The sequence below is a fragment of the Hibiscus syriacus genome, unplaced genomic scaffold, assembly GCF_006381635.1.
Source record: "Hibiscus syriacus cultivar Baekdansim isolate YM2019G1 unplaced genomic scaffold, ASM638163v2 tig00110716_pilon, whole genome shotgun sequence".
Classification (NCBI taxonomy): domain Eukaryota; kingdom Viridiplantae; phylum Streptophyta; class Magnoliopsida; order Malvales; family Malvaceae; genus Hibiscus; species Hibiscus syriacus.
In genome coordinates this window covers 457,959-521,503 of record NW_024062835.1, presented here as the reverse complement: position 1 = coordinate 521,503, position 63,545 = coordinate 457,959, and the positions used below count along the sequence as shown (strand labels likewise).

The 63,545-nt window shown below is 32.9% G+C and overlaps 1 protein-coding gene, 1 long non-coding RNA gene and 1 pseudogene across 3 annotated transcripts; 1 reads left to right on the top strand and 2 right to left on the bottom strand.

Moving 5' to 3' along the window:
- Positions 1-5,572: 5,572 nt before the first annotated feature.
- Positions 5,573-26,157, bottom strand: LOC120138934. Its single transcript, XR_005517575.1, has 5 exons — positions 26,144-26,157; positions 6,835-6,866; positions 6,635-6,708; positions 6,408-6,467; positions 5,573-5,597 (listed from the first exon to the last, which is right to left on the bottom strand). It is a non-coding gene; the product is annotated as an uncharacterized LOC120138934 (long non-coding RNA).
- A 1,520-nt stretch (positions 26,158-27,677) lies between these two features.
- LOC120138900 lies at positions 27,678-44,806 on the bottom strand. Of its 2 annotated transcripts, XR_005517572.1 has the most exons (8): positions 44,447-44,806; positions 44,164-44,356; positions 43,650-43,736; positions 42,806-43,192; positions 41,764-41,923; positions 40,388-41,564; positions 40,029-40,031; positions 27,678-27,687 (listed from the first exon to the last, which is right to left on the bottom strand). XR_005517572.1 is itself a non-coding variant. In XM_039154286.1 (6 exons), exons 1-6 carry the CDS (start codon positions 44,515-44,517, stop codon positions 40,480-40,482), a joined length of 1,983 nt encoding a protein of 660 aa, XP_039010217.1. In that variant the 5' UTR covers positions 44,518-44,806; the 3' UTR covers positions 40,212-40,479. The 2 variants fall into 2 exon arrangements, 1 of the variants encoding a protein (XP_039010217.1); XM_039154286.1 differs by lacking the exons at positions 27,678-27,687; positions 40,029-40,031 and having other exon boundaries at positions 40,212-41,564.
- LOC120138910 lies at positions 36,224-38,912 on the top strand (annotated as a pseudogene).
- Positions 44,807-63,545: the final 18,739 nt, after the last annotated feature.

Below are 63,545 nucleotides of genomic sequence, written 5' to 3'. Positions count from 1 at the left end.
TTCATGTCATTTATCTACCTATAATAAAGACTTCATACACTTTAACTATCGGAGATAGACTTATCACAAGTCCAATTTCCATATCATTCTATAAAATAAGATGCACTCACCTTGGACTCACTAAGTTCGATCCACTTTTATGATTTCTTTTCTTTCGATCGAATCTTAACTTGATAATCGTTCTGGAACTTGTTCATGTTCGATATCTACATAATCATACATTGATACATATCATTATCTAATTGATATATTCTAAACTATCACTCCAAAGGATAAAAAGAAAGCTATTTTCAACTTTTAATAGAGGCATGCATCGATGCACTACCCCATGTATCGATGCATCCCTAGACGGGTGCATCGATGCACTATCTATGCATCGGTGCATAAATCCCATTCGATGTTTCCATTTTAATGGGTGCATCGATGCACTTCCTGTGCATCGATACACACTGAACAATTTCTAGAGATTTACCCTTGATGCATCGGTGCACCTTGAATGTGCATCGATGCACATAGCTCAAAATTCAATTTAATCCCGAAAATCTACTCAAATCAACTCAAATGCTTTATCTTTCATCCCCTATCATGTTCTCAACTCACATACACATATTCAAACTCATTTCTATTCATTAATCACCTCTTTAACATCAAAATCCTATTCTCCATATGTAATTAAAGAATTACACTAAATTTTCAACATGTTCCAAAATCAATTCTATTGCTTCTAACTTCTTAATTAAACCATTGACAAGTCAAATTCATCATTGGAACTTCAAAAACCTTTTTATAATAAAAGTTCATTTATAAACCCTTCATAAAAATTCCTTTCTAATCCTCTCTCTTTGGTGTTTTAAACTTATATAAGCTTTCCTTAAGCTTATATAACCCCCAAAGACTCAAATCCAACTTAAAACTTTCAAGAAATCAACAGCTAAATCAAATTTACCTTTTCTCTTGGCTTCCACGTGAAGAAGAAGAATAAAGGAGAAGAGAACTTTGGAGAATTCTCTCCCTTTCTACGTGTATATATCCTTACCAATCCCATTTTTAATTCATTTCTTGGTCAATTGACCCTTTTGCCCTTTATCTCCTTTAATAATTACTAAATAACTTTCATCATATATATCCAATAATCATTGAACTATTTCATTCTTCTACTTTAGTCACCAAATTCTGAAACTTTACAATTTGGTCACTAATCCGGTATTACGGATGTTACAAATCTCCCCTCATTTTTAAGAAAATTCGTCCTCGAATTTTCACTAGACATCTTGATAGAAACATATCTTCTAAAGTTCTTATATTGCTTCATTTAATTAATCTTTCTTTAAATATGATTCAACATACACTTTTAAAGAATCTATTCACATCACCTTGCACACTTTTCTTACTTCTATATCAAAATTATCATCTACATTCCATATAACCTTTATCGTATCTGATCCTTTAACTCAATCCCTTTTATTTCTTTATTCCATTATTTATTTATTTATTCCTTATACAAAAATCATATCTTTCCTTTTATGTTCAAATACTCTTGTTTTATCACCTATACTCATCTTTGTGTAACAATCTTCATTGTATCCTCATAACTTTGATATCCCTATTTCTTATACAGAACTTTATTCTTTATCATCTCTTGTATTTGTATTTTCTTCTTTAAAGCCACTTTTTAAAACATACCAATGCTTATCTCTTTGCCTACATCATATCTATATGATTAAAATGCATAACCACATCCAGATTCATATCATATTTGATTAACTCAACTTTATCTTTTCCTCCAATCTTATAACTCTAGCACCTTTACTCTGACAACTAGATAATAACTTCTGTTCAATCTAGGGCACAAGCCCTATTCTACCAATCATATACATCCTTTCCAATCGAAATTATCTCAAAATTTGCTTACTCAACTTATCAATTTCACCTCTATTCTCATACATCCTGAAATTTCTGTTGCTCAAACTCAACATTCTGACTTCCTTTGTCTTATAATCTGATCATCGATATACACATTCTCAAACTCTTCTTATCAATCCTCAGCTTTACTCAAATATACAAATCCTTATTTCCTTTATTATACCACATTATCACGTTCCAAATATATAACTGTATCCAAATCCATTTCATATTTGGTTATCATATCCTGACAATATCTTATAATCTTATAATTCAGTACATTTTTATCACGTACTCTGGTTAGCCAACGCTAACCTTTTCGTCTTAACTGCAAACCCTTATCATGTAAACACTCTTGCTTATACACAATGCTAACCCTTCGTTTCGAACTCATAAGCTCTGACTTTATACATTTTATACGTTTGTCACTGCTACACTTATTCTTGAACTCTTCTACCAATTCTCACTGCATCATTTGATCTTTTAACGCTCTTATGGTGACACTTGTTCACCATATTCTATCTTATCCATGAAATAATAAAACTACTCCATATCACTTTTCCGATTCAAAAATGTGAAAAACTTTCTATCATTATTCAGATATGATTTCAACTTTCTGAAATCAACATTTAATCTTATAAGACACTTTCTGAGGTTTCTGCTCTTCATCCTGCCTGGCCAGGGTAGGTGAATTGCTATCACCATCAGATTTTTCAACTATCGATTCTCTTCGATAATTTCTATAATAAATTTCTACTATATCCTACAAATCTTATTCTATTAGCAAGACAACATGCTCCTTACACTATCAGATCAGAAATTTTCACTTTTAGTTGGCATGTACACATTTTTAAACCTCATTTGACTTCGGTTTAAGCATAGAATCGGCTAAACCTTAGCTCTGATACCATTAAATAACACCCTCAACCCGTATCCGACCCGAATACGAGTATGAGGTGTCACATTGACTTTTCAAACTTTGACTCTTGACAAAATTCAAAGAAAATTCAAAACTTCATTAAAATAAAAGTTGTTTATTTACATAAATTGACCAAAATAACCAAAAATCGATCAGAGCCTATACAACTCACTCAATTAGTGCATTCCAACTATATTCAGATTAACCAAACACATTTAAATCATCTATTTTCTGATCTGAAACTTTGTAAGGAAAATGCTGACTTGTCTTGATCCTCTTAGCTCTTTACTCTTCTCACTTCTGTAACCTACGTGTGAAACAATCACACGCTAAGTCGTTGACTTAGTGAGCCATAAAACATATAATAAAACTCTAACTCATAATCATGCTTGAACAATTTCTACTAACATATCACATACAAGCATCACACCCACATATACATATAATTATCTTCTTTCCTATCATTATCATATTATCACCTTTCATATTTCTATTCTCTTGTTTATATGATCAATTAAGCTTATATCATATATCTTATAACATATACAATAATCACTACCACACATATATCATATCATATAATTCATATCACAAAACACATATATACATCACATACATTACATTCAATGTTATCTCTTATTAGCCCATATGCACCTGTGAGAACTGTAGATATGTGAGTCTATTGAGGTTGTGCACTATGCTGTCACCACAGCTCATATGGGGTCCCACTAGGGGCTATGAGATTTGTCCCGAAGGACCACTATGAAATATCCCGAAAGATTACTGTATGTCCCAAAGGACCGCGTAGACCCTCGACTCTTGGCATGCCAACTATACCTATAGCTCTCGTATCATATAACATGAGCATTATATTCATATCACTTCACATATTCACATGTACATTTCACTTTTCATATGATTTCATAATCATCTGTCACGTAGCTTATAACACTTCTCTTGTGTTCATATGGCATGTAACTCATTGTCATCTCTTATTCTCATATGATTCTCATACATCAAGTATATCACATAACATGTATTATTTAAGTCTATTCACATGTCACATGGCTATGTCTTCTCATGTATTTACTTTTATCTTATTCTCCTATGATTACCTATTTTATCTCACAACCATATGTTCACATAGCACATACAAAACATATACATTCATAAAATCAAACATACATATATTTCATGTCATTTATCTACCTATAATCAAGACTTAATGCACTTTAACTATCGGAGATAGACTTATCACAAGTCCAATTTCCATATCATTCTATAAAATAAGATGCACTCACCTTGGCCTCACTAAATTCGATCCACTTTTATGATTTCTTTTCTTTCGATCGAATCTTAACTTGATAATCGTTCCAGAACTTGTTCATGTTCGATATCTACATAATCATACTTTGATACATATCAGTATCCAATTGATATATTCTAAACTATCACTCCAAAGGATAAAAAGAAAGCTATTTTCAACTTTTAATAGAGGCATGCATCGATGCACTACCCCATGTATCGATGCATCCCTAGACGGGCGCATCGATGCACTATCTATGCATCGGTGCATAAATCCCATTCGATGTTTCCATTTTAATGGGTGCATCGATGCACTTCCTGTGCATCGATACACACTGAACAATTTCTAGAGATTTACCCTTGATGCATCGGTGCACCTTGAATGTGCATCGATGCACATAGCTCAGAATTCAATTTAATCCCGAAAATCTACTCAAATCAACTCAAATGCTTCATCCTTCATCCCCTATCATGTTCTCAACTCACATACACATATTCAAACTCATTTCTATTTATTAATCACCTCTTTAACATCAAAATCCTATTCTCCATATGTAATTAAAGAATTACACTAAATTTTCAACATGTTCCAAAATCAATTCTATTGCTTCTAACTTCTTAATTAAACCCTTGACAAGTCAAATTCATCCTTGGAACTTCAAAAACCTTTTTATAATAAAAGTTCATTTATAAACCCTTCATAGAATTTCCTTTCTAATCCTCTCTCTTTGGTGTTTTAAACTTATATAAGCTTTCCCTAAGCTTATATAACCCCCAAAGACTCAAATCCAACTTAAAACTTTCAAGAAATCAATAGTTAAATCAAACTTACCTTTGCTCTTAGCTTTCACGTGAAGAAGAAGAAGAAAGGAGAAGAGAACTCTAGAGAATTCTCTCCCTTTCCACGTGTATTTATCCTTACCAATTCCATTTTTAATTCATTTCTTGGTCAATTGACCCTTTTACCCTTTATTTCCTTTAATAATTACTAAATAACCTTCACCATATATATTCAATAATCATTGAACTATTTCATTCTTCTACTTTAGTCACCAAATTCTGAAACTTTACAATTTGGTCACTAATCCGGTATTGCGGATGTTACAATCATATATATGCAATAAAAAATTGGAAAATAATCAGCCTTGGTTGAAAATATAAGATCTGATACAAATACACCATGTATATGCAAGAATAATCACCTAGAAATAAGACACACAGATCTAGTAAATGTCTTTATAAAAATAAGCAGCAGATTCTCAAATCATTCAAAAGAATTGCAAATTTTTCATATACAAATATAAGAATTGATCTCAGGTCCCACATCCATCCAATTTCTTAGTACTAATGTGGTTTTACAAATAAATCCAAATAAAACTGCTACATGAAGCATAAATTTTCACTTCTAGAATGTCCTACAAAAAGAAATGAGCAAACTAGTTGACTAAAAACACATTGACCAACCGATGACCTGCACAATCAGACATGGTTATATTCTTCATAACTAAGCACAACTAAATTAAAATTGCTTCTTTATACAGTGAGATTCACATATGGCAAATAAAGTAAAAGAAAATCTAGACTTCAATCACTTCACTGCATAGCCTATCTTCAAAAGACCAACACTAATTGTCACTATAAAGAACAAAATTAACTGTAGCAAACTCATAATAACATTTGTTTCATCATTTTACTTTAGGTAAAAATAAAGGAAGACGTAAGTGTTAACAATCATAATTTGAGCCAGTTAAACAAAAGTAGATAAGAAAAGTAATAAACTGCTGCTTCGACAGGAAACTTGTTTATTCATCACCCAGATAAATTTCATAAATTTATATGACCATATTCATGAAAATTTTAAGGTCATCCCTCCATACTCCAGACAAACTCACTTAACACATGATAAGCAAACCAAAGTTCTTACAATGACTAAGAATACTAGATTTTCAAGTGAACAATCCTATTCTAGTTTTGAAAGCATAAGCTAATATCACATAGGATAAAATTGAGGAACATTGACCAGAATGTCAAACTAGTCAACTTAATATTCTTTTTTATCTCATTAGCTACCTATTGCAATAATTACATCTCACACTTTATACACATTAACATGTAGCTCAAGCACAGACAACTGTGTATGAAAATACCATGCACATACCATTGTCATTAGCTATTACCAGTTAAACAAACTATGAATATCATATGAAACTAAAAGAAATTGTGACAAACACAATCTCATGATAGAAATTTGTAACTTCAAACGAATAACACCAACACATACCAGAAGGAATTTTGATGATTTCTTCATAACAGCTAATGTACTGCCAAGACAACCTGATCACTGTCAAGAGCAAATGTAATTGTATCTTAGCCCAGAAAGCATTTTAAGAGAAAAAAACAAAGTTGAAGTGCCAAGTAGAAAATTTCTGAGCACATCCAAATATGTTTTAGAATGGATGTTTCAACAGTATGTAAAATGTTCTGAGTTGGAATACATTAATTATAGACCTGAGCCAAAACCCATCCAACTAACAAATCGATATCACTTCTGTGATTGGATAAGACAAGGGCATGTTCCTTACCTGAAAAAATCAATAATATCAGATGGCAAGTAAATGATTCAAAAGATTTAGAATAAAACAATAACCATTATCCATGTAACTCTAAGCCCAAGACCTAAGTTTCTTAGTAGAGGAAATTGACGTCACCCATAAAACTGAAGCTTTCATGGTCTGAAAAACTTTAATATGCAAATAAAATGTATCAAAGATCTAAAGTTAATTTTCAGGAGACAGTTAAAGAAATGGCATTCATGGTACCGGTTTTTTTTCCACATTAAATCCTAGTTGGCTCAATAAAAGTCAATAATTAACAACTTATTCACATAACACCTATCAACCCTTAGGGAAGATAGGAAACTTCACAACAACTGTTCAAATCATTATTTGCCTAAAATCTAGATTAATTGACAATGCACCAATGTTTATGCCTGTGGACATCAAAAATATGAGTTGGGCAAACATTCTTCACCTAAGTATAACTTACCTTACAAAGTTTGCAATACTCAGAATCCCAAATGATGCAGAGAGAATCTTTAACTCGATTTTGCATCTTGGTACTTAGCATGCAAAGATTATTTTGGAGACCTACTTTTTGAAGTCTAGATGGAAATGGAAATATAAAACAATTTAAGCATTTGGTCATCATAAAATGTTGTCTCAGATTTCAGGATTAAAATAATACAATGCCAGAAAAGATTTCAGAATTAAACTATGCTATCTTCAAAAATGCTCAAAAGGAGTAATATCTTCAAACAAGATTTCAGAATTAAACAATGAAATAAAAGAGTTGGTTAACACCTTAACACCCGCCCTCCAATCAACAAGCCAAACGAGTTCTAGCCATAATAACTCTGCCGCCACACGGTTGATCTTTCTATACGTCTTATTGGACAATGGTCGGATGAGAACAAAGCATACAGTCTAAAAAAAGCTTCATATTGTATAAGATTGAAAAAGGTCATTGAACAAGAGAGTAAAAATGAAATTTACTCACCAGCCAATGAAACAAACTGAACCAACTTATCTGACCTAATAAATTTTGATCGCTACAAAAACATAGGCAACAAAAATGGACTTTAAAAATCCCATTTTTAGCATCAAATAAAATCGAAAGCTTGTAAAAGCTGAAATCAAATATCCCAATTAAATTTTCTTTTTCTTTTCCTAAATTTTTTAGCTCATAAGTAAAGTAGAATTCAAAACCCATATTTGTATATACAAGCTCATTAATAATTCAGCTCAAAAGGAAAACCCATTTATCAACATTTTCCTTTTAATCCAACCACATCATAATTGAAAACAAAACAGGAAAAAACGCAGGAAGCAACATTCAACAAAAAAAAATAGAGAGCGAAAATTACCAAAGAAAAGGGGATACAAATACAGTTTATTTTAAAACAAATAGGGCAACAGTTATTTTCCCCTTCTTCAACGCTTCAAAATGAGATAATACCTGAAGGATCCAAGAGTTAAGCTTGACTTCTGAAAGTTGTTCCACACCAATCACCTGCTGACAATACAATATCAACTAAGTCTAAATTCCAGCTTTGGGGACTGAACGATAATCTAATCAAATAGTTGATAAGCCAACAAAGCCACAATTGGCAAACATACATAAAAAAAACTACCAACAGCAAATAAGCTCCACTGAATTCTCCCAAAGAAAACCATTTTTGTTTTCAGTTTATACTGAACTAGTTTATATCCTTTCATCAAACACATGGTTAACTAATAAAAGGAACAATCGACTTTTCACCACTATCATGTCAAAAAGTCACCGATTTAAGAGTTTCAATCTAAAATACTGAAAACCGATCTGATATATTCTTATATATAATTACCATTTATCGAAGTCAAAACAGTATCAAAGCTACACACACTTATATAACCCAGAAAAATGAAAGAAAAATCGGACGCAAACGAAAGAAAAATCAGAAATACCTTTAGGTGAACCGTGGCGAGAAGCAACAAAGAAGTAACCAAAAACAACAATGGGGAAGCCATACCCTCCGTTCCCAAAGAAAATGGAAAAAAGAGAGGATATTGGGATTAAGAAAGGGAACCTTTGATAGACCCGATTCATGGAACAGGAAGTGGAAGAGAAAAATGGGGGAAGCATGCAGTGTGATTTTTGTTATCAAGGGGGAAGAAACGGGGAAAGGATGAAAATAATGGGGGGAAAATTTAAAATACGACTTTTACAGATGACACACAATTAAAACTGTACTCCGTGTTTTTGTAAATTTTTTGGATTATGACTATTAAATATGACACACATTATTGTAAGTCATAAATCGTTCAGATTTTAAAAAAAATGATATTTTTTATGACACACATTTTTTTCAAGTCATAAATTAGCGTGTGTCATCGTTCGTGTGTCATTAAAGGTATATTTTGTTGTAGTGGTAACCCCTACACTTGGTCTAGATGTTACGACCGAATTTCAAAGATCACAATAACATAAATCAACAGAAACATAAACTTTCTGAGCTTCTCAACAAACATCGTGACAAGTAACTGAAATCAAAATAAAGTAATATGAAGCTGCAGAAAATCGGTATAAATCCATAAATAAAACTAAGTGTTCATAAAATAATGCATACCAAGAGTAAAGTCTGAAACTCATAAAAACATAAAATAACCAAATATGATCGAAGAGTTTACTAAGAAAATAAAGTTTAAAAATATTCATACGATGTTTAGAAAAATATGTTAGTCGGTCCTCCAAGTATCAATCAAATTCCTAAAGGCTAAAGGGATTTGAATAGACCGAGACTAAAATAGTGAGTTATAGGCTAAGTGTGTCCCCTAAAAGCAACATATATTAAATATTAAAACATAAATAATTTAGGCATGATATATTACACAATGTAATAACCAGAGAACAATAAATTTAGTTATTCATCTTCAAAATATCATAACAGAAGTTTTCACAACTTTACATTTCGCTACAGATAAACATGATAAAGACATTACTCTCCGAAGAGGCACTCGAGACCTTCGTAGATGAATCTAAAACAATAACAAAAATCAGGATGGGTACGTTACCCTCCAAAGAGGCATCTAAGTTAACCCCCCAAAAAGGAACTTAAACAGAAATTAGGAAACAAGATGGGGATGATAACCTCTGAAGAGACACCAAGATGTTCGTAGACAATCTCGATACAAAGATTTACATTCATATAGAGATCACATGTAGTATAACATTAATTAGGAATCAGATACACTTGTGCAATATATAACAGAAAAATAGAACACAATATTGAAAAGTAAACATACAGTATATGTCAAGGAACACACTTATACCAGCTAAACGATACTAGCTAAGCCTTATACTTTCCACGATCGGTAGTATTAGGTCCTGTAGAATGATAACCTAATAATAATATAGTACTATATGAGTACTAAAACAATACATACTTAAATGGAAATAATTTATTAATTCAATTAACAATACTCATGTGTATCTCAAGTCGAATGTATGGAGTCGAGTTGAACCGAACGGAGGTTGTCTGGATCTACTGAAGAGTGGTGCATGGATACATGATCACCTTCATAAAGAATAAGACTATCAATTCTAGAAGAGTAAACTACATGATTGATCACTTTCTCTTTTTTTTTTGTATATTTTTTCTCACTAAATTCAAAAAAAACTAATATTTGGTCAATTTCGTTTTTGTTTAATTCAGACGTTGTCACTTTTATTTAATTTCTTTACTTTTTACACTAACGACAATCAAAATTTTAGTGAACATAAAAATAAACATGACCAAGTTTAATTAACAAAAATGAAAGTGACCAAATCTTATATTTTTTATTCAGTCAAAAAAAGTGTCAAAACTTAGAGAAAAGTGAACAATCATGTAGTTTACCCATTCCATTTACTTAGCATAAAAGTAACATAACACAATGCAAGACGAAAAATGGGGCTTTCAGGTCAGAATTTGGCAAAATAGGCTGCGAAAACGGATTCATGACATCATAAAACATAAAGATAAGAGTCAATGGAAAAAGTCAAAGTTAACTGTCAACTGGTCCAAGTACTGCTCGGTAATAGAGAGCGAAAATTACCAAAGAAAAGGGGATACAAATACAGTTATTTTAAAACAAATAGGGCAACAGTTATTTTCCCCTTCTTCAACGCTTCAAAATGAGATAATACCTGAAGGATCCAAGAGTTAAGCTTGACTTCTGAAAGTTGTTCCACACCAATCCCCTGCTGACAATACAATATCAACTAAGTCTAAATTCCAGCTTTGGGGACTGAACGATAATCTAATCAAATAGTTGATAAGCCACAAAGCCACAATTGGCAAACATACATAAAAAAAACTACCAACAGCAAATAAGCTCCACTGAATTCTCCCAAAGAAACCATTTTTGTTTTCAGTTTATACTGAACTAGTTTATCCTTTCATCAAACACATGGTTAACTAATAAAAGGAACAATCGACTTTCACCACTATCATGTCAAAAAGTCACCGATTTAAGAGTTTCAATCTAAAATACTGAAAACCGATCTGATATATTCTTATATAATTACCATTTATCGAAGTCAAAACAGTATCAAGCTACACACACTTATATAACCCAGAAAAATGAAAGAAAATCGGACGCAAACGAAAGAAAAATTAGAATACCTTTAGGTGAACCGTGGCGAGAAGCAACAAAGAAGTAACCAAAAACAACAATGGGGAAGCCATACCCTCCGTTCCAAAGAAAATGGAAAAAAGAGAGGATTGGGATTAAGAAGGGAACCTTTGATAGACCCGATTCATGGAACAGGAAGTGGAAGAGAAAAATGGGGGAAGCATGCAGTGTGATTTTTGTTATCAAGGGGGAAGAAACGGGGAAAAGGATGAAAATATGGGGGGAAAATTTAAAATACGACTTTTTACAGATGACACACAATTAAAACTGTACTCCGTGTTTTTGTAAATTTTTTGGATTATGACTATTAAATATGACACACATTATTGTAAGTCATAAATCGTTCAGATTTAAAAAAATGATATTTTATGACACACATTTTTTTTCAAGTCATAAATTAGCGTGTGTCATCGTTCGTGTGTGTCATTAAAGGTATATTTGTTGTAGTGGTAACCCCTACACTTGGTCTAGATGTTACGCCGAATTTCAAAGATCACAATAACATAAATCAACAGAAACAAACTTCTGAGCTTCTCAACAAACATCGTGACAAGTAACTGAAAATCAAAATAAAGTATATGAAGCTGCAGAAAATCGGTATAAATCCATAAATAAAACTAAGTGTTCATAAAATAATGCATACCAAGAGTAAAGTCTGAAACTCATAAAAACATAAAATAACCAAATATGATCGAAGAGTTTACTAAAATAAAGTTTAAAAATATACGTTTAGAAAAAATGTTAGTCGGTCCTCCAAGTATCAATCAAATTCCTAAAGGCTAAAGGGATTGAATAGACCGAGACTAAAATAGTGAGTTATAGGCTAAGTGTGTCCCCTAAAGCAACATATATTAAATATTAAAACATAAATAATTTAGGCATGATATTACAATGTAATAACCAGAGAACAATAAATTTAGTTATTCATCTTCAAATATCATAACAGAAGTTTCACAACTTTACATTTCGCTACAGATAAACAGATAAAGACATTACTCCGAGAGGCACTCGAGACCTTCGTAGATGAATCTAAAACAATAACAAAAATCAGGATGGGTACGTTACCCTCCAAAGAGGCATCTAAGTTAACCCCCAAAAAGGAACTTAAACAGAAATTAGGAAACAAGATGGGGATGATAACCTCTGAAGAGACACCAGATGTTCGTAGACAATCTCGATACAAAGATTTACATTCATATAGAGATCACATGTAGTATAACATTAATTAGGAATCAGATACACTTGTGCAATATATAACAGAAAAATAGAACACAATATTGAAAAGTAAACATACAGTATATGTCAAGGAACACACTTATACCAGCTAAACGATACTAGCTAAGCCTTATACTTTCCACGATCGGTAGTATTAGGTCCTGTAGAATGATAACCTAATAATAATATAGTACTATATGAGTACTAAAACAATACATACTTAAATGGAAATAATTTATTAATTCAATTAACAATACTCATGTGTATCTCAAGTCGAATGTATGGAGTCGAGTTGAACCGAACGGTCTGGATCTACTGAAGAGTGGTGCATGGATATGATCACCTTCATAAAGAATAAGACTATCAATTCTAGAAGAGTAAACTACATGATTGATCACTTTCTCTTTTTTTTGTATTTTGTTTCTCACTAAATTCAAAAAAAACTAATATTTGGTCAATTTCGTTTTTGTTTAATTCAGACGTTGTCACTTTTATTTAATTTCTTTACTTTTTACACTAACGACAATCAAAATTTTAGTGAACATTTAAAAGTCGATAAAGTAAATGGTCTCATCTTAATTGAATAAAAATAAACATGACCAAGTTTTAATTAAACAAAAATGAAAGTGACCAAATCTTATATTTTTTAATTCAGTCAAAAAAAGTGTCAAAAACTTAGAGAAAAGTGAACAATCATGTAGTTTACCCATTCCATAATTTACTTAGCATAAAAGTAACATAACACAATGCAAGACGAAAAATGGGGCTTTCAGGTCAGAATTTGGCAAAATAGGCTGCGAAAACGGATTCATGACATCATAAAACATAAAGATAAGAGTCAATGGAAAAAGTCAAAGTTAACTGTCAACTGGTCCAAGTACTGCTCGGTCAGCGGTTCAAAATCAGTTCGAGTTAGACCAGTTCAACCCTTCAAATTGGTTTGATCGTTCTGTTGTAAAACTATCCCACACGCGTAGCAGTGGTGTCTGCAGCATGTGCTATGTCCTCCGGTGCCTGAAAAATTACCAAAAATGTTAGTTTTGTGTTTTATGAGATAAGGAATCCCTTATTGAAGTTAGTTTGCGGCGGTTGACAAAGGAGATGAGATTTTTATAAAACTCGAAATAATACCTCCTCCCCTAATCGTTAACGAAGACGACTATGAAGGAACTAAGGACACCGAATGAAAGGAAACAACGTGCTGGAGTGATTGGCACCGACCATGACACTTGCGATGACACAACCGACGGTAACAATGACAAGAAATCAAAAAGGCTAAAAGAGAAAGAAAGAAAATATGCAACTTGAAGTTTAATAAATGGAAAAAAGTAAAGAAAGAAAGAATATGTATTTTAATACTTTAAGGCATGTGTTAATTATGCAACTAGTCCCCAAACTTCTAGAAGTTATTAAAAAGCACCGACATTACATAAGCACTTCACCGTAACCCCAATTTTAGTGTATGACAATATAAATATAGTCTTATGAATACACATGTCCACTAAAAGTAACAGTACAATACTCTAAAGGAAGATGTTGGAAATCATGCCATGACAGTATACCTCGAACGACTCAAGCTACTAATCTAGGAGCAAAAGCATTTGAACATTGAGCTTGCAAAGCTTAATAATAATATATCACTAATCTAGAGCAACAATATGAATCTCATAAATACAAACATGCTAAGGGACGGACGTAGAATTTTATACTAGGATGCAAACTTCTAAAATTTTTGGGAGGGATAAACTTTTATAAGGGTTGAAAATAGAGTTTCAATAAAAAATACAGAGAAAAAATATAAAATATTTGACAATTTGAAACTTTTAAGGGGCTATTGTTGTAGCATTCTTTTTATTTTAAAGTTTTTAATTTTAAAAGAAGATTCAATTACAACTTATTTCAAAAATATTTATTATAAATTAATTCGATTAAGTTGATTTGGAGTCACCATCAACCTTTAGGTTAGGTATGTCTAATACTTAAAAATGTCTTTTAAACAAATTTAATAAAAACATTTAAAAGACAAAAATTGATATGTGTTTACCATAAATACATTTTAAAGAGTTCAGGAATCGATTATGCGTCGGGAAAAGTAAACACCACGACAACGTCCAAAATTGATACCTAGTCGCTTATACATTGTCGTGGTAGTGGAAACTATAAATTTGAATATAAAATTAAAGTATGATCCATTTGTGGAATATTAATTAATTTGTTTCGAATTATTAATTAGGGAGCATTCCTTAATTTGAGAAGAAATCACAAGATTTGCACATCCTCCAATGGGAAGGCTATCCCATATATTTCTCATTTATTCAAGAAACATCTCATCCTCAACATTATCAAGAAAACCAACCATCGAATATAAATTGAATATTGATAAATGAATAAACTAACATAACTTACTATTCTAAAAAAACACGCATTTCCATTATTTACATTAAAATAAAAGAATGAATTAATTGTTATTATTATTAAAAATAAACTTGATTTATTTCAAGTCCACTTTCCATTCGAATGTTGTCTTGAATCACACTACTTCTATCAAGTTGTGCTTTTCATGCCCATTCTACGACGAGTGTCTTGAAAAATGGATATGAGCAGAAAATCCAATAAAATTTTATTATTGAATATTAAAAGTGTTTTATGATTTGAATGAATGGTGATTTTTTAAGAGTATGGATCTAACTTTCACTGTGTTAAAATATAATATTGACACTGAAAGGATCCATGGGCTATTAATAAAGGTACTAAATAATATCAAATCTAAATTAAAATAGTGGTAACATTTCAGGGGTTAACATGCAATAAATCCACTTTTGTTTTAGAAACTAAGCTGGAATAATGACCAAAATAAATATAGAGATAGATTAAAGGGATCCAGAGCATAAATCGTGCATTTTCCATACAATGAACATAAGGGATCAAAATGAACTAAAACATAAATTATCAACCAAAATGCATATCAAAGCCAAAATAAGGACTAAACTACAATGAATAACAAATTAACAAGTATAAATGAGTATTTAACCAATAGATAATAGGAAATAAATAGTGACCAAAATATAAGCCTAATAAAATTTAAAGCTTGAAATATAAAGGTGAAACTTGCATTTAGTGACCAAAATGAGATATTAAAAAATAAGAAAGCCCCAAAATGGGTTTACCCAAGAGCTAAAACTCGCATTCCCTCCCCCTAAACGACGTCGTTTGACGCGTGGTATTTAAGCCTAAAACTAAGGCAAAAAAAGGCCATTTCCATCCATTTAGCAATCTTCTTTCTTTTTGGCTAAAAAAGAAAGATTTCTAAACCCTCTCCCCCACTCTTCTCAAAATCTCCTCTTTTTTGACCGAGAAAAAAAAGAACCTCGATCGCTGTAGCTCGGCAGCGATAATGGTGAAATTGAGCCCAAAACCTTTTGTACTTCTTTCTTTCTCTATTTGATCCTAAAACTACTCATTCGAACACCTAAAACACCAAAAACCAACCCCCTTTTGAGCCCTTGAAACATAAAAGCCAACCCTAAATCTAAAAGGCAAAGAGGTTTACCTTCGATGGTGAAGGGTTTCCTAGCGACGATGAAGCGACGATGGCCGTTTTTGCTAAAATGTGAGCCATTTTCTCTCTCTTTCTATCATTTTATTTGTATTCGAAAAATAGCCTCCTTTTCTTGGTGATTTTTGGTTATATATGTCCCGAAACGTAAAAAAATCCACTTTAATTTTCTTCTCTTTGTCTGCTTTGCATTTGTGAGAGGGGGAAAAAAAGCACTTTTCCCCGTTGATTTGGGCCATCGTCGAGCGATCAAGGGCCAAGTTTCAATCTCTCGTCCTTTTCATCTTTTTGTGAAGTGAGGCTTTGTCCACTGCCAAGGCACTGGCAGAAAGGACATGGTAGGGCTCATACGAGCCCCTGATGGCTTCGAGTACAGTCGATGTAGCGTTTGGAGCAAGCAGTTGAGGTGGTATGGGGACTCAAATAAGCACGTGGTGGCTATAGAGATCTCAAACAACGCATTAAGGAGCTGGAGAGTCCGCACGTGCATTAGAAGTGGGGCGGCGGTGACTGATTGGTACATTAGGGTAAAACCCTAATTTTGGTGAATATGGGTCATTGATCTCACAAGATACCTAAAGGTCTTCGTTAGGTGGTGTACATCTATCTTTGGGGTTCTAAAAACCCTAATGTTGCTCTTAATCTAGATCATTGGATAGGTCCAAACCTGATGGTTGGTGTTTGGCGATGCAAAGGGAAAAGTGAAAACCCTAACAGCTTGTGTCTGTCATATGGGCTTTGTTTGGGCCGATCCTAGCTTCTGGGCTTGCTGGTTGGGCACTTGCGGTGTTGGGCTGCCATGAAATAATTCATTTAGGCTGCTCCAAATGGGTATGGTTGCTTGGGTTTGATTTGTATAGCTTTGTAATTTGTTTTAGACATGCATATATAAATAAATAAAATATTAGTATTTATTTTAATTAGCATTTAATATATATATTTTATACCAACCATTTACTACCAAAATTTATATCTATGTAAATATGTATATGTATTCTAATATGTATATAATTAATGATCATGAATAAATAAATAAAAAGCATATATATATATAATACATATAATTAACTACTAATCACATATACTTAATTAAATTTACTTATGACACTAATAATAATAATAAGAATATAATTAAAAACTATAAATATTTGATAAGTAATAAGAAAAGGTGAATAAAAAATAAAATAAAATAAAAATAAATAAAAAATGGAAATAAAAGTTAAAATAAAAAATAAAAAAAATATCCTAGACAAAATTTAGTAACTACAACTGAACCTCTTTTCCTACTGTCGTATGACGAGAATAGGGAAAATACTAAAGACACAAATTTTGTTCTACTTTGATGTTCGCTTCACATCTGGAGATTGGGTTCCTTGTCTGAGGATGGAAATATGAAAACAATATTGTTCCTTCATGTTGAGGACGTATGGTCGTATTTCGTTGATTCAACTCTTCATTTGATGCTGTTGAGTTGTTCATGACATGGTTTTTTCTCATTGAGGACGACTAATCGTGTTTAGAAAAAAAGTGAATATGAAGACAACATTGTTCCTTATCGTTGATGAAGTTTAATTGCATGTAGATAAGTTGTCTTCAAAAACGACATTGCTCTTTCATGTCGAGGATATCTATTCACTTCTGGGTGATTTTCTCGATGTTAAAAATGATGATGACGTTGCTCCTTCATGTTGAGGAGATCTAGTCATGGTTGATAATGATTAATTCATTACCTTTAGTAACAAGGTAAATCTTCAAGATCCTGTTCAAAAATGTCATATGCTATGATTTCATGTTTTTCATATGCGATATGTCCTAAAAATGATCTAAATGTGATTTTTATATGATGCATATGGATGTTCAATGCAACTTTGTGTAGCTAAATCCTGGCTCCTAGGCTTCATATGCTTCCGGTGAACAAAACTCAATCATGATAGGAGAGATTTTCTATGTTGCCATTGTCTGGGCTTTGATTGTGGTTACCTTTCTAACCCCTTGCTTAACTTTTGACAAAAAGTCGATCTCTTAAAATAATTTGACTTGAGAGAAACCTTATCCGGTGCATCCCCTGATTAGGATTTCTTTAGATCTATTTGCCTGAGAACGCAAAGTCAGGTTGAGATTGTTTCCCCTTTTGTTTTATTGATTTCTTTGATTTGATTAAATTCTCTTTTCTAACGCTCTAATCAATCACGTCAAGCTAGAGAGGTGTTTTTTCGTGTGTGCTTCCTGGTGAACACCTATTTTGAAATTCCCATACTCTAAAATTTTCTCAGAGTAAGGCGTAATAATCTCTTTATATATGATACTATTATTAATCAAAATTTTACATGCATGATGCTTATGTAAATGAGTAATAAAATGTAATCAACTAGTTTCATAAATGAGTGGTGAAGAAGGTAATATATCTTGAACAAGTGTTTCTTTTAAGGAAAAGGCAAACATTACAAAAAGAATAAAAATCAAGTACCCCCAATATCAAGTGCATGAGTCCTTCTATCTTTTCACCACAAGTCTCTTCTGAAAGTTAACATGTGTCTAGAAGATTCAAATCGTACTAAGAATGTCTGAGTATGAGAACGTCTCCCTTAATTGTCAATCTTCTGAGGGAATCCACCATTCATAAGCCTAATCCTGAATATTCGAGTCGTCCTTTACAGATTCTCAACTCGAATCCTCTTTTGGTTTCAAGATGCCCATTTTGGGTTTTCATCTTGAACCCCCATTTTCTTTTCTACTTTTTCTCCTTTTTTTCATTTTTCATTTTTCTTCTTTTTTTCTTTAATTTCTTTTTTTCTCCTTTTTATTTTTTAATTTTTTCTTCAAGTGTAGTATCGCTTGACTAAATCAGAAATTATAGGATTAGGCAGCTCATCTCTATCTATTTTAATCAAAATCAAGGCTCCTTCGGAAAATGCCTTTTTTACAACATAAGGGCCTTCCCAATTTGGCATCCACTTCCCTTGAAAGTCTTTTTGTATATGTAAGATCTTTTTCAAAACTAGATCTCATTCGTGAAATTCTTGTGGTCTGACCTTTTTATCATGAGCACACATAATTCTTCTCTGACACATCTGGCCATGAAAAATAGCTCTAAGTTTTTTCTCCTCAATCAAATTCAAATGATCAAACCTATTCTGAATCCAATCAGCCTCTTCCAGTTTCAACTCCATCAATACTCTCATAGAAGGGGTATCTAACTCAAAGGGTAAAACTACTTCTATCCCATAGACTAGAGAGAATGATGTTACCTCAGTTGATGTACAAATAGATGTGTGATAAGCAAGTAGTGCAAAAGGTAATTTTTCATGCCAATCCATATATGTTTCGGTTGTCTTTGTGATGATCTTTTTTATATTTTGATGCCTCCAGTTCCCCATTCATCTTTGGGTGATAAGGAGCCGAGTTGTGATGCTTGATCTTGAATTTTGTGCAGACTTCCTTTATTAAGTCATTGCTCAGATTCAAGGCATTATCTAAAATGATTCTCTTTGGTGTTCTATATCTACAGATAATTTCCTTCTTTAGGAATCTGTAAACTATTCTTTTTGTGATATTGGCATATGATGCAGTTTCGACCCATTTGATGAAATAATCGATAGCCACTAAGATGAAACGGTGTCCATTTGAAGCCTTAGATGAGATTTCCCCAATGGCATTGATGCCCCACATTGAAAATGTCCAAGGTATGGTCATTACATGGATTAGTAAGGGATGAACATGTATTTTGTCACCATGGATATGATATTTATGACATTTTCAGGCAAAGTTAATGTAATCCCCTTCCATTGTTGACAAATAGTAGCCAAACCTCATGATTTGCTTGGCCATTGTGAAACCTTTTACGTGTGTTCCATAAATCCATTCATGAACCTCCTCGAGTATTTTATTAGCCTCGACTTTGTCAACGTATCTAAAAATACTTGATCTCTTCCTTTTTTGTAAAAGATATCCCCATCAAGAACATATCCTATAGCCAATCTTCGTAGAGTTTGCTTGTTATTTTCAGTAGCTTCAGCAGGTTAAGTTCGATACTTCACATATTAAAGGGTATCATAGTACCATGGGAGATTGTCATCCTATTCTTTGATATTACCAAAATGAGCCAGGATTTCGCTTATACTCATTCGGATGAGCATCATTCGAGATTGGTCATTGTCTCTGAACATTGAAGCTAACGTGGCTAAAGCATCTGCAATATGATTTTCTTCTCATGAGAGATAAGTAAAAGTAATCTCCTCAAACTCCTTTATCAGGTCCATAACCAGATTCTTGTATTCTATCAACTTGGAATCTATAGTCATTCATTCTTCATGAAATTGGTAAAAGACTAAGGCATAATCCCCAAATACTTCTAGGATTTTGATCTTGTAGTCAATTACAGCTCGGATCCCCAAATACTTAGCCATTTTTTTTGTAGATTCAAAAGCGAGCCGACTAGTAAAGGAATAATGATCTCCTCCAGGTGAAACCAACACTACACCCAATTCTATGTCCCATAGCATTTGAGGTTCCAGGTAGTATGGTATGGCAAGTACTGTCTCAACCTTTTTTTGGTCTATACCAAGGCAAAACACAACTGCTTGATCGAAGAGTATTGAGTTTACCAATAAGTGAATTTTATACTGAGATAATAAATGGCCCGTACTCTCCTCCCAGTTTCATCACATTGTGCTAGTATATATTCCATTGAAGTTTCAAACATAGTTAAGTACAAAATTAGTGGCTTATCTGGGGTCGGTGGCATGAAAACTAGAGTGTTTGATAAATAATGTTTAACTTTATCAGAACCTTCTTGGCAACTGTCATCCCATGTTCTAGGGTTTTGATTTCTCAACAAGCAAAAGATTGGATCACATTTCTCGGTTAACTTAGAGATGAACCTGACAATCTAATTTAACCTCCCTAAAAATCCTCGCACTTCCTTTTATGCTTTGGGAGGTGGTAGTTTTAAGATTCCTTTGACTTTATTAGGATCTATATTTATTCCTTTCACACTGACTACAAACCCCAACAGTTTCCCTAAAATGGCTCCAAAAGTGCAATTAGTTGGGTTAAGTTTTAGCTCGTACTTCCTCAATCTCAAGAACAACTTCCTTAAGACCACAACATGTTCTTCTTCAGTCTGTGATTTGGCAATCATGTCATCCACATATACCTCTATCTCTTTCTGTATCATATCGTGGAATAGAGTAACATGGCTCGTTGATACATTGCCCCTATATTCTTTAGTCCGAAGGGCATCACTTATAAAAAAATGTACCACACATGGTCAGAAACATTGTTTTTTCCATATCATCAGAGTCTATCTTGAATTGGTTATACCCTGAGAAGCCATCAATCAAGGAGAAATAACGTGTCTAGTTGTATTGTCAACTAGTGTATCAATATGTGAAAGTGATCAATTATCTTTGGGACTTACTCGATTGAGATCTCAGGTAGTCAACACACATTCGAACTTTCTCATCTTTTTGCATAACTGACACTATATTTGCTACCCATTCAGGGTACTTGGATACTTGTAGGAATTCAACATCGAACTGTTTCTTCACATATTCCTTTATTTTTAGCAACATGTATGGTATCATCCTTCGAAGCTTCTGCTATACTGGTTTGCATTCTGGCTTTATTGGCAATTTGGGTACCACAATGTCAATATCCAAACCTGGCATGTCTTGGTATGACAAAGCAAATACATCTCTGAACTCAAGCAGAAGGTCTACAAGATCTTGTCTTGTTAAATAAAGAGAGCGAAGTACCAATCTTGACCTTATTTTTATCTTTATCTATCCCCAAATTCATTATCTCAGTATTCTCTTGATAAGGCAAAAAACTGTTTACTTTCTTGTTCGATCAATCTAACACGTTCAGGGTTCAATTCACATTCCACATCATCCTTATAACCCTTAGATTCATTTAGACATTTGTTATTTTCAAAATTAACCTTTGGTTCGGAAACATCATTACTCAAACAATTAATATCTGGAGACTTGCAAAGGGAAATGAATATATTCGAGCTAGAGACAATGATTTTTATACTTATCGAAAGAATGGATATAATACAAAAAATAAAGAATTAAATAAAATGGAATGAAGATGTCATGACGACTTTTTTCAAAGGCGTATATGGAATGAATTTAAACATCAGAATTAAGAATTGGAATTTTAGAAAAGATTTGAAATGTTTGGAGTCGCAATCAACATTTACGATTATGTAGGTCGAAAACCGAAAAATGCCCTTTTAAATAAAAATTTTAAAAAGATGTTATTTGGTATGCATTTTAGAGATTTTGGGTTTGGGAGTCGATTACACTTGGGGAAGGATTAGCACATCCACAATGCCCAAAATTGGTACCTTCAATTACGAATTTGTCCCTATATTGAAAATAAAAAGTTCAAATATTTATTTAATTAATTATCATTTTATTCCCTAAATAAAAATATTTTAACCTAATTAAGGTTTTTAGAAAAACACACAATATTTGTCTATTTCCAATTAAAGAAGAAACTAACCCCCTAATCGGAATTAAGACAAATATTTCTTATGTTTTAATCAAATAATGAAATATTGTCATCCTTAAAAATTAGAAAAATTAATTGATTATTAAACCCTATATAAAAGAAAAAGATTAAAAATAATAAGGATGTTCCTTGATTTAAAGAACAAAGGTCAAGCCTTTGACATTAATCAAACAACGTGTTCTTAACAATTTAAACGTAAGAACAAGCCTCTACCCTTTTGTTTTTAAAATTAATGAACCTATTTTATTTTGGGTGACCACTGGTAGAATATTTATTTATTTAAAAATATTGAAAAAGAAATGTCTAGATACATTAAGACCATCCTTTTCAATATCTAAAAATAAATAGATATTATGTTTTAATCAAATTATGAATTTAATGATTGATTTCTAATTAATTTTATTAAAGAAACTAATCGTAAAAGGATATTGCTAATCCTTATTAACTTCTAATTAAAGAACCTAAAACTAAGGCTCTACTTAATTAGTGACTAAAACTAAAGAAAATAAAATCTAAGGTTTTAATTAAAAAGCTAAAGGTTTAATTTTAGTATTAGTGACTAAATTAGGAGATTTAAAAATCTGAAGGTTTTAAATTTGGTTTAAACTTGTGACTATTGTAAATAATTAAAGAATTATCATTCAATATTAATAATTCAACACATCTAATAAAATAATAAAAGCAATTAGAATGAAATCAATGGCTAAATTGAACTCAATCTAAATTCAGAGTACAATGTACAAGCATTCAGGGAATAAAATAAAATAAAGCAAAAGACACATCCCGAACCAAAAACACGCTAGAAATAGGGTGTTTTATTGAAATAATTTGCCCAAAAGTTTACCCAATATAAAAGACAAAATTTTAGAACATCTCTCATTTTATGTCTTCAAAATTTTATCCTCCCCCAAATTCTCTCAACCTTTTCAAAATTACACCCCAAACTCTCTCAAATTCTTTGAATGTTCATCGTTGTTCATCCTAAAACCCCACTTTAATCCTCCACAAACACTAAACACCACCCAAAATATGTTTTTCAAGATCAAAGCCCAAAACTTCCTTAAGAACACAAACATGTTCATCCATCTTTTCTCTTTTCAATTCAAACTAACACCAAATCATTTCTTTGTTTTTTCAAATCAAAAAAACCTTCACCTCCTTTCTTTTTCTAAACCCAAGAACCCAAGAACACTATTCTAAAAAAAACCCAAGTGTTCTTCATCATAAAACTAAGAACCTTGGTTCATAAGAACCAAACCCCTTTCTTCCCCACTTAGTTATTCGAGACCACTCAACCATCAAACTCTGGCCGCCACCGGCCACCACCGGCCAAACTCTGAACACCAACCATTAGACTCCCACCGGTGACCGAAAAAATATAAAGAAAAACAAGGTGAAAAAAACCTCACCTTTAAACAAAGCTTAAATCTTCGGTGACCGACTCCTCCATGAACAATGAGCTTTCTTACTTTTCTCCTTGCTTTCTCCAAATATTAGTGTGGTTTGGTTATTATCTTGATGATTGGTTGATTCCATAGTGATTAGTGTTAATGATGAGTCTCCCTTTTTATATTGATGAACTTTATCTTTTGATTTAACCACTCTCGCTCAACATCCATTGCAAATCGGTTGAATAAACTTATTTGTTCTAGATTCAAGAACATTCTTTAGTTCTAATTTTTTTGTGATTTTTTCATATTCGAAATGTGACCTGCAGTGCAGCGAGGAAGCGATGATGCACCGGCGAGCACTGTAGCCGGTAGGGATGCGCCGATGGGAAGTAAATAGTTACTTGGATGATGCAATCTTAACCGTTAGATCAAATCCATATCCAATGGTTGAGATTCTTTTGTACTTTTTCACTTAGATGGATGATGTGGCTCAATGAGAGCCTTTGGATCTAGCTTCTACTCCAAGAGCTCACATAGGTTGTGTTTGTTTGACATGGATTGAAGAAATGGTGACCCTTGGATGAAAGCTAATCCAGGGATGAGATCATTTTGGTTTTCTTCACATGGATTGGTGATGTCATCACCTCAAAAGCCACCCCAACAATAAATGATACATCTTTTTTGATTTGAAAGAAAATTCCCCCAATTCCCCCAAAATCGACGACTACCTTGTATTTAGGCCAGGGTTTTTTTTATTTAGTTATTTATGCATATATTTTGTAAAGATGTGTGGGCTACTATTTGGGCCTTTAAAAAAACAATGTAATGGGCTCAATATCTAATAAAAATGGACTCTTTTTATTTTTTTTGGTTTTTAATATTTATAAAGGAAAATAAAATGGGCTTATATTTAATATTAACCACTATTTTTTATATGCTAACTATATAATAGACTATATAATATGGACTTATTATTTATAATATGCTAACTATATAATGGACTATAATACGTACTATTTAATATGGACTATATGATATGCAATTATTTAATATGAACTATATAATATGCAATTATGGACTATGAACTATATAATATGATATATGATATATCTTCATTTAATATGAAAAACTATATATACTATATATTATATCTAAAAAACATTTATTTTTACTAAAATCCTCTATATTATTATATATAATGTACTATTTAATTAAAAAATGTCACATCACCACCCGAAAAAAATGGGTGATGATAGAAGAAAATACATCATTTCATTAAAAATAAAGATTAATAACAGTTTGCCCTTACAAAAGATCCATATTACTTTCGGGCAAAAGTAATAAGGTTGTTATCATGCATTACTCTAAAATTTGTTTGAAAAATACAAGAAGTTCTTCAACAATGTAATTATTCAGAGTGTATCTAGGAGGACATTGAAGAATAGATACCAATGAGCACTCCCCAGTAGAATTATCTATAATGGCATTGATGCTCAAATTTTCCATCAAGGCTTCAAACTCTACAACTTCCTCATCAAGCCACGGGTGTTCCAGCATATCCACCACAAAACCTCCAGATGAAAATGTCTTAGAAATGGGTGGTATAACCATAGGTCCCCAGGCAATATCCTCTCATCGTGCTCTAGCCTTTCTTCTTTCCCTGAGGTTTTGTGCATCTCTGACCCTGTCATGGTAGGTAAGCCTATACCCAATCCTAAATCAATTCTTTTTGGGTGTAGGGGCCAAACTTCAGTGATTTCTTGCAATCTCTTTCCCATACCTTTCCCAGCTTTGGCTCCTTAGGATATAGTCTCCTTCAGTTGCATCTTGGTATTTCTTGAAAGCTGGGGAGAAGGCATCCTCTTCCTTTTAGGGAAGAAAATAACATTGACAAACTCTAACAACTAGAATGATGATTCTAGTGCATTCTCATCTACCCCCTCATATGGTGCATCAGTGATGATAGAAGAAATAATATATTCTTCTGCTTTAATTGTCACCAAAGTCATATCGGTGATATAACAAAGCTTTTGATAGAGAGGAATGAACTACCTCAACAGTATGGATCCATGGCATTCCCAATAAGCATTTGTAAGTTGGATTGATATTCATGACTAAAAACTACACTTTAAACTTTACAGGGCCAACCTAGAGAGTTATTGTCATCATTCCCATGATCTTTTGTTCAGTGCCATCAAAGGCTCTCATGGTATTTCCATAAACCCTCATTTAGGAACTGTCCACTAGAAGTCTACATATTGTAGCATATGGAATGACATTTAAGACTGATCCATTATCAATTAACACTCTTGACAAGATAACCACTTTACAGTAGGCGGTGATATGCAATGTCTTGCATCTACCTTTGCCTTCTTTAAGTTTCACATCATCATAAAGTAAATGAAGTTGTCTGCAATTGATATGGTTTACCATCCTGTCTACATGCTCTATTGGTATGTCTTTTCCCACAAAGGTCTCATTCAACACCTTTATCAGTACGTTTCGATGCACCTCAAGATACAGAATGAGAGATAACATTGAGATTCGTGCAGGTGTTTTATGGAGTTGTTCTACAATGTTTTACTCGTTGTGCTTAACAAATTTTAATAAATCTTGAGCTTTCTCAATCTTGACAGGTTCATTCATCCTCTCTTCGTGCTCGTTGATTATAATAGCTCTTGCCTTTTCTGCTTTTCTAGGAGCGTAACACCTCCCACTCCTAGTGAAACCTCCAACCTCATCGACTTCTTCCTTTTTGTTCTCTGGAGCGTTGATCTAACATTTATAATTCCTTGGGACACTTTTGTTGCTATTGTAAACAAATGGTGTTGGTGTTTTTATCACCACATTTGGGATTGTATTTCCCTTGTTCACCTCATAACTTGGCTTGGATATAACCAGTATTGGTTTCTTTAATCTCTCTTCAGCCTTTCCCGAGCCTTCCTTGGAGGCATAAATATCTCTTTCATAGTTCATTGAACATTCTTCGAAGAATTCCAATTCCTTCATGTCTGTTAGTCTCTAGACCACTTGTTTGAACTCGTGACAATCTTGTATCTGATGACCATCCTCACAGTGATACTCACAGTAGCTCCTTAATCTTTGATCTAATGATTCTTTCATTAGGCGTAAGAGTCCTCTCACTATCATTTGCTCATACACCCATCTGAGTGGTGTTCTTACTTCATCGATCTTTCTCTTGATTACTTGGCCTTCGTCAACAACATTAATTCCTTGATTTTGATTGTTTGAAAGAGGATTTGCAGCAACACATGGTGCCTTTAATTCGTTGAATGATACCACCTTCCTTTTGATCAAATTTTCTACTATCCTTTTAAAGGCACACATTTCGATTGTATGCTTAGGATATTAGCGTGGTATTCACAGGTCTAGTTTTTATTATACCACTTAGGGAAAGGTGGTTCAATTGGTTTTACATATTTCGGCGACACTACATGTGCCTTGAAAAATCCTTGGAAAAGCTCACTGTATGTCATCAGAATAGGTATGAATGACATTATTTTGGTATTGTTCTTCCGTTTTACTGCTCCTTGAGATGTGAAATTTCCAGTTCTTGGCTTTCTCATAGAGAACCCACATTGTTAACTTTTTATTCCTTCTTTCTCATAAAGGGTTTATTCATTGAGCTCTATCCACCAGTAATTTGGCCTTTCTTCAATGCCCTCTTGATCATTTCCCCATACATGACTATGTTTGAGAAACTCTTTATGGCCACCCCTAGAATATTATCAATGTAAGGGGATTTTAATGTGTCGATGAACATTGTTATGAACTCCCTCTCGACCAGTAGGGATGAATTTGAGTAGAAATATATGTCCAGTGCTGAGCATATTGGCGAAAGCTTTTATTGGGTTTCATAACCATGTTCTGGAGAGTAACCCTATCAGGGATCATATCAATGACATGTTGGTATTGCTTTTTAAAGGCATTTTCTAAATCCTTCCAAGACCCTATCTTGGCATAGGTTAGCTGATTGTACCATCTTGCTGCAGATCCTGTCAAGCTTGCTTAGAAGTAGTGGATCAAGAGCTTATCATCCCTAAAAAAGCCGATCATTCTTCTACACAACATTGTCAGATATGTAGTGGGGTAAGTCTTACCCTCATACTTTTTAAACTCAAGCACTTTAAACTTGGGGGTAAGATTAGATCAGTCACCAGACTTAGTTCTACTGCTTCCATTTCATCTTGGGAGCTTTTTCCTCCAATTCCTTTCAAGAAGTCTTTACACCAGTCCTTTAGATATTCTGGCACATCATTCTTGGCTCTATCGTTCTCTTTGATATTGAACGCAGTGTATTCATTCAGATTAGCTTGAGGATTTGTTATTGCCACTTGATTTTTAATTGAAGAGGATCCTGCGGGATGCCCAATAAGCTTCTTAGGTGAGATTTCCAACTTCGGGGTAGATTGCACTGTTGTGTATTCAATGCCTCAACCAATGCATCATTTGATTCTTTCTCTGATTCAACATGTAGCCCAGACAACTTTGTCATGATATCATTCACCATATTAAACTAGTTTTGCAGGATGCAATCTACGGTTGATTTCTGTGTCTGCTCTATTTTCTCTTCTTAGTCCTATTGCATTTTTAGTAAGTTCTCTTGCATTTCCTTTTTTATCTGTTCAAATTTTCTTGCAGTAAGCCTCGTGTGTTGTGAGGGTTTGGAGATTTTTCGTTCTAGTATCTTCTGCCACACAATCCTCCATGAATTACTTTTATTATCTCTTTAGATATGAATGCATATTATTTATAACATATTAAAAATAAACCAGTAATTGGACAACTCTTACACATACTGCTCTTGTAGATTGTCTCCTTGTTCTTTTTTCCTTACTTCAGACTAGTCACGCACATTTGCATAATTCTCTTCTTTGTTTAGGACACTTTTCTCCATCGATAAAGTCTTCCAATCTGACGAACACTTACAGATCAATCACCCCTTTTTGATGTTATGTACATGCGATATGAAGAAAAAAGGGGAAAAAATAAAAAAAACAAGCAAATCAGTTTGTCAAAATAAATACATGGAATTGAAAAAATCCATAAAAAGGTAAACAAAATAGTCATACCCCCATGCGCTCAACCCAAACATTATTTATTAAAATGGTTCATACTTAGACATGTTTTCTACCCACATGCATTTATTTGAAAATTAAAACCTAACCGCATACTTTTCTAGTTCACATGTTTTTATTCGAAAAGAATAAATCTATTCTACAAATTTAGAGTAAAGAGAGAAGGTTAGAGTAAGTTCCTCCTTTGTGTACACCTATTTTGGTACCTATTGGCGGATAGAGGTTCGGCATGACTCTACCTATGCTGATCATTCTATGGTTCACTACATGCATGGTTTCAACTCTATCAGGGAAGGATACTCGAATTGTCCTTGTTGTTGGTGTCCCCTTGGATTACCAAACCCTAAATCCTAACCCATTATAGGCATGAACGAAACAAGTTGAATTCCAGGGGAGTCACTTCCCTATACCTATACCTATACGAGGAATAAATCCCTACGAAGATATAAAGCATGTATACCCCAGAGGTTATTTGCTAAGGCTCATACAAAGAATAAATTCTTACGAGAGCAAAAAGTTCACCCCCTAATTACTTGGGACGAAGCTTGTGTATAGAGCTTATGTCATGCAAATGCACGTGAAGAATGTGAGGAGAAACATACAAACCTTCAACCCAAAAAGGAAAAAAATAAAAGAAGCACTTTCGAAAGAAAATTTGATGGAGCTGAAAACATGAATTGAAACATTAATATAACAATTTACAATAAAGAATTCATAATATTAAAAATTCAACAAGTGGATCATAAGCTAACTAAAGATTCAAACTTATAATTTTCACCACTATAACAATGTATAAACGATTGACGACTTGACTCTCTTAAGTGTCCCCAGCAGAGTCGCCAAGAGGTCATAACATTCATTTTATTTTAATTTTTTTAATTTTAAAAGAAGATTTGGTTACGACTTATTTCAAAAATAGTTATTCTAAATTAGTTCGATTAAGTTGATTTGGAATCACCATCGACCTTTAGGTTAGGTAGGTCGAATACCTAAAAACGTCTTTCAAACGAATTTAAGAAAAACATTTAAAAGAAAAAAATTGATATGTGCTTACCAAAAATTCATTTTAAAGAGGGAGTCGATTACACGTGGGGAAAACTAAACACTACAACAACGCCCAAAATTGATACCTAGTCGCTTATACATTGTCGTGGCAGTGGAAACTATAAATTATAATATAAAATTAAAGTATGATCAATTTGTTGAATATTAATTAATTTGTTTCAAATTATTTATTAGGGAACATTCCTTAATTTGAGAAGAAATCACAAGATTTGAACATCCTCCAATAGGAAGGTTATCCCATCTATTTCTCCTCTATTCGAGAAATATCCACTCTTCAACGTTATCAAGAAAATCAACCATCGAATATAAATTGAATATTGATAAATGCATAAAATATCATAACATACTATTCTAAAAAAACATGCATTTTAAACTCAATTTATTTCAATTCCACCTTTCGTTCGAATGTCGTCTTGAATCGCACTACTTTTATCAAGTTGTGCTTTTCACGCCCAATCTACGAAGAGTGTCCTAAAAAATGGATACGAGTAGGAAATCTAATAAAATTTTATTATCGAATGTTAAAGGACTTTTATGATTTGAATAAATGGTGATTTTAAAGAGTATAGATCTAACTAACATTCATTGGGTTAAAATATAACATTCACACTAAAAGAATCCACGGGTTGTTAATAAAGGTCCTAAATAATATCAAATCTAAATCAAAACAGTGGTAACATTTTCCATACAATGAACATAAGGGATCAAAATGAACTAAAACGTAAATTATCAACCAAAATAAAAAAATAAACCAAAATACATATCAAAGCCAAAATAAGGGCTAAAATACACTGAATCACAAATTAACAAGCATAAATGAGTATTTAACCAAGAGATAACAACAAATAAATAGTGACCAAAATACAAGCCTAATAAAATTTAAAGTTTCAAAAATATAAAAGTGAAACTTGCATTCAGTGACCAAAATGAGATATTACAAAACAAGGAGGCCCCAAAATGGGATTTAACCAAGTGCTAAAGCACGCGTCCCCTCCCCCTAAATGGAGTCGTTTAACTCGTGGTATTTAAACCTAAAACTAAGGCCAAAAAGGTTATTTCCATTCATTTAGCAATCTTCTTTCTTTTTGCCTAAAAAAGAAATATTTCTAAACCCTCTCCCCCACTCTTTTCAACTTTCCATCCTTTCTCACCGTGAGAAAAAAAACCCCCTCGGCTGTCATAGCTCGACAGCGACGATGGTGAAACAGAGCCCAAAACCTATTATCCTTCTCCCTTTCTCTCTTTGATCCTAAAACTACTCATTTGAACCCCTTAACCATAAAAAACAAACCCCCTTTCAAGCCCTAGAAATCCAAAATCCACTCTCAAATCTAAAAGGTAAAGAGGTTTACCTTTGGTAGTGAAAGGTTTCCTAGCTCCAGTGAAGCGACGACGGTCATTTTTTGCTAAAAGGTGAGCCATTTTCTCTCATTCTTTCTCTCGTTTTCTTTGTATTAAAAAAATAGCCTCATTTTCTTCGTTGTATTTTTGGTTATATATGTCTCGAAAGGTAAAAAAAATGCCCACTTTAATTTTCTTCTCATTGTCTGCTTTGTATGTGTGAGAGGAGAAAATGAGGTGCCTTTCCCCGTGGATTTGGGCCACCGTGGAGTGATAAAAGTTTCAATCTAAAGAGAGGCTCTGTCCTCTTCCATGGTAGTGGCAGAGGGGACATGGTAGGGCTCACACGAGCCCCTGGTGGCTTCGGGTACAACCGATGTGGCGTTTAGAGAAAGCAACTTGCGCGTGGTGGCTATAGAGATTCAAACATCGCGTTAGGGAGCCGGAGAGTCTGCACGTGCATCAAATGTGGGGTGGATCTGACGGTTGGGTTTCATTGGCGGTGGTTGATTGGTGCATTAGGATAAAGCCCTAATTTTGGTGAATTTAGGTCGTTGATCTCACAAGTGATCTAACGGCCTTCGTTAGGTGGGACACATCCATCTTTGGGGTTCTAAAAACACTAATGTTGCTCTTGATCTGGACCGTTGGATGGGTCCATATCTGATGGCTAGTGTTTGGCGTCGCAAAGGATAAAGTAGAAACCCTAGCAGCTTGTGTCTGTCAAGTGGGCTTTGTGTGGGCCAACCCTAGCTTCTGGGTCTGCTAGTTGGGCACTTTTGGTGTTGGGCTGCCATGAATTAATACATTTGAGCTGCTCAATACGGGTCTGGTTACATGGGTTTGATTTGTATGGCTTTGTAATTTGTTTTGGACCTACATATATGAATAAATAAAATATCAATATTCATTTTAATTAGCATTTAATATATATATATATTATACTAACCATTTACTACAAAAATTTATATCTATGTACGTATGTATATGTATATTAATATATTTATAATTAATGATGATGAATAAATAAATAAAAGCATATATATATATATACACACACAGACACATAGTATAATAAATATAATTAACTACTAATCACATATACTTAATTAAATTTACTTATGACACTAATAATAATAATAAGACTATAATTAAAAACTATAAATATTTGATAAGTAATAAGAAAAGGTGAATAAAAAATAAAATAAATAAAAAAATGGAAATAAAAGTAAAATAAAAAAATAAAAAAAAATATCTTGGACAAAATTTAGTTTCTACAATGACGTGTTTATTAAAATATACATTCAAAATAGTTAAAAAATACTTTTATAAATTAGAGCTATATGACACATACTTTAAACCAAAATAATACAATCTCAAAGTTTACAAACTCAATACATATGTAATTCCTAAACTCGGTCTAGATGTTACGAACGAATATCGAATATCAAATATCACAATAACATAAATCAACAGAAACATAATCTTTCTGAGCTTCTCAATAAACATCGAGACATGTAACCAAAAATCAAAATAAAATAATATGCAGAGACAGAAAATCGATATAAATAAAACTAAGTGTTCATAAAATAATGCATACCAAGAGTAAAGTCCAAAACTCATAAAAACATAAAATAACCAAATCTGATCAAAGAGTTTACTAAGAAAATAACGTTTGAAAATGTTTATACAATATTTAGAAAAATATGTTAGTCGGCCCTCCAAGTACCAATCAAATTCCTAAAAGCCAAAGGTATCTTAAAAGACCAAGACTGAAAGAGTGAATTATAGGCTAAGTGTGTCCCCTAAAAGCAACATATATTAAATATTAAAACATAAATAATTTAGGCATGATATAATACACAATGTAATAGCCAAACAATAATATTCAGTTATTTATCATCAAAATATCATAACAGAAGTTTTCGTAACCTTACATTTAGTTACAGATAAATATGATAGAGACATTACCCTCCAAAGAGACACTCGAGATCTTCGTAGATGAACCTAAAACAATAAACAAAAATCAAGACGAGGACGTTACCCTCTAAAGAGGCATCCAAGTTAACCCCTGAAGAGTAACTCAAAAAGAAATTAGGAAACAAAATGGAGACATTACCCTCTGAAAAGACACCCAAGACTTTCGTAGACAGTCTCAATACAAAGATTTACATCCATATAGAGATCACATGTAATACAACATTAATTAGGAATCAGATTTGATTGTGCAATATATAACAGAAAAATAGAACACAATATTGAAAATTATATATACAGTACATGTCAAGGAACATACTTATACCATCTAAACGATATCAGCTAAGCCATATGCTTCCCACGGTCGATAGTATTAGGTCCTGCAGAATGAGAACCTAATAATAATATAGTACTATGTGAGCACTAAAACAATACATACTTAAATGGAAACAATCAGTAATTCGTTTAACAATACTCATGCGTATCTCGAGTTGAATGTATGGAGTTGAGCTTAACCGTACGAAGGTTGTCTGGATCTATTGAAGAGCAGTGCAGAGACACATATCACCTTCACAGAGAGTAAGACAATAAATTTCAGAAGAGTAAACTGCATGATTTATCACTTTCATTTTAATTTTGTACATTTTTCTCACTAAATTCAAAAAATTAATATTTGGTCAATTTCATTTTTGATTAATTAAGACGATGTCACTTTTATTTAATTTCTTCACTTTTTTTACACTAATGATAATTAAAATTTCAGTGACTAAACATTTAAAAGTCGATAAGTTAAATGGTCACATCTTAATTAAATAAAAATAAGCATGACTACATCTTAATTAAATAAAATGAAAGTAGTCAAATCTTATACTTAAAGAAAAGTGTAAAAAACTTTTTTTTTAAAAAGTGAAACATTATGTAGTTTACCAGTTCCATAATTTACTTAACATAAAAGTAACATAACACAATACAAGATGAAAAGTGGGGCTTTCAAGTTAGAATTTAACAAAATAGACCGCAAAAACAGATTCATGACATCGAAAAACATAAAGGTAATGGTCAATGGAAAAAGTCAACATTCAACGAAAAAGTCAAAGTTAAATGTTAACTGGTCTAGGTTTGGCTTGGTCAACGGTTCAAAATCAGTTCGAGTTAGACCGGTTTAACCCTCCAAATTGATTTGACCGTTCTGCTGTAAAACTATCCCACACGCTCAACGATGGCGCATGCAGCACGTGCGGTGTCCTTCGGTGCTTGAAAAATAACCAAAAATGTTATATTTTTGTTTTGTGAGACGGGGAATCTCTTATCAAAGTTAGTTTACGGTGGTTGACAAAGGAGATGAGATTTTTATACAACTCAAAATAATACCTCCCTCCAATCGTGAACGATGACGACGACGAAGGAACCAAGGACACCGAATGAAAGGAAACAACGTGTTGGAGTGATTGGCACCGACCATGACACTTGCGATGACACAACCGACAGTAACAATGACAAGAAATCAAAAGGCTGAAAGAAAGAAAGAAAGAAAGAAAGAAAGAAAGAAAGAAAATATGCGACTGGAAGTTAAATAAATGGGAAAAAGGGTAAAGAAAGAAAGAATAGGTATTTTAATACTCTAAGGCCTGTATTAATTATGCAACTAGTCCCCTAACTTTTGGAAGTTTGTAAAAGCACCAACATTCCATAAGCACTTCAACATAACCCTAATTTTGGAGTGTGACAACATAAATATAGTCCCATGAATACACATGTACACTAAAAGTAACAGTACAATACTCTAAAGTAAGATGTTGGAAATCATGCCATGACAGTATTCCTCGAACAACTCAAGCTACTAATCTAGGAACAAAAACATTCGAACATTGAACTTGCAAAGCTCAATAATATATTGCTAATCTGGAGCATCAATATGAATCTCATAAACACAAACATGCTAAGGGACGGACGTAGAATTTTATACTAGGATGCAAACTTCTAAAAATTCTATCAATAAGGGGAGAACCTAATCTCACAAACACACGGATAGCACATGTTGTCATCGTAGTCGTCAGGTACTAATCATAAGGGGAGAACCTAATCTCACATATGCCCCAGTAAAATTCCTATCAATCAACACAAATGATCTTCAGTCTCAACATAAAAATCAAATCAAGATCATAGAGGGGATACATGTGTCACAAATGTCTCGATATAGGCCGTTCTCATAAAACTCGTCAAATCAAATATCATAGATATCAATCAAAATCATGGATATATATACATATATTTAAAAACTAAAAAAATATCAAAATTTAATTAAAAAATCAGTTCTTTAAACCGGTTTCAATTTTCAGTTTTTCTTACCAAATTTAATTAATTTCCTAATTTTGGGCTCAACCTATATAATTAAATTATCAAACCAACGGGTTCTCAATTCAACTGAAACAGTTTTTAAATTCACAACCAAATGAAAACTTTGCAAAATTTGTGTTTGTTTCATGAGAAAAATGGAAAGAAAGAAAAAACTAAACGCCATGGAAAGAGATAAAAGAAAATATTATTTAATGTTATTATAGGAAAACCCTAATTTGTATAAAAAGAGGCATTGAACCCATAATCAAGGCGACTAACCGTCCCTTCCATTTCATGGAGTTTAAGGCTTTCATTGATTCTTGATGATCTTCAACCCCATCCCTTTTTGGAAGTAACTTCTTTTTCCTTCCTAAGGGACACAAAACATGGCGTTGCAGAAAGCTGCAAGCCATGCACATTCATGGTGGTGGGTAAGCCACCTTAGGACGAAGCAATCAAAATGGTTAGAACAGAATCTTCGAGGTAAACCCATTTCTTTTCATTATGGTTATGGAATCATATATTCAAATTGCATTGCTCCATTGATTTTTCTTTATAATTGAACATGTTCTTTAATTCAAATTAGTTGGCTAATTCGAAATTCGAATGTTGAAAAAAAAAATGGACAGACATGGAAGAGAAAATGTGCAGCATGCTGGAAATCATTGATGATGATGGAGATTCATTTGCAAAAAGGGCAGAAATATATTTCCAGAAAAGACAAGAGCTCGTTAGCTTTCTCGAAGAATGTTTCCGTGCGTACCAAGAATTAGCCCAAAGATATGATCATTTATCCAAAGATCTTCAAGCTGCCAAAAAAACCATTGCCACTGTTTTTCCTGAACAAATTCCATATTCCATTGACGAAGAAGAAGAAGATGATGAATCCCCTGCGCCTCACAAATTGAGTGTCGGTGCCAAAGTTCGATTTCTGAATAGGGATTTACGGAGCCAAGGACAAGTGATGAAGAAAGCTTTTGGCTCAAGTAAAACCAATGCAGTTCCGAGTTCGGCGCTGAGCAAAGACGAGGCACTCGGCAAAATCGATGAGCTGCAGAAGGAAATTTCGGAGATGCAAACTGAAAGGGCATTCTTTTATAAGAAATTCCGTGAAATTGACAATCAGATAAGTGAAAAGCAAAGGAGGGTATGCAATTTACAGGTCGAGTTCGGGGTCGGGTCCGTTACCGATGATATTGAAACTCAGACTCTAATGGAAACTAGAGACGTCGAAGTATGTCAAGAATCCGAAAGGATTAAGCAATTAACTCAGAAGTTTGAAGCTCTGAGGAACAAAATTAGTTCCTCACAAAGAAATCTGCAGAGTAAGCATGTTCAAACTAAGAATGTTGATAACAAGGTTGAAGAAAAAGAGAAACATGATTCGGAAGTGTCGAGGAACGTGATCGAAGAGAAGCTTTATGTAAACTCGAATGCTTCTCATAAGATGTTACGGCTTGTAGAGAAGATGGATGAACTTGTACAGAGAGTTGTTAGTTGGGAAGCCGCATTCTTCTCTGAAAAAGCTGCAGAGAATAGATTGAAATCTGCTGGGGAACACAATATGAGCCTCGGAGAAGACGAGGAAGCTGAGATCGAAGGCCCGGGATTCACGAACAGCAGGATGACCTTGTTGGAAGGGGAATTGAGTAGAGTTAAAGATCTTGTAAAAACTGCTGTAGATGAAATTGACAGCCTCAGAACACATTCCATTGAATCAAGTCGTGGTGTTGATAATTTATCAGTAAAAGCCGAAGCCGACGACAAATCCGAGAGATCATCCTTAAGAAACAAGGACGTTTCAGCTCAAGGGAAAAACAATGTTGCTTCCAAAACAAGCAATGACTTCAATATTGATTCCAGTAGGATGTGGCTTCAATGGAAGTAGACAAAGCAAAGAAGAAATATTTGTCTGATACAACAAGCAGTATACCCGATACGGAGATTGAAGAACTGGAGATCGACGACGAAGAACAGCAACCGAACTGGAGGCAGCTGTACTTGGATGGACTCGACGACGGCCGAGAAAAGATCGCGATCGACGAGTACTCTTCGGTTCTCAATAATTATAAGGAGGTATCAAAGATGCTTAATGAAGTTGATAAGAGAAACCGAGATGGGTTCTCTGAATTGGCAATGCAGATAAGGGGACTGAAGGATGCATTGGCTGCCAAAGATGGAGAGATTCAAACTTTAAACCGAAAAATCGGGTTTTTCGATGAAAACAAGTATGGGAACACGGTAGACGAAGTAGAACACCATGGAAGTCCGAGCGAGGAATCAACTTTAACCAATTCTGTTCAGGCATCACCTTCAGCTGCAGGTCAGGAGAAAGTTGGAACCATTAGAAAAGCAGTTGAACTCGAAACAACTACACATGGAAGATTCAAAGAATCCTCTGAGAAAATGGGAGGAAACAACAAACCTGCAAACCGATCTTCCCGTGTTTCGGCCTTGAAAAAGAAGATTCGATCCGATATCGATGAATTGCTCGAGGAAAATCTAGAGTTTTGGTTGAGATTCAGTTCAGCATTGAATCAGATAAAGAAATATCAAGCTTCAGTCAAGGACTTGAAATCCGAGTTACCGAGATTGAGAGAAAGAAGCAGCAAGCAAGAAGGAACGACCGAACACCTGAAATCCGAAATGCGGCCTGTTTATTGTCAGTTCAGAGAAATAAGAACCGAGTTAACATTATGGTTGGAGAACAATGGAACGATGAAAGATGACGTTGAAGGAAGATACTCATCGTTATGCGACATCGAAAACGAGATAGTGACCGGTGTAAGTGATGGCGAGCTGAGTGGATATCAAGCAGGGAAGTTCCAAGGCGAAGTTGTGAACATGAAACAAGAGATCTACAAGGTTTGTAATGAATTGAATGCAGGGTCTGAACGAGCTAGACAACTTAAGCATGAAGTTGAGAAACTGATGAACAACTTGGAGAGAGAACTTGGGTCGTTATTATCATCACTGTCTCAATCAGTTAAGTCTAGAAGAAGGACGGGGTCCAGAATTCCTCTTGGATCTTTTTTATTTGGAAGTACGTCAAAGCATTCAAAGCCGTTGAGTTAAAACCGTTGCTATCACGTTTTCGGTTGCGTTGTGTTTATTGTGAATGTGTACTACTGAAGTCATTGCAAGTATCATAATCATACAATAAATATTTCAGACGATATTTTTATTACTATATATCTGCCACTAATTCGATACCAGCCCGCTATTTAAATCCATGAAAACCACTCCTTCCCTTTCCCTTTATATAACACTTTCTGCCGGCAGAGATTGTGATTACTAATTGCTGCACTACGTTACCCTTCACTAGTGCTAATGTAGAAGCAACACCTTCATAAATTGTAACATTTACATCATTAATCATATAGTTAGTCTACTAGAAGTCTTGTACTGTAATTAGAAATTTTATTTTAGTCCTTATACATTTAAAAAATTAATATTTTGATAAAAAAAATTAAAGTTGTAGTTAATTAGCTTAAATATCTTAATTTAAACTCATTGCATGTCTGTCATTTTTAAAGTTGAATAAATCTATTCTCTTTCAAAAATAAGAATAATTTATTCAATGTACATTTTGAAAGTAAATAAATAAAAATGATTTAGTGTTGAATTTTTTTATCAGTAAATGACATGTGCTTATTATGTTTAGATAGTTTTTAAATAAAAATATATATTTTTAATAATTTATAATTATTTATTGTCTTTTTCAATTAAACTCTTATTCTCATTCTGAATCTAAAAACTCTAATAAAATTCATGTATTTTTTTCAATTAAACATTTTTAGTTATTTATCTTGTAATTATAATATTGTTTAATCGAAGATAATGAAGATTGAAGTTAGAATATGAATTAATTTTGCATTCAATATATATATATATATATTGAGGGGTGCAAGAACTAAGCTACGTTGATACTAACTTGCATTTAGATTTTATAAATATTTTAAAAAATTATGTAAAAATTGAAAGAAAAAAAAAGAATAACTTGAAAGAGATAAACTCGTTCGAGTTTGAAATTAAGAATTTTAAAATATTTAAACTAAAACATTTAAGTCAACTGATAATAATTTAATTATTTTAGACCAAAATGTAATAAATGGATTAAAACGAAGTTTTAATTACAGTACAATGTTCACTTTTATAGTCGAAAGACAAACAAAATTTTAAATATAATACAGACTTCTAATAGAATTTTAACCTATTAATTATAGGTATTTTCCTCTTAATTCTTTTCTTCTCTTCCATGGATTAGAGTCAGAAATTAGATTTGAACAATAAATTTTATCCAAGTATTGTTCAAATTTAAATTACAGAATAGCCAAACAAAGGGGGAAAATATTTTTATAATATTATCCGATCATCAAAATTCTCTACCGAAAATTTCCCCCCCAGAAAATTCTGAACAATTCAAGAGAAACATACACCTAAATCTGCAACATATTTTCCTGGAATAACTTAGACTAAAACCTCAATAGATGGGTATATTGCTACAGAAAAGATGTCACAAGCATCTGACGTGAGCAGATTCAAATAACTTGGACCGTCACACAAGACACCATGTCGCACTACGGACCTTCGGCGGTTTCTGTTGTGCTCAAAATCTCCATATCCTTGGTGCATCCATTGTTTAGAGACGCTTCAGCCGATGTCTTGACTGTTCTCGGATTCCTGCAACTTTCTTCGGCTGCAGGTTGACAGTCCCTATTTTAATCAATGAACTATCAATGGTACTATCATTGGCATTTTGAAATTCTTCAACCAGGTCTGATTTGACATTAACTTGAAGACACTCGACCACTAATTTCTCATTCGGATCCTCAGCAACTGCCTTAAGATTCTTGAACTCAGATTCCGGGTTTGATGCAGCTGCTTTTTGCTCTTTAACTCCCTCACCCGGTTCATTTTTCAACTCACATGCTCCATTTTCTTGCACATGCTCCACAGGCAAACTGTCCAACACAGGACCCTTGAAATCTACAGCTGCTTCCGGTTCTTCCTTCGGGGGACCTTCAACAGTTGGACTAGACGTAATGGCATTACACTGCTGAATCGACAAATTTAATGAAGAGGAAGAAGAAGATGGAGTATGCTCAACTCTTTGAGTTGCAGATTTCACTGAACCAGGATGCGAGGTACAAGATGAATGCACCTCCAAATGAGAAGAGGGTCCACTGGGTTTGAGAGGTTTAACAGAAGAGCCACTTGAAGTGATTATATGAATAGCATTTTTAGATTGGGCAGCCTTAAGCAGGGACGCAGCAGCCTCTGGGCCACCAATCCGGGCTCCAGCAGCAACAGCAGTGGCATCAAGGATTGAACCTGTACTGGAAAAATATGTTGGTGGTTTCTTCAAGCTTACCCGAGATTTTAAAGTGGGAATTGATGATCCCTGGGGGGATGTTTTTGTAGTCATGGGAGCTTGTTGAGATGGGTTTGGGACTTGGACTGAAGCAACAGGAACTTGCTGAGGTGGACTCTTGGTGGGGACGGATGCAATTGGACCTTTTTGAGGCTGATTATGGGATGTTATGGATATAATTGGAGCTTTTTGAGGTTGATTGTGGGCCAAGACAGAAGTGATTGAACCTTGTTGAGAATGATTTTGAGATTGGGTAGAAGCAATGGAACCTTGTTTGAACTGGCTTTGCACTTGAACCGAAGCTTCACCACCAGTAGTTGGAAGTGCAGACGTACTGGTTGTGATCTTCAAACCTGGCTTGGTAGCAACGATGCTAGTCTATTAGAAAGAGAACAATAGGCCTTCCATATTCAAAGAAGAAAACTGGAAGGAGAACAGAAGGCTCCCATAATTTCATTTCTTAAATAGGACCCTTTAACTATTTATTCACAAGAATATCTCCAAATTAAACACTTCAAAGAACTAAAAATAACATTAGATGGAGAAGATTACCAGGGTTATTTGTACAAGCTGCTGTTAAGTTTTTATCAGGCATATCAAGGGCCAAGGACAAAGCACTACGTGTTGCCAACTGTGCCTCAGAAAGTTGTGTAACAGTGGAGTTTCCTTCCACATTTGAGTTGCCAAGTCGCTTCTTAATAATAGTCCACCTCTGCAAATAGTAGAACAAACTTGTCATAATTAGCAGCAGAAAAAGCAGAGAAACAAATAGTATAGTCGCTTCATTTGCATGACACATATAGCCATCAAGGTTTCATAGAATTGGTTAAAAATTATAAAATATGCAGAGTGGAAAGAACTCCGTTGCCGGGATTTGAACCCGGGATAAACTGGGCAAATCCCAGACATCATGGCCGGGCTAGATAACAACGGAGTGTTATTCTAGAGCAACAACTAGAAGGCTAAAAAGAAGAAACTAAGTGATATAGAAACACAAACACCAAAATAAAACCAGTGCCGTCAATTTGTAGCAGCATTTAGAATGTCCACAATTCTGTATAGACAAATAAACTATGCACAGTAATAATGTTCTTCAGTTAAAAGAAGGTAAAAAGAAAAAGAACACACATGTACAAGCATGCACATATAGAGAATTTAAGGATCATGCCAAACTCGAGAAAAAATCAGAGTACAGAATCTCTTGCAAAATCGGTGAGCAGTATAGAGATGATATAAACGACTAGATCTCTTGCAAAAAAATAGTGCTGGTAGATGTTATCAACCAAAAGAAACCTTTTCAAGTCAACTTGCAGCAATTTAACACGGGAAGACAGAATTGCTTCACAAATCTACTAAGTTTCACAACTACTATGCATTTAGTTCGAAATCCATAAATCTCTAGCTCCTCAAGCAACACATACAAAAGTAGACTTTTAATATATTACTTCCATTACATCACTTAATTACTAACTTTAAGCCATAAAAATAACCGTGAACTTGCTTCTATGTAATGCATATAAAGTAGGATTGATATGATAACTAAAGTTAACAGATACAAAATTAAACAAGTTGCCTGGTTATATTGGAAACCAACCTGAGCCAACTGTGAAGCAGTCCTATCTCCTTTGAAGTCTCCTCGCAAGATGTTTGCCCAATTTCCAACACCACATTTCTGCACAGCAGAAATAAGTTCCATATCCTCTGCTTCCGACCAAGGTTTTCTTTTCCTTCGAGAAGGTAGGTTAGCACCAGCTGATCCATTTCCTTCCAAAGTTTCAGTCGATGCCACTGCAGGCAGAATCTGTTTCTGAACAGAAACTGGAACAGTGATATTCATCCCTCGCATTGAGCATGTGGGCTGCGAGTTTTCCAAAGATACTCTAGATGATTGCGAATTAGGTATATTTATTGTCAATGGAGCCTCTACCATGGAGTTGTTTGCAAGAATTGAGTCAGTTGGTAAACCAGAAGCAATCAAAACCTGACAAGAAGAACCGTTTCAACTGACTGGCTTGGAAAAGGTGTGAGCAAAGAGATAAATCAGTAGTGAAACTTGAAAGAAGAGCAGGTCATCAAAAACTATTATCTGTTTGATTCCCATGAGGTTATAATTAACCATTCAATACTGGTCACAGTGTAGGCACTGACCACATTAAGTCAAAAACCATCTTTTACTAGCAACAGTTCCTACCAACTAGCCGGTTTAAATTTTTGCAACGAACAGAACATCCTGAACACAATTATCTAACAGAAAAGAGGTACTACCAACCACGTCAGAAAATGGATTTGGTGTTAACTATGTCGCTTATTAATTATAGTTTCTTCATTATCATTACTGTTTTTCCAACCCAAAGAGGTTAAATGATCATCAACCACAAATGATAGAAGATGTAAACCTTTATTGTCATTTTTATGGTGATTACATTTATTTCTCTTACCTTCACACATGCTGCAGCCTCAGCTGAAGTTTCACCACTAACAGAAGGGCAAGGCTCCAATTCATATTCTAAGTCGCTGTCATCATCCTGCAAGATAAAAAGTTAATTAAATGACACTACAGCCATAAGAACCACCAATAATACTTATCCTTCAAATAAAAGGACCTAATTTTTATTAAAGAATCATGACTTTAGCCCTTTGATCAGTGGATTAAATACAATCCTAGATTTTAATTTCGAAGCAAAACCAGCATTTGACCGGACATAAGTTAGGATATTAGAAAACATATAAACCTCAATTAACCAAAACTATCTCAATATACTAAAATGATGCACATCCAGATGGTACACTAATCTAAGGGATATGTTCTTCAGGAAGCAATTCTCTCCAGACATTTCAGCATACACCTAAACACATAAGGAAGTTCAAGTAGATTTTAAATTAAACCCTTAGCATCGGCAACAGATAGAAACACATATACCAAAGGTTTAAAAGAAAAACTAAAAAGCTGACCAAGGGTTCAGCTCCATCATCGAATTTTTCCAGCAAGGAGTCGCGGTAGGCCAAATGGCGCCATAACATCTGGTATTCCCTAGCATTAGATATCCCAGTAGAAGTCTTCTTGACTAGTGCATTCCAATTCAGCTTCATACCTGGATACTGAGCCACTTCTTGCAACAGTGCCAAAACAGTGGTTGCAGTATACCTGCCCAGACTAAAATGAATGATAACAAAAAAACAAAAACAAAATTTAAAAACCCATTATTACAAAAATAAATAGGGATAAAGGAGGGACCTTTGCAAAAGTGTAGAGACGTCTTCCTCACTGATTGAACCCCTTTTCTGTTTCTTTGTTTTCTCAATCATATTTTCTGATAGCTGGAAAATTGCATACTATGAATGATGAAATTAATGGAACAGAAACTTCGGAATCAGACAAAAACCCTAGTTAGGGTTTAAGATTGGAGATATAAAATTTTAAAACCCTTTCAATGGTGAGAGAGGCACGAGATGAAGAAGAAAGGAAAGCGTGTAGAAAAGTGTGATCGGGGACCGTTGAAGAGCGTGGAGAGCACGCGCCGGGCAGTGTTCACGCGGAGAAAGGAACGGGAATATCTTCGGCAAGGGGATCTTGTTTTGTTGGTTTCTTAATAAAAGCCTTAATAAAAAATAATAAAACAAAAACTAAACTATGAGAAAGGAGACGGTGATTCGTTGGAGAAGGCCTTTCTCAGGGACCAATATAATGCGGAAGGTGGATGGACGATAATGCCCTTTCTTTCCTCCTCTAATTCCGACTTGCACATTATTTTTATGACAGATGTAAAAGAATTTATTCATATCCACCTAATCTAAGGGTTGTTTGTTTACTTTAGAATGATTAAGCGTTTAATCATTCAAATATTGAATGATTTAGAGGCTCTGTATGAATTAGCTCTAATGTGACATGTTGTTTGATAATGACTCTGAATCATTTAGATTGTACTTATGTGTTGAATCATTCAACACTGTTTTGCTGAATCATTCAGATGTGCAAAACAAACGCGTTGAATGTTGAACGGTTCAATATTCAGTGCTGAATGATTCCATTAAGAGACAAACAAACAGTCCCTAAGAGTCTTTTAAATTACGAGGAATTACTTTAGGGTCAGTTTGTTTCACTGAAAACGTTTTTCGAAAAATATTTTTGAAAAATATTTTCTAGAAAACTTTTTACGATGTTTGGAAGATGTTGTTTAAACCATTTTCCATTGGTTGATGAATTTTTAAAATTTATTTATTACAAATATTAAATATAATAAATAATATTTATTTATCATAAAACTTAATATTATTTTTTTTAAAATATTAAAATAATTAATTTATTATTAAATATTATTTTTATAACTTTATTAATAAAAATATTAATATTGGTATATTTTATTGAAATAAAAATATTAAATTAATTATTTATTAAAGTAATAGTTTTATATTATATTTTAAAAATATTAATTAGTATATTTTAAATGTATTTATTAAAATATTATTAGATTATTATATTAATATCAAATATATAAATAATATTATTCATTATTAATAATTTAATAATATTATTTCTATGAAATTAATAAATAATATAAATTTTATTAATAATTTATTATATATTATTAAAATAGAATTATAATATATTATATTATATTATTATAATATAATTGATTATTTTATTATAATATTAAAAATATAATATTATATTATTAGAAATATTAATAAATATATTTTAAATATTTTAATAATTAATTTTTTGATTAAAATGATATTAAAATATTTTATTAATATTAAATTTATAAAATAAAATTATTTTGAGTGTTTATTCTTTGGAGTGAAAAGTTCGCAAAATGACTTACGGAAAATCAGACCGTAAGTCATTTTCCAGTAAACACAAAGGAAATTCTGTTGATCAGGAAAATGTTTTACGTCGACCAACTAGTTTTCCTCAAACCAAACACTGGAAAAATAAGGAAAACATTTTCCGGAAACCGTTTTACATGAAACAAACGAACCCTTAGTGTTTGATTAAGTTGTTTATCTTTGTTTTTTTTTTATATTTTCTTAATTTTAAATTCATTAAAAGTATGGGTAAATTATAAATTTCATCATTGAATTTTAATATGTCTCATATTTTGCTCACTGAACTTAAAAACTTTTAATTTTCTCACTAAACTTAATATATTGAGTTTTTTTTTGTCACTTAGATGTTAAATATAACAACCTCCTCATAAATTTTCACCAAAACGACGCCATTTTGCATTTATATAACAACTCATTTATAACACCATTAGTGAGAAAACGATTGAGTGAAAAAAACCCCGATGTATTAAGTTCAGTGAGAAAATTGAAAAGATTTAAAGTACAGTGAGTGAAATATGAGAGAAAATAAAATTTAGTTACCAAATTTATAATTTACCCTAAAAATATTCTTTCTTTTTAGAGTTTCTCCTTCCCTTTTATTTAAGTAAGATTAAAATTAAAATTAGAATTTATAAAAAAATTGATTTAAATTCTATATCAATTTTCACACTTTTAAAAGTTGTACCATTTTAAAATATTCGTACCATTGTTAATAAATTATCACATGGTGGGAAATAATTATTAAGTTATATTTTTTTATAAATTTTTAAATCTAATCTTAATCCTGTTTAAGAAGGGAGATGTAATACGGTGGGTTTAAAATCATGCTATAAAGGAATAAAAGATAATAAAGATGAACAATATAATCAATCGACCAAATGTTTTTACTATAGATTTGTTTGTTTTGAAATAGGATTACTTATTTTATAAAACATAAGTATAAAAAGAAATTATTATTAAAATTAGTCAAATAATTTGAAAAAATAAAATATATAAAAAAAATATTATTATTGACTGTGAATAATAAACATTATTAATATTGTTAAGTCAATCGAATGGATGAAATAGCCAAGAGGGGGTGAATTGACAAATAAAAATTTTGGTGGAAGCTTGAAAAGAAAATAGAAAAATTGAATACAAGAATTTAGAGTGGTTTGACTTTATAAACCAAAGTCTACATCCACTACCTTAGCTATCCACACTAAGAATTTTTCGAAAATTCACTAATTTGTAGCAACCTTTGAGGATAAAGTGTAACCTTACAACTCCATCAAGAATTATACCCTAAATTATTGAGACACTCTCTCAAAGAGATAATTACAAATTGCAAACTTATAAAAACCTCACTATGAATGTATTCGCACAATTCAAGAACAAATAAGAACACTTGTGAAATAAAAACAAATGAGTACAAAAGTGTTCTTTGTAAGAAAAAGGAATGTTGAAGAATGTTTACTTGATTTTGGCTCAAATTGGTTGTTTTTGGCTTTCTCTTTGATCTCTTGTCTTCACATATGACTTGGAATCTTGTTTTTACACTCCCTCTATTAATTTTACCCGTTTCGGTTATTGTGAGAGTAAATAGAGTCGTTAGGAGGTAGTTTCCCACAATAAATGTTTCCTAGACGCTTGTAGTATCGATACTCCCTGCATTAAATACAAAAATATAGTCATTGAGGAAAGGTAGCATCGGTACTGGTACAAGGGGCATCGATACTACTCTTATATGTAGTATTGATATTGGGACTAGTATCGGTACCAAATGAGTATACTGGAATTTGACAATTTCAAAAACAAAAGGGTAGTATCAGTACTATCATGTGGAGTATTTATACTACTATAAAAAGTAGTATCGGTACTGAGCTAGTATCGGTACCAAAATAGCATTTTGTTTTGTCAAACCTACAAATAGTATCGGTATTACTGCGTAATTTTGGACTTTAGCATCGATAGTTGTATCGATACTTCATGAACATTATCGATATTGTTCCTGTAGTATTGGTACTACTATGCTTAAAATAGATTTTTGACTCGATTGAAGTTCGAAACCCTTAGTAAAAATTATTTCAAAGGTATTTCTAATATAAAACTCAATTTTTCAATAGAGTGAGGAGTAAAATAAAGTTTATGACCTTAAATATAATTTATATATTCGAATGACCGAATCAAATATAATCTTAAAAGTTGTTAAAACTATTTAACATTTTTGGTATATCAAAATATCAAAGTATGTTCAACAATCTCCCCTTTTTGATATAACAAAACATTTAATAAATTTTAAGATTTTTCTTTAAAATGCTTCCCCTTACTATAATATTTCTCCCATTTTTTGTTGGATCAAAAAGTAAAAAAAAAAAAGATAGATTAACAAGGCTGTGAAGATCAAAATTGCCAAATAGGTTAGTCAACATAAACAATATCCTTAAGCAATATGCATGGTCATGACAATATAAACATGTCTTAAAATATCCAAAATATTATAATAATCGCAATAAACATCTGAATAACATAAAAATCTATGAAATCATCCAAAGCATAAAAAAATACCAAATCTAAAATATCAAAGTGTAATAAAATAATCCAAGATAAAATTCAAAGTATGATAGTGCAAGACCAACTCAAATGCAAATAACAAAGCAAAACGATCAGGCATCTGACTGAGGATGATGTTCAATATCCGAAGACGGTGCATAGAAAGAAGCAAAGTCTCGAGAGAGAGCGTTGAGCCTATCCGTCACCGTGTCGAATCAAACAAGGTCACATCGGGAATCCACATGCAACGCTTGTAGTGCCAACTGCTGATAAGCTATCTCCGGCACCTGAGTCCCCAAGGCAGAAAAATGGGACTCCATAGAAGCAAACCTCAAGTCCAACAACTCCATCATGAATTGAAATTAAAGAGGCATCAAACTAGCACCCTCACCACCAGCTCAATGAGGCTCGTTGGGAATACGATTCACCAAATCGTCAACGTCTCGCAACACGTCATCATCTTGAGGTTATGATGGAGCCACTCTAGAGGAGCTTGGACCTTGTTGCCCTTTGTCTTTTCTTTGCTACGTGTCTCTAACTTGTTCCCAACCCGACTAAAGAAGAGATTTAAGATCAATTAAGATGGTTAGGGATGGTAGAACCAAGTTCTACTTAGAGACCAACTTTGAAAAAGTGATGGCTTAGAAGACAACCATAAACAAGAGACTCAACTCTCTTAGAAGGAACATTGTTAACTGTGTCAACTAATTCACTGAAAACAATTTGGGCAAAATTTATCCTTTTGTTATGTTAGAAGCAGTGAAGCCACCAAATGTCAACACTAGAGAGAAAGGAATATTTACCTCTGGATGGTCTAAACCACCAAGAGATAATCAAATGCAAGAATCTCTCATGAAAGACAATGACACTATCACTTTTGCCTACTTATAAGGTAGAATGAACATAGTCATTTTCATTGTCTATATCGGTGTTATCTATACCTAGAGAAGAGGCAATGGTGTCAGAATCAATAGTAATGCATTTTCCCAAAAGATAGGACCAAATACGCGCGGTATGATTTCTAGCTTCATTTTTCGCACAAACCACATTATAATAGAAAATATGATACATATTGATTTATTTGGGCCTATCAAGAATATTAGCTTAGGTGGAAAACAATATGCCTTTGTACTTGTTAATGACTACTCTATATACACATGAGTTCTTTTTTTAAGCACTAAGGATGAAGCTTAAGATAAATTCATCACATTTTCAAAAGTCATTCAAAATGAAAAATATTACTCAATTTCAAGTGTTAGGAGTGATCATGAAATTGAATTTGAGAATATTGGCTTAAGTGAATATTGTAACTCTAATGGAATTAGCCACAATTTTTCATCCTTTAGAACCTTTTAACAAAATGGAGTTGTTGAGAGGAAAAATAGAACTTTAGAAGAAATGGCTGGGACCATGCTTTGTGAAAATAATTTGCCAAAGCATTTTTGGGAGAAAGCCACAAATACCACTTATTGTGTGATTAATAGAGTAATGATTAAGTCTATTTTAAAGAAAACTCTGTATGAACTTTTTAAAAATAAAAAACCTAACATTAGTATTTTCACCCTTTTGGGTGTAAATGTTTTGTTTTAAACAATTGAAAAGACAATCATAGAAAATTTGATGCAAAAAGTGATGAATGAATATTCCTTGGATATTTCATGAATTCGAAAGCTTTTTGAGTATTTAATAAAATAACTCTAGTGGTAGAAGAGTCTATTCATATTGTTTTCGATGATAACCCCCTTTAAAGAATGATTATTTTATTGAAGGTGATGTAGGTATTATGAACCCAAATGAAGTTGGTGAACCATCATCATCTAAAGAGGATATGCCAGAACAAACACAAGTGAGGAGCTAACTTTAGAGGAAAGGGAAGTCTCATACCCAAGGGAGTACAACTATGTCAAAGATGGTGAGATTTTGGGTGATCAATCCAAAAGGGGAAACTACTAGATCCTCTCTTAGAAATATTTGTAATTTTGTTGCATTTATCTTATGCATAGAGCCTAAGAATATAAAAGAAACATTAAATGATGAATTTTGGGTAATGGTATGCAATATGAATTAAATCAATTTGAGATGAGTCAACTATGTATATTAGTTGAAATGCCTAGTGATAAATCTACTATAGGTACTAAATGGATAGTTAGGAATAAGTTAGATGAAAGTGGTAATATAGTGAGAAACAGGGCTAGACTTTTTGCTCAAGGGTATACTCAAGAAGAGGGAATATATTTTGATGAAACTTATGCTCCTGTAGCTAGGATGGAGGCTATTAGAATAATATTGGCATTTACATGTTATCATGGTTTCACTTTATATCAAATATATGTTAAAAGTGTATTTTTAAACGTTTTTATAAAAGAAGAGGTGTATGTGGAACAACCTCCCGGTTTTGAGGACTTAAAATTTTCAAATCATGTTTTTAAATTGACCAAAGCTTTATATGGTTTAAAACAAGCTCCATGAGCTTGGTACGAAAGATTGTCAAATTTTCTTATTGAAAAAGGATTTTCAAAAGGGAAGGTTAAAACTATCCTATATATAAAAAGTAAAGGTAAAGATTTATTAGTAGTTCAAATTTATGTTGATGATATTATTTTTGGTTCTACTAATGACATTCTTTGCAAAAAAATTGCTAAGCTAATGCAAGGTGAATTTGAGATGAGCATAATAGGGGAGCTCTCTTTTTTCTTGGCTCCAAATCAAGCAAAGAAAAGATGACATCTTCATCAATCAAGCAAAGTACATCAAGGATATGCTCAAGAAGTTTGGATTGGAAAATGTGAAACCCCAAGCCACTCCTATGAGCTCATCTACAAAGCTTGGCAATGATAAAGAAGGCAAGTGTGTAGATGTTAAACTTTATAGGTCTGACTGGATCATTGATTTATCTTACTGCAAGTAGACCAGATATTATGTTTAGTGTTTGCTTATATGCTAGATCTAAATCTTGTCCTAAGGAGTCATAATTACAAGCCATTAAGAGAATATTTAGATACCTTAGAGATACTCCTAGCATAGGACTTTGGTATCCTAGAGACTCTAGCTTTAGCTTGCATGCCTTCTCGGATGTGAATTATGGAGGTTGTAAATTAGATAGGAGAAACACCTCTGATACATGTCAATTCCTAAGAAATATGTTAATTTCATGGTTTTCAAAGAAACAAAATAGTGTCACATTATCTACCAGCGAAGCAAAATATATTTTGACTAGTAGTTGTTGTGCAAAAGTTTTATGGATGAAAAAACAAATTTAGACTATGGAATTGATATGGGTATTATTCCTATCAAGTGTGACAATATTAGTGTTATTTATCTCACTAAAAATCTCATCCAACATTCTAGAACTAAGAACATAGAGATTAGACATCATTTCATTAGAGATCATGTCTCAAAGGAATACATAGTTCTAGAGTATGTAGACATTTTGCATCAAGTAGCTGATATTTTTACAAAACCTTTAGACAAAGAATTAGGCCAAACCAACCTACCTTGACTTTGTGCTTAAATAATTTATACATTTTTATGATTTTGTGAAAAATGCATGCAACATGACTTCTTTGATGCCTACTATGCAATTAGTTAGGGGGAGTTTAGGGTTTTCATGAAAATCGACAAAATGTTTAAATTATGCTTAAATGTGTATTGGTTTGTTTGAACATGTTTGCATTGCCTATTTATAGTTGCCTACACCATTATTGATGCCCTAAAGTATGCATTATGACTTTTGACCTTTTGGTGTAATGTCCCAAATATTGAATTAATGACTTTATTTAAAGGATTTAAAATTTGAGAATCTATTTGATTAATTGATAAAAGATGAGAATGATTTGGAATAGTAGTGTATACTAAATTGTAGTAATGGATGAGCAAGAGGGCATTTTGGGCCTTTAAGGAGGAAAATGAATTTAAAATCCATTGTTATTAAGGTATTTAAATAAGGAGAAAAGGGGGGAAAAAGAAAAAGTTAGCTAAAATCATCTATTCTCTTCTTCTTTCCTCGTGGGTAGCTCTCCTCCATAGCTCAAAGATGAGATTTCAAATAGCTAGTTTATCCTTTCGATTTTGGCTGGTTTTTGAATCCTTGAGTATGATAGAAGCTTAAGGAATTATTAAAAAGAATTAAAACTATGAGATAGAGGAAATATTGGAGATTTTAGAAAATGGGTTTTAAAATGATATGTTAAGATATGAGTTTTTAGTCTTGTTTGTTAGTATATTTGACTTGTAAAAGAAGTAAATGAAAGAGTAGAAACATTGGATTGGTTTAAAAACATGTTAGAAAATGTGGTGTGATTCTTAGATTGAAAGGTTCCTTTGTGATTGTGGATGTTACAAATAGCTAAATGAAGGAAAATTTATTGGCATAAGTATAGAAGAGTTTGATAGTATTGTGGGAGGTAAATAATACAAAATTTGATCAAATTTGGGTATATTTCGAGCTGAAAAATAAAAATCTGGGTGATGGTATCGGTACTGATAGAACAGTACTGATATTATAGGCTAAAATGGGATGAATCAGCTGAGTAGTATCGATACTGATTGCATCAGTATCGATACGAAGGGGGTATCGATACTATGAGGAAGATATCGATACCATTAAAACAGAATGCAAAAATGGTATCGATAACGTAATAGAGTATCAGTAACATAGTATAGTAGTATCGATACCATGGTAAGGGTATCGATACCATGGTAAGGGTATCGATACTAAAGAGCCAGAAATTGTAAAAATAGGCTGAAATTGTTATAGAAAGTTAATAATATGTACGTTTGAGTATTGTTTAAGTATAATTGTTAGGAAATATATTAACAATTGACATTGTACGTGTCTTTAATGGATGCTTGAGTAGATCTAAATCAAGCTCCCGAGATAAGCAAAACGAAGGGCAAAGGCAAAGTACCGAAGTAATCAACTTTGCATTTTGGATACAGTAGCAAGGAAAGCCAAGTGAGTGCATTTAATTATGTACGTATATGTTACGGTAGTCATAGATGTATGATTGATTGATATATGTTTGGTGATTACCAAATGGTAATAAGTGTACAAAAACTTAATAAATTCATACTAAGTGGATGAATTTCCATATGGGCACTTTATGTGTAAACTTAAGAAATTCATACTAAGTGGATGAATTCCCATATGGGCACTTTCAGTGTAAACTTAAGAAATTCATACTAAGTAGATGAATTTCCATATGGGCACTTTATGTGCAAAAACTTAAAAAATTCATACTAAGTGGATGAATTTCTGTATGGACACTTTATGTGTAAACTTAAGAAATTCATACTAAATGGATGAATTTATGTATGGGCACTTTATGTGCAAAAACTTAAGAAATTCATACATTTCCGTATGAGCACTTTATGTGTAAACTTAAGAAATTCATACTAAGTGGATGGATTCCGTATGAGCACTTTATATGTAAACTTAAGAAATTCATACTAAGTGGATGAATTTCCATATGGGCACTTTATGTGTAAAAACTTAAGAAATTCATACTAAGTGGATGAATTTCTGTATGGGCACTTTATGTGTAAACTTAAGAAATTCATACTAAGTAAATGAATTTTCGTATGGAAACTTTATGTGTAAACTTAAGGAATTCATACTAAGTGGATGAATTTCTGTATGGGCACTTTATGTACAAAACTAGGAAATTCATACTAAGTGTATAAATTTTTGTATTGGTAGTGGTTGTACAACCCACGTACACTAAAGTAATGGTTAAGAAATGACTGTATTAGTATTACAGAAGTAAACTATCAAATATATAATGAATGGAAAGAAGTAATGGATATTAGAATTGTTATAATATATTTGTATGTAGTATTTTGCTTATAATTATTTATGCCTCACTAAGAATTTTCTTAGCATGTGTTAATTTCACGCATAGGATTTAACATAAGCGAAGTAAGGAGATCATCGGACATCAAAGCAAGGGTCACGTCGTTAGTAACATTATGACATCCATGTCTATTTTGATGTAATTAGTTGACATGTAATAGACTTAGTTTAAACACTCTGAAAAGTATTTGATTTACTCTGATGTAAAATGATGAAATGTTTGAACCCTACTTTTTGTTTACTTACGTAAGTCTAATGAATGTTTTATTATTACTAAATTTAAAATGTTTTATAAAAAGAAACAAAATTTTACGGGTTTTCAAATGGGAAAATGATTTAAAAGTGATTTGACATCTGTATCTCATATACGATAAGATATACGGGAGATGGGTGTTACATTTATTGGTATCAAAGCTATAGGTTTAGCCGTTTCTCGACCGAAATTGAGTGTATTTTGATGTAAAAAGTGTTTACATGCAACTAATATGTCAAGTTACTGATAGGGTATAGAAAAAATATGATAGATGTCTCTCCTTACTAACTTAAGTATTATCCTTAAGTATGTTATACCAGATGCTGGATTCCATGAATTTGAGAAGAGCGGCTGGACGAGAGAGTAGAGATGAATCGGGTAATGAAAGTTATTAAGAAAATAGTAAATATCCGATTTCGTCTGAGAATGCCATCGCACCGGAACCTCAGGGTATGCCAATATCGGAGTTTGGAGCTTTCATGCAAGCTCTTGATACTATTTTGACAAGGTTTCATCCTCCTCCGCCTCCCTCTGCTCCTCCAGCTCCGCGAATGTTAACTCCTAAGGAGTTAAGAAGTTTAGGAGCTCCTGAGTTCAGGGAGAAGAAGATGAAGGTCCGATGGATGTGAATTTATGATTGAACGATGTTATGATGATGTTGGAAAGTCTACAGAATATCGGAGTTTGGAGCTTTCATGCAAGCTCTTGATACTATTTTGACAAGGTTTCATCCTCCTCCACCTCCCCCTGCTCCTCCAGCTCCGCGAATGTTAATTCCTAAGGAGTTAAGAAGTTTAGGAGCTCCTGAGTTCAGGGAGAAGAAGATGAAGGTCCGATGGATGCGAATTTATGATTGAACGATGTTATGATGATGTTGGAAAGTCTACAGTGCTCAGATCATGAAAAATTGGGCAGAGCTATATCGTTACTCCAAGGTTCAGCTTGAGTGTAGTGGACAAATATGATGATCTATGCATCGCAAGAACAAGTGAACTGTAAATTCTTTCAAGATGAGTTCAAGAACAAGTATATCAGGGAGCATTTTATGAGGTCAATGTAGTTGAAGTTTCTAAATTTGAAGCAAGGCGATCGAGCAGTGCATTAGTATGAGGCCGAATAAAATAAACTTAGTCGTTATGCTATGAGGTAGTTCCTAATGTCAAAGCTCAACGGGATTGGTTTATTGAGGGTTTGAGCCCAAAGTTAAAAGATATGATGTTGGCCTTAAATTTGCCTAGCCTGCAAGAAGTGATAAACAGAGCAAATGATATTGAAAGAGCTCAAGAGGAGACTCTAGCAGCAGAACAGATTATACAGGTGAGAAAAAGGATTGGGATGTCTTCATATACATATTATGCTAAGAGGGCAAGGGCTCAGGTTCTTGATACACTGATAGAGCTAATTTTGTTGTAGTTTCACTGAAAACTAAGCAGCCTCATTCCTTTACTGCTAGCTCAGGTAGAGCTTATGGAGAGACACCTCTATGTTAGACATGTGGCAGGTGACATGGGGGAGCACGTAGATTGCTCTCTGAAGCTTGTTTTCATTGTGGTGAATTTGGTCACTTTGCTCGGAATTACCCAAAGAAGTCGGGAGATAAATCAGCACAAACTGAGATATTAGTAGCCACACCAAGTAGAAGTAGAGGAAGAGGGAGATCAGGTGGTCAATATGAGACTAGCCAGAGACAAGAGACTCGGGGAGTGGCCCGAGTTTATAATATAAAGACCAGTGAAGATAGGGATGATCCAGAGATCATAACAGGTATATTTCACCTTTTTGATGAGCCTATTTTTGTTCTAGTTGATCTTGGTTCTACATACTCATATATTAGTACAAAGTTGGTTAGAACTAAAGAAATTCTTTTAGAACCAATTTCTAGTGAAATGATAGCGGTGAACCCTATGGGTCATAGTGCAAAGGTATGGGTGTGTAGAAAATGTCCAATTAAGATTCAATGGTTGTGTTTTTGGAAAATTTGATGGAGTTTCCTTTTGATGAGTTTGAAATTATTTTGGGTATAGATTGGTTGTCTCAACATCATGGATAGGTGGATTTTTGCAGGAAGCGATTATTTTTTAAGGATGCGGAAGGCTCCAAAATAGTAGTGATTGGTGAAAAAGCGAAATCACCCTACATTGTGATATCAACCATGACAGCAAGGAAAATGATGTCAAAGGGATGTGTAGTTTTTCTAGCTAATGTGATAGACACTCGAGTGATGAAAGTTAGGTTGCATGATATTCCCACAGTTAAGGAGTTTCTAGAGGTTTTTCCGAAAGATTTACTGGGTTTACCTCCATATCGTGAATTATAATTCAGGATTGAGGTTTACCCGGGCACTGAACCTATTTCTATGGCTCCGTATCAAGTGGTACCAATGCAGTTAAGAGAACTAAAAGCACATTTACAAGAGCTACCTGATAAAGGATTTATCAGACCAAGTGTTTTGCCTTGGGGAGCACCTGTGCTATTTATGAAAAAGAATGACAGGTCTATGCGGTTGTATATTGACTATCGTCAATTAAATAAGGTAACGATAAAGAACAAGTATCCTCTTCTGAGGATTGATGACATGTTTGATCAATTGAAAGGCGTAACAGTACTCTTTAAGATATATATGAGGTCGGGTACCACCAGTTAAAGATTAAAAATGAGAATATTTCCAAGATGTCTTTTCGGACTCGGTACGGACATTATGAATTTATGGTATTACCGTTTGGATTGACTAATGCTCCTGCAACATTCATGGACCTGATGAACAGGGTATTCCAGCCTTACTTTTCTCAATTCATGGTGGTATTTATAGAGGATATATTAGTGTACTCCAAGTCAAGAGAGGAACATGATGCTCATCTTCGCGTAGTTCTTCATATACTTTGTGAAAAGAAGTTGTATGTGAAACTGTCCAAATGCGAATTTTGGTTAGCTGAAATTGCTTTCCTTGGTCATATAGTCTCTGTAGAAGGCATAAGAGTGGATCCCAAAAAGATTCAAGCCATAGTGGATTGGAAATCCAAAAAGAATGTTTCTAAAGTTCGAAGACTTAACAATCCTATAACCATATCTTCATAATAGTTACTTCTAAAAATTATCGTAGGGAGCCTTTTTACTCTTTTTATCACATACAATATATCATACACATACTTGACTTCTTAGCAGTGAGTTCACTCCATCCAACTTATTCGTTTTAGAACAGTAAAGACTATTTAACCAAATTTTCTCGTCATTAACCAAAGTTCCGCAAAAACATAACCTTCTTCAACTTCTTCATTGGACTCAAATAATCCTAAACTTTTAACTCTTTAGCAACATTTATTCTAATAACTTGAAGAACTAAATGATTAAAATTGCTTCAAAATCACGTCCATCATTCAAAAAGTATTCCCTGAGGCATATATTATTCACTTTACCGTATTACTACTTCTCTTATTAACTCTAATTCTCGCTTCACTTCAGAAGACCTCTTAGTCTTACATCTCTTAATATCTAATCACTTAACTATACTAGTAATGACATCATACTTATTACACTATCAGATCAGAGATACTTATTATTTCGTTAACATGTACAAACCAAACATTATTAACAGTCAATCGATCGGTCTATTTCGAAAAATTGACTCAACCTAGGCTCTGATACCATTAAAGGTAACACTCCAACCAGTATTCAACCTAGATACGAATCTGAGGTGTCATATTAACTTTTTAAACTCTTTGCATCTTTTAAAATACGATTAAAACATGAAAATGAAAACAAAACTTAATAAATCATAGTTAAAATACATATCAGAGCATCTATACTTTACATTTATGGTATATGCCAACAATATTTCTATGACAATATCACATACTATTCACATGTCTCTGATCTGAAAATATGCAAAGATATGTTTTCCTGCCCGTGCTTACTCTATTTACTCCTCACATACCCTTGAACCTATGTGTGAAAACACTCACACGCTAAGTCATTGACTTAGCTAGGCATTATGAGTAATATAAAACAATAAAACATTTGTATAAATTTACAAAAGAAATGTTTAATTTTACAAAACACCACAAATCTTATAATTTATAACATCTCTTATTAAAAACTGATAAATGTATACTCATTTTATTCTTGATTATACATTTCAAATCATTAACAATATAGACTTTTAGATAATTTACACTTTCATAATCATTTTTAATTTCATATAAACTACATATAATTTATACACTTTTCGTATAATATACATTTGTTTAATTGGCCCAACGTATATCACTGAAAACTCAAGGTATGTGAGTACATTGAGGTTGTGCACTAATGTTGTCACCATAGCTCACATAATTTGCACCGAAGTGCCACACACAGTTGCACTAAAGTGCCACATAGTTTTGTCCCGAAGGACCGCGTAGAATTTGTCCCGAAGGACCACGTAGAAATGTCCCGAAGGACCACATAGATTATCCGAAGGACCATGTAGAACCCTCATCTCATAGCATGGCAACTATACCTCTAATTCTCATAGATATACCTAGGGTTTTAACTTATAATTATTTTTTTTATTTTCACTATTTAAAGTGTGTCTTATTCTCATAGTGTTCGTTCACAAAAGGTATCTTCGCGTAGAACTTTTTCATTTATCACATTCACGTAGAACCTTTTCACTTAGCACATTATCATATATATATATATATATAACATTTTCAGATATAAATCTTTCACGTATAATAGTTTTATGAAATATTATCCAAGTCTATCATTTATTCACATAGAACTTGTTCCCATAACATTTAATTTCACATAGCATTTAGTCAATATTTATCATATACTCATGGTTCGTACTTATTTCATATTACATGTCATATTCCACTTATCAATTTAATCATATAAAGCATATTCACATATAACATAATAACATATACTCATAACATTTTACATTGGTCATGAACATTTGAGATTGGCTCATCACAAGCCATTCTCCAATCATAAATAGAATAAGTAAATAGCACTCACCTTTGCCTCACGTAAGTTCTAAACAAAATCATTTTCTTTCAATCTCATACTATGTCGATTCCTTCGGTACCGTTGCAATCTAAATCTACACATAGACATTTCCCATATCGATATCAATCTCTACTAACATTTAACCTATTAATACTATATAAATGGAAAGAAAGACTTTAGAATTTCAAGTTTCATACTTAATAGTATCGGTACCCCTTCTATAGTACCGATACTTCTTTTTTATGGTACCGATACACCCTTCAGTACCGATACCATTTTGGCATTCAAGAATTTCAATTTCAAATACAGTATCGATACCTTCCCCTTGGTATCGATATCACCACCTCAGTATCTATATTGATTCAATCAGTATCGATATTGTTCATCCGGTTTATATTTCAATTTAACATTATAGTATTGGTAATAGTACCGACACCCTTACCTAGAAATCACTTATTTTACTTCTAAAATTACCCAACTTTCACTTAAATATCTTACCCTTAACTCTATTTATAACTTCAAACTCATTTACACTTATTCCCACTAACTTATCTCCATTAAAACCCCTTTAACATAAAAAATCTACCATATAACTCTAGGAACTAAAAATCATATCAAATTTTCAAACATGTTTCTAATCATTCCTAACACTTCTAATCCCTTAATTAAACCCTTGACAAGTAAAATATATCTTTAAAAATCTAAATACAATCACTTTCAATCAATTATCTTAAAAACACATTTTACTAAATCATCATTAACTCTTCATTCCTTTAGCTTTTATTTATCTTTAAGTTTCTATACCACCCAAGTATTAAAACCCAACACAAAAATGAAAGAAAAACCAACTTGAAAGGTAACTTACCGTAGCATAGAGTTTCACGGGGAAGAAGAGAAGAGAAAGCTTCCAGACTTTTCCTTTCTTTCTTTATTTCTTTTAATCCCATTTATAAAGCCTTAGTAAAAGATATTTTAAGCTCCTTTATGCTAAAAGACCATTATGCCCATCTATTTTTCCATCTTTGAAAATAAATCCTATACATAAATTCTCAAATCAATCCTTGAACTTTTTAATTTTTCAAAATTAAACCACTAAATTTTCAATCTTTACACTTTAGTCACTGACCAGAATTTTGGGATGTTACAATTCTTTCCCCTTAAAAAATCATCCTCGAATTTTCACTACACAATAGATGAGAAAACTATCTTCTCAAATACTCTTGACATTCCCCTATCGCTTCTTCCACTTTGTAACCTCTCCAGAGAACTTTAACTAACGGAATCATCTTGTTCCTTAGTTATTTGACTTCATATACTAAACTTGGCAATGGTTCTTCCTCATAGGTCAAAACTGATGGAACTTTAATTCTTCCGACGCTATGATGTAATAAAAACCTGATTTATATATTCTGATTATTGAATCATGAAAACACTAATGTTCCTAAATAATCCTCACTTTTTCTCCGATTTCTTAGTTTATATCTGACCCCACTATGACTCAATCTTTCAATTCAAATCAATTTCATGATGTCCTACACTTTCTTCTACGAAAAATTAATATGAAGCTAACTTGATAACTTCTTAAACTTGCAAACATGTCACTCATTTAAAAGCAACTCAATGATAACTCTTTTTCATGGCATGCAACCATTCCACAGACTTTAAATCTTTAATTTCTCCTTTTTCTACTTATTATATATTTAACCAACACTAAATTTTATCTTTCTTTTAAAGACAATCATATACTCAACACTTCTTAAAGTATAAATTATCTTATAAATTTATCATAACCATTATCATATTAACCTTCCCTGTTGCAGCTAATAAACACTTCATCAATCTCCAGATAATTAATCCACTTCCTGTCTTTACACTCCTTCGCATACATTTGACTTTTGAGATCCATATAGATATAATATCATTCATTAAGGATATAGGGGTTCCCTCACAACAAAATCTGCAAGTACTACTAATACAAGATTGAAATTCAGATATTTTATTACTTAACTCTCTAATTGCTTTGCAACAAAACTAGAACTTTTCCAAATTCTAATCATACTAACCTTGGAACTTATGTCAATATTCCTCGTACATCTTAACATTTTCTTGATACTTATCCATTCAATTAAATAATATATCCATCCTCAATAATTTGGTCAAATAAAATATAATTATTGACTATATTCTTATCATTCTTTAAAATTCATTCGACTATTTTTCGTACTTCTTTACTATACATATCATTATCCTCTTAGTAAAGTCTACATGGCAAAAGAATACAACTTTAAAGAATCCACGCTTATGTTTGATCTACTTAGTATATCATTTTTCTCCTGATCCTTTAAACTTGATCACACATGCCTTAACATAACTTTTAAAAGTTGAATAACCTGATCAGACCAATCAACAATCTGCGGATGGACAATAGCACCAAAATTTGATTAAATTCCGTAGGTCTTGCTCAAATAATTACAAAGCCTTAAGGTAAACCTTAATCCCCTAAGATATAATTAATACTGGCACTCCATGTAGTCTAACTATCTCCATAAAAAAATAGTTCGAACATGAATGGAATGCGTAGTCTTTGTTACCCGCTCCACAATTACCCAGATTGAATCTTTTTTATTCAATGAAAAAAGTAACTCAGTTACTAAATCCATCGAAACTCTTTCTCATTCTACTAAGAGCTGAAAATTGTTTAATATCATTCCAAATTTATTTAACACCTTATTTCTAACATGTCAAGCTTATCAGTTACACCTCTATAAAATCCTTTATCACACTTGGTTCTCTAAACCATTCACTTATATTCCTTATGTCTTTACAGAGTGAAAATATTTCTTATTTCTTTATTATCTTAACATATCCTATACTCTTAAATTTTCCTTGATTTTCTTATCATATCCTTAATATGTACTTATATATTCATCCTTTATTATAAAAAAATCTTGAACTTTCCTCTTCCTCCATTGCACTATCTTTTTCTTCCAACAGACAACCAACGTTCAAAATAACATATCACTTTCCATATCTTTCTTATGATCCCTCTTAACCTTTTTCTTTGTCTTACTTTTGACTTTGTAATTTGACCAACCCTTCAGGTTCTCTTTTTTAACTCCATTGCAGTCAATCCAATACTTTTGCCATCGTCTTTAAGCAAGTACAATATTTGCTAACTTTTACTCATAACTCATAAACTTTCTTTCTTAATTCAAAACTTACTTGTAACATAAATCATCTCTTTTTCTTATACCTCAATATTCTTTTCATATCAACAGGAGAAATGATATCTTACTACTTGTATTCATTACTACTTGCCTAATTTATTGCACCTACTTAACTTTGATAGTTTACCCTACTTGTACATAACACTATTCTTTATTAATCCTTACTTACATTTCTCCACTTAAATATTTAAGAACTAGATTCAAATATGCACCTAATCATTTAAGATACTTTTTCTACTTTAATTTGTACAATTTCTAATGAGTATTCTAATCCAGTTTATAGAATTTACATTTAAACATGACTTCTTATCGATTAACAATTTCTAACTCCTTATTCCTTTAAAATCATTTTCAATTGTCCTCTATAACACTGCAATTATTTTTCCCACATATCTTATTACTACTTATCTTACATTTCCTTGTTTCTTGTAATCCAAATAACTATTGTCTTCCCTACTAATAACTTGCTTAGTGGGGAGTAACCTTAGAAAATTTCTCCATGAATCTTTTGAATAATCAAAGAACTCCAACAGATTTTGAATTCAAAATAACTTTGTCACTTCCAACCAATCATAACTCGTACTTATTTTATACTTTCTACCTTTTCAACATTAACTTCTTTATAATGTTTAAATCATTAATCAAGATTATACTT

What these genes read in the sequence shown, in the direction of transcription:
- LOC120138900 (XM_039154286.1), bottom strand. Translation starts at nt 44,517, where the DNA reads ATGATTGAGAAAACAAAGAAACAGAAAAGGGGTTCAATCAGTGAGGAA. An exon ending in ATGATGGAGCTGAACCCTTG is followed by an intron (nt 43,737 to 44,163) that starts GTCAGCTTTTTA and finishes TTTATCTTGCAG; the next exon opens with GATGATGACAGCGACTTAGA. An exon ending in AGCTTGTACAAATAACCCTG is followed by an intron (nt 41,565 to 41,763) that starts GTAATCTTCTCC and finishes CTACCAAGCCAG; the next exon opens with GTTTGAAGATCACAACCAGT.